We start from the raw sequence: 70,656 nt of genomic DNA on the forward strand, positions 1-70,656 counted from the left end.
TTGCTCTGGCACGTAAACGATCAGCCATGTTAGAAATAGAAGCAGCACTCTGAATGCTAAAAGCCATTGAGTCATCAATAGCCTCTTCCTCAGATCTCCCTGTCAACAACATTTCATCCATTAGAATAATGAAATTCCTAGCTACTATGACAGCAGTAGCATCATTCATCATCACAGAATCATTAACTGTGAGATGACGATTTTGGGATACAAAGGATGGACGCCAAACTTTGGCATCATTGGTAGTTGTGGGAGCATCATTTAAATTGAAATAATTTGGGCAGGAAGAAGAGGAAGCCATTTTAAGAAGGTTTAGAAGAAAGTCTTAGAAAAACTAAAGTTTCAGAAAATGAAGGAAGTTGAGTTGAAACGCAGTTGCTCCAATCAAGTTTTGCAAAGGCAATATCTATAGGAGGAAATATGGCTACAGTTTCCAGGATCCCAATATTATCTCAGATCCCCATATTCTCTTTTTCTTTTCCAGATTCCAAAACTTCACGCGACCTCCATTAATGTTTGTCGGCACTTTCGGCGTTTTCAAGTATTATTTTCGTCAAAACCGATCTTGCTTTGCGGATTTCACGGAGCTACTTTTTCAAAAGTACCCCGAGAATCTCGCAATTTTCCTATAGTTAATTTGAAATTCACCGGTTCTACCTATTCCTCTTATTTGTGTATAAATGTGTTACTAACGAAATTTTCTTTGCAGAAGACATCCAGTTTTCTCCATACCTAGTGATGCGATATCTACTTATTTTTCTTATCAGTGAGCACTCAATATGCCCGAGAAGCAAGACTATCTCTGATCATCCATTCAGGAAGCGAGACTATCCCTGATCACGTTTCCGCTACATTAGGAAACTGTGAAGGCGATCTTATGCTCTAATCTCCGGAAGTCCTTCTAGACTAGGAGAAATGAGAGCTTATTGTCTGCTCCCACCAGCTTCCTTCCCTGATTGCTTATCTTACCTTGCAATCAATATCACATTTTTTTTGCATTTTTTCTCTTTTTGTAACTCTCTGTTCATAAGAGACTTTATTTCTTTAGAATGAACATATGAAGAAAGAGTCCATGAAGTGATCCTAACTCTGAGGGTTATTTGTTTTGACAGAGGCAAAAGAGTTGTGATTTTTGCTCTTGTAGGATATAACTAGATCATCAAGCGCTACATTATATTTACTGGGCCGATACGAGCTTGAATGATACTTGAGAAAAGTTTCTCCCACCTAAGGATGTAAGCAATACTTGTGTTGTTTTATGCTTATATACTTATTTGATATTTTATCTTGAAAGGTAACCAAATTGGGAGATAAGTCCGTTCCAAAAGAATGGCTTGTATGTATCCATGAATTATTAACTCAAATTTTACAGATTGCAAGTTGGATACATTGATAATACACTGCACAGATTAAAGTCCCATAAGAACAGAATATAGGTATAACAGTGATCAATATGATGCACGCCTGTTGCGTAGCAAATGATGTGGATTGAAGTCTCGAAAGGACAATCCTTTAACATGTCAATATTGATATTGTGCACACCTAATGCATAGCAAATTATATGGGTTAAAGTCCCATAAATTAATTGACATGTATGTACTAATCAGTGGCATGCCTGCAGCATGACAGATATATGGGTTCTAAATGTTCCAACTCCCTAAATGGAGATTTTCCACGCCCTATGTAAAATAACGCTCCATTGGAGGTTATAATCCACATTCTCACATAATAAAAGCCCCCTGAAGTGGCTTGGGTACCCAAAAATAAAGAAATGCTTATAATTGATGCATGCGCATGCAAATGAGAATGGTGGGATCATGAATTGATGAATGACAATTTTTGGTTTTGGAGTAGCTACTCAAATCATCAATGGGCTGTGTTGATTAGAACCACGTTCAATTATTAAATGTCGACAATATCATTGGCCAAAATGGAATGAGGTAATTCCATTATAGATGAGAATGAACGTGAAAGAACAAACCCACAATACGAACCCCAAAATTTGTTAATACTGAAAGTTATACTTGGGTGTTCGGAATAAAAGAGAATATACCTACTTTGTATGACACAATGTTTCTGGCAGAAACAAGGAATGTTGGGTTTTCTGCATATTTACAGATTCAATTGTGCCCCCGTATTGCACATTTACGGAGACCAACATGTTATCTTTAAGGGTTATTCAATGCAAGGAGTATATCACCAGAAGTGATTCCCTAGAGATGTATAAATAGCAGGGTTAAAGCTATAAAATGTGTCATAAAGTTTAATCTCTTTTAAACAAAATCCGTTGAGATGATTGACATTGCATAAAGCAAGTCCCTAAAGGACATGTGCTTGAAGCACAAAATCTGTACTCAATATTAATATGCATAAATTACCTCAGTGAGTACATTGATTATAATGTGTTTGCAACACATTAAAGCTTCTGCAGAATTCATGAAATATTTGTCTCGACCTGAAAATCGAGCGTTATGCCAATGAGATTTTTGCTAAGAAAGTATTGAAGCATTTTTGTGTGGATTATCCGTTGGGCACTTAAATAATTTTCCGGACGTATATTAGACCGGACATTGTATATTCCAGATAGAGCTCAACTCCATCGCCATCATTTTGGGATGATGCAAGGCATACTTGGTGCTATATCCGCATAACACCATATACGAGCATATTCTTTTCGAGTAAACTTACAAATAGCCCTGATTTTGTTGAAAACGCGGACTCTAGAAATTTCTATGGTTTACATAGAGATAGTTCACTGGAAATATATTTACTCACTCAACTATATGAATAGTTGATGGCTACATCCTCCACTCACTCCAAAAGATTTTCGCTCCAAAAGATAATCATGAAGATATCAGGGGGAGATATTCATCAGGAGGAGCATCCAGAACTATGCTGCACTGATTACTGTAATCTTCTTCATTCCATCAGTTTTTCTACCTCATTGGGTTTTCTCCAAGCAAGTCTTTAATGATGCAACTAACATATCATTTGTGGTATCCAAGGGGGAGTGTTATAAAATCAACAAAGTGGATCCCAAAATGGCAAGCCCCACTACCCAATTGATTGAAAAATATTAATGATGTTGTCTACCCCCACTACCCAATTGATTGAAGAATATTAATGATGTTGTCTACCAATTATCTTGCGAAGTGAACAACTAATGTCTTAGGCCTATAAATAGATACCTCCATCAAGAGAAGTTTGTGCTTAGAAAAGAGGAAGAGAAGGAAGAAAGAGTGTGAGTGAGTTGAGAGGAAAGAGAGCAAGAGAGAAATTCTCCAAGAGAGAAAATTGGGTGAGCCATACATATTGTAAACACTAAAGTTGTAGCCCTATTATTTTACATAGTGGAAAAGTTACTACTGCTGCTCTCCGGGGACGTAGGCATAGCCGAACCTCGTTAAATACTGTGTCTCATCTACTTTACGTGCAGCTCAATATTCGCACATATCCCAGTTATTTTACAACATTAAGCAATTAATCTTTGATCTCTCTCTGGGGCTTAACCACACATAACCTACTACTCACCACCACCCACCTCGTGTCCCTCTTTCTTATGTCTTTCCTTCTTTCCCCACCTGCATGCCTAGCCCCAACAACACAAGCTCGCCACAACCTCTCCAAAGCTCATGTTCCTCTCCGATGCCCACCGCCACCCCCATCCAGATCCCATCATCCCTTTTTCTCTCTTTTTAACCAAATACAAGTTAAGGCACAAAGAGAAAATTCTTGTATTGGATTGAATTCATTCTCTGTTTTCAATTTTTTGTTTTTAAATTTGCAGACAAAGTAAAGAATTAGTTTTTGAAATAGGGGCCAGTTCGACTTAATGAGGTGCTGGGAAAGAGGGGGCGAATTCGATTTTGTGAGTGTCAATGCTATGATACGATTTGGTTGTGTAGGTTAAAGCTTGGGTGGTAACTGCGATTCTTGTGGTTTGTTCGAGGTTGGGTTGGCGGTGATGATGAAGCTGCGGGCACGGAGATGAGGGATGCCGGATCTGGCCTTTGTGGGTCGACCCATGGGTTAGGAAGGGGCGCTGGGCGCTGGGCAGTGGTGTGGCAGGGCAGAAGAAGAAGGGTAGAGGCGTGGGGGGGGGGGGGGGGGTGGGTTTGAGTATTTTTTCAATAAGAGTTTAGGTGGTGAGAGTGATGGCTATGGTACGGTGGGCTGTCGAGAGAGAAGAAAGTATGTTCGGTGGCTTTGTGAGTGGTGGGGAAAGAGAGAGTGGTGGGCGGTATTTATTTATTTTTATTTTTTTGAGGACCTTTGAAAGGGCGATAGTATATTAAACTCACACACACAACACGGATGCTAGGACTCGAACCTAGGACCTTGCATAAGGGAGTAAATACTCCAAACTACTACACTAGTGAGTCCGTTGCAGGGCGGTATTAAGAGAGGAGTAATGGAGCGGTTGAAAAAAAATAGACTTAATTACATTAATGCTCCCTTAAACTTCGGTCAAATCCTACTTTTGCCTCCCAAACTCAAAATGGTTCACTTTCATCACTTAACTGAGGTTTAGTGGCCCATTTTGCCCCCTTCCATCAACTTCATTCAAAAGTCAGTTAACTTTAATTATGTAGCAAGTGAAGGACCCACTTTTATGCTGATGTGTTAATAAAAAAAAAAATAATAATCCTTTAAATAATAAAACATTAATATTCTTTAAAAAATCTAATATTTTTAAAACATAATATTAAAAAAAACAAAGAATTTTCCAACTTCCTCTCCAGATTCGTGGTTCTCCAACTTCCTCTACGGATTCCTCATCAGATCTAGACACAGAGGTTAGTATTAATTATAGATATTTAAGGTATAGGTTTTCTCATACTAGTCTTGTCTTATATGGTTCATTTGGGATTTTGTAGTGAAACATGTCACACATATAGGCATAGGATTAATTAGTTTGTGTGTATCTGTATATTATATGTATAAGACATCTGCAAAGGGCATTCACTATTGATTGATAAAATCTCATGTTGATTCAACCTTTAAGTTTTTGTACCAAAATCTAGACTAATTAGATTGGATATGATTGCGAAGAGAGGGGGAGAGGGTGGAAGAGAAGGAGAGAAGGATATAGTGGGTCACGGAAGGGCAAATCTATAGGGTTAGGTTGGGTTGGCGTCGGGAAGGTTTGTTCGGGTTGGTTGCTGGTGGATTTGTGGGTTGTGTCGGAGAAGGTGGCTGGGGGAGAGAGGATGAAGGTTAAGAATTTTTTTTATTTTTTTTAATTATGTTTTTAAAACATTAGTTTTTGAAAAATAATTATTTTTATTTTTTATTGACACGTGGGTCCTTCACTTGCCACATCATTAAAGTTAACAGACTTTTGGATAGAGTTGATGGCAAGGAAAAAAGTGGGTCACTAAACCTTGATCTAGGGATAAAAGCGGGTCATTTTGAGTTTGGGGGGGCAATATGGGTGGGCATTGGGACCGAAAAATCGGAACACTGAACCGAACTGGTAAAAAAAATGGTTGACCAAAAAAGTCAACAGACCAGACCGAACTGGTTCCTATTTTACACCGCACCACATCGGACCGGACCAGTCATTTTTTTTATTTTTTATTTTTTATTTTTATAAATTTCTAAAATCTAATGCAATATTTTAAATTTTATAATCACTATTTTTCCAAGTTCAACTTCAAAAAATTTCTAAATGTATGAATTGGATTATTTGTTAATTTTTAAGCCAAATTTTTTTTTTTGAAACAAAATTAAATTAATAATTCGGTTCAAAACCGAAACCGGTCAGAATCGAACCAGCCGATTTTTGAATTTTTTTTGCCAAAATCAGACTGAACCGAACCGATTAAATAGTATCGGTTTCGGTTTGAGGTGAAAATTAGACCGAACCAGAACGCTCCCACCCCTAGGGAGCAAAGTGAGATTTGACCGAAGTCTCAAGGGGATTAGTGTAATTAAGCCAAAAAAATATTGAAAATGGAATGCAAGAAGGAAAATTAAATATAAAGAAAAATAAATAATATAAAAGTGAAGTAAAAATAAATTAATCTGTATATATAAAGCAAAAGGCAGAGAATAGTAAAACATTCTAAATTCCAGAAAATGCCTTTGGTTAATGCAAACATTATGAATTGAAATTATTAATTAAATAAAGATAATATGGTAAATTCACACTTTTTCATATTAAAAGAAAAATCAGATAATGTGTTGATGCTAAAAAATTGTTTAGCACTTTTGGCCCCAACTTAGAGATGTTTTGACCTCCAACACCTTCTGGGCTTCGATAGAGCGATTGATCTGCAAGATAGAAAATGCTCGGTAAGCCCTTGGGCACCGGTGTGGTACCGACCGAAGGCTCTCCGATGTTTAAGTAAGAATAAGTATAGAGTGTATAATAATCTGGACAGAGTAATGGCTGAATTGCCAAAAGTCTCAATTACCCCCTTACTTTTATAAGTCTTGGGAGGTGTGCATGTTGAGTGAAACTTCGATGTGCGACTATGGATATTGCCTGTTATGGCTCTACTTGTCTCAGTTGTTGAGGCCCAAAAAATACAAGGCTGGGCCCAAATATATTTCTAGTCTAGTACGACAACTAACTTGGGAAGAAACTCAACTTGGGTACGCAAGAGTTCGTCATATTCGCTTGCACACGTGCCACGTCAAGCAAATAAGCAACATGTCATGCTACAAGCTTAAGTGGGCCCAAGCCATGCGAATGCTTAGGGCTTGCTGAGCGGGTTATGGTATGGATGGTTACGAGCATTCACGAGGACCATTGATGGTCCAAGGAGTAGAAGTTTTGGGCTACTTGGGAGCACCAAAACTCAAGCTCATTCTTTGAGCCCAAACATATGGGTAAGTATGAGAGAAAACTCAATAGTCCATCACTTTAGGAAGCTGGCCCATTCCCTTAGTAAACTAACCCATCACTCTAGGAAGGCCCAAATGACCAAGAAAATATTTGAAAGTCTCCAACACATGGCTGAAGACAAAACCATGACAAAAGCCAAAAGCCACTCACATCTGCAAGCTACTGGGAATCTCCAGCACATAGCCAAAGACAAATCCCAACACAAGCCATCGAAAAATCAAAGCATACTTGAGCAAAACACCCTTCAAACTAGCTCCCTTACCCATTTCTTTCTTCCACCAGCTCTTGCCATGGAAGAGGGAAGGAAAGAAGGTGAGGAGGTAGCCAAAAATGGGAGTTCATTACTGAAGCAGCTGCGGGAAAGCCTTAGAGCTCCCAAAAATATTGTCTTTATGTGTTTGGACATAAGAAGATTTCATAAAATGGGACGAGTCAAAGGGACAGAAGAGAAATGAAAAGGGTGACTTGGCAAAATTGGAGATAACCAACTAGGGTTTTCTTGAGAAGAATGAGCTTCCAGTGCCTATAAAAGGGAGACACCTTCTACCCACCAAAACAACTCATAAAAAGGCAAGCAACCCATATCCAAAGAGCAAGCTTCATCTCTCATCCCTTAAACCTCTGCAATTTCGAGCCCCATTCCTCTATTTTCTCCCATTTTCTCCTATAGCAAGCCATTCCAGAGTCTGATCAAGTTTTTGTTAGGCTGCCGAAAAATTGCTCAAACCACCCACTTCTCGTCTCTCTCTCTCTCTCTCTCTTCTCAACGAATCCCATTAAAATCATTTCCCCCTTGCTTTAAACCTCTGTTTTTCATAGGAAATCACAGCTCTTTGTCTCCCTCATGCTAAACTCATGAATGATCAGCTCCCATGCCACAAACTTCTCATGTCAAGCCAAGAATTTATCCGTAAGCAATTGTTGGTTTCATTAGTGAAGAAGACAAATGTGTTTCCTAAGGCTTAGCTACCTTTTTGAAACACTCTTAGGGTCTGATCCTTGAACTCAGACTCAAGGGGCAACTTCATACATTTGGCTCTTTACAGTAACCTAGGCCCAGCAGTAACTGTCGAAACAAAAAAGCCCCCTACGCTAGCAAGAAATGACTGGCAAAGGGTCTTGTGTTGCGTTCGGCAATAAGGGGTGCCGAACACTCCCTTACCGATGGCGCTTTATTTTCCACGTGTGACCTCTGCATGGGTCAATTAGATAGTGTATAAACATAATGGATTCTATTTTTATAGAACACAACTAAAAGCCTCTCACATGCTAGTGCAAAATAAGGTAGAATAAGAAAGAGAGAGAAAAAAAAAAGAATTTAAAATATTTAAAAATAAAAAAGAGTGTAAGTTGAGAAAACAAGAGTGGGCAAATCAATCATTCCGCGCCTGCGAGAGGTTAGTGTAGAATAAAGTAGAATAAAAAAGAAAAAGAAAAAGAAAATATTTAAAAATAAAAAAAAGTATAAATGGGGAAAAAAAGAATGGATAAATCAAATCCCTTTTGAAAATGTGATGAGTTTTGTGGACGACTGGTTACTCCTTGGGTGCGCATAGAGTTGCCCAATAAGAAAAGGACTGGAACTTTCGCAAAAAAAAAGAAAAAAAAAAAGAAAAGGACTGGAAAGATTGAATGCGTGAATGGTAAGTTGTAGTCGCGAGCGTCAGGCAGGACTGATCAGAATTCAAATGCTGACCGACCAACGGCTGTTTAAGAAACGTTAGTTGAAACAAAATACACATAACGACGTGATATCGCCGTTAAAGGAACTGCCTGATGGCCCGCAAATAACAATTGCCACTTCACAAGTGCGTACAGTGTACCGCAAAAGATGCTACAAGCGTTTGCCTCTCTAACAAGACAGAACACAACACAGCGCAACACATTGTTTGCTGTGCTTGCGTTGCGTCTGTATCTATCTGTATATGACATCTTTTGCAGCTTTGCTTTACTCACTTTCCACTTTCCTCTCTCTCTCTCTCTCTCTCTCTCTCCTCTCTCTCTCTAGGAAGTAGGGGTAGTGGCGGGTTTGGCTGCCTTTTTGGAAGAGAGATTCTTGAGCGAGCTTATCCTTCTATCTATTCTATTACTCTTACTCCACAGCGGCAGAAGAGAAGAGAATCTTAAATTTGTTCAAGTCCTTTTAATTACTTACTCTTAAGTAAACCTTCTCCTTTTCCGTTTCGCCTTTTCTCTATGGATTTGTATTGTAAACTTGTACTAGCAAGCTACTAGCAGTAGCCACTTCTTCATTCAAATCTGGGTTTTCCTCTAATTAGTTAAACACCCGAATATATAATTTCATATTTCCTTCAAGAATCTGTGTATTAGTTAGTAGTGCTGCAGTTTTAGTTAGGCTCTTCTTTGAGCTGTTCCTGTTGCTGTTTTCTCACTCACCAAGCCGTCATCTTTTGAGGTGTATCATCAGCTCCAGACTCCAGCTCAATCATGGCATGGGTACGATTCCTTTTTCTGTTTTGATGTATGTGCAGAAACTCTAGCTTCTCTTCCTTCCTAGATCCGCGCCTCATCACCTTAATTTCATTTTCTTGCATCACTTCACTTGGGACTTGGGGTGCTCTACTCACTTAGCAACCTTCTCTGCTTTTGTGTTTTTTTGCCATTTATTTGCTTTGCTGCTGCTAACTCTGCCTGCGTCACGTTGCATCAAGACTTGCTGTCTTTACCTTCAACCTGGCCAACTTGTGTGTTTGAATTTTGAATTATTTGAAGGAGAAAATGAGGTGGTTTTCAGTGGGTATCAAGGTAGTTTGTTTGGTTTCAATGATGTGCACAGTGAGTGGCATTGGTGCAAACTGGGGCACACAGGCATCCCACCCTCTTCCCCCCGACACTGTAGTTAGGCTGCTGAGAGAAAATGGGATTCGAAAGGTTAAGCTTTTTGATGCGGATTATGACACATTGAGAAGCCTGGGCAAGTCTGAGGGGGTTGAGGTCATGGTTGGTATTCCTAATGATATGCTTGCATCTCTGGCCACCAGCGTTAAGGCTGCTGAGAAATGGGTTTCCAAGAATGTCTCAGCACACGTCTCCTCCAGTAATGTCAAGATCAGGTAAACCTTCCTCCCCACCCCCATTCATTTCTTCTACACTCTACAAAGTTTACTTGATGCTTGCGTGTACACTTTCAGAATTTATCATTTCCCTGTTTCTCGAGCGGGAAATGCATCATGCCCCTCTTAATGTATGTGTATATATATATATATATATATTTTTTTTTTATATACAAAGAATAAGATCTGAACCTAGGACCTGCCACTTTCCCATCCATCCCAATGCCATTTAAGCTAGAGCTCACAGGATAAATGTATATGATCTGAGCTACAACTTTGTAATTCTTCTTTCACTTGGTTTTTATGCTTTCATGTAACAACCTTGTATACCTCGAATGAGATGAATACAGAGCATCAAATTCTCAAATTCGTACAAAAACCCTAAACCCTAAACCAAAGCAAGAAAGGAACATTATTCCACCATCACTGTTCCCAAATTCTAATCCTTTCACATTAACAAGAACCAAACTGGTATGAGAGAAGAAGTCATGCTATCTTTGGGATCTAGCCTTCTAGGGAGACTGAGAAATACCCTCCTAGCCCCTACTGCCACCACGTTAATTTTTGCTATCTTGTGTATATTTATATCATGAAAATTAATTGTTCCCAAATTGGTGCAAGCATTTCAGTTATGTATAATTTTCCTTGTTGGTGAAGATTTTGTATTTGGTGTTGGTTTGGTACTATATAGAACTAAGATTACCTTTAGCTATTTTGTGGGTGCTTATATCTTATGAAAATTAATTGTTCACGACTGAGTGGAGCATTTCAGTTGTGCATAATTTTCATTGTTGGCGATGATTCGTATTGGGTATTGGTTTTGGTACTATGTGGATGGTATTGACATTGCATTGTTCTTAATTAACTACTTAACTCCTCATCATATGTTTTATTCATTCTTTAATGTTTTAAGTTTAAATGAGACTGTACAGTAATGACTAATTATATAGTAAAATCAAACATATTATCCCCAACTTGATGTCAGAGTCTTGTGCACATTGGCTGGGGCCGCATCTTTTGGTCTCCATCTTGTACTGATAGTATCCCCAACTTAACCACCTTGTAAGCTTTAGTGTATGAGTTTTATCGTAAAGGGGAAGACAACACTATAAATTTTCTATTCGTTCCAGCCATACCATTCTCTAATGCGACTTCTTGGGGACTTCATTTTCTGCACTCTCCTACTTGACCGCCTTGTAAGCTTTCAATGGTGGGGTTTTATCTTAAAAAGCTTCGGTGCAACTTAAAGAAAATTATCTCACTTAATATATGGTATGATATGAGTCATTGCTTGGCATCTTCTTTGAATTGCGTTATACTCCATAATGTGCTTGTGTTATGAAGATAACCTAATGTTTAACTATTATAAATAGCCTTCTCCAACAATTCTGCAAGGATGACCATGAACTTATTTGGATTTTATTTGTGTATTCTGATTCTTTCACATATCAATGCATCACATACTTATTGAGGTTTTTGCTAAGCGAATGGAGTCATGAAATTATTAAATATCCTCTCTGGCAATTCCATAAGGAGAACCAGGAACTTATTTGTTTTGATGATGTTCCTTGATTAATTTCGTTTGCAATGCTTAACAATGCTGTATAATGTGCAGAGGAACCTTTTATTCTTCTACTTATTGCAAGCTTTGCATAGTCTTGACATCTTTGCATGTGTTCATCCTAGGTATGTTGCAGTTGGAAATGAACCTTTCTTGGAAACATACAATGGTAGCTTCCTCAGAACAACCTTCCCTGCTCTGCAGAATGTCCAGTCTGCCCTGATAAAAGCTGGCCTTAGCAACCAAGTAAAGGTGACTGTGCCCCTCAATGCTGATGTCTATGCAAGTTCAAATGGGCTTCCATCAGGTGGCGACTTCCGAACTGATATCCATGGGCTAATGCTTCAAATTGTCAAGTTCTTGAGTGACAATGGTGCCCCCTTCACCGTGAACATTTACCCCTTTATAAGCCTTTACATTGACTCCAACTTCCCTGTTGATTATGCGTTCTTTGATGGAAATGCATCACCTATTACAGATGGTAGTTTAACCTACTACAATATGTTTGATGCAAATTATGATACTCTTGTGTGGGCCTTGCAAAGGAATGGCTTTGGAAACTTACCAATCATAGTTGGAGAGATTGGATGGCCAACAGATGGAGACCAGAATGCTAACATAGTTTATGCTCAGAGGTTCAACCAAGGTTTCATGTCCCACATATTGGGTGGCAGAGGAACCCCAATGAGACCTGGTCCAATTGATGCTTATCTATTCAGTTTGATTGACGAGGATGCTAAAAGCATTGATCCAGGAAATTTTGAACGACACTGGGGAATATTTACTTTTGATGGGATAGCAAAATACCAGCTTAACCTTGGCAGCACAAATTCAGGGTCCTTAGTTCCAGCAAAAGGTGTGCACTATTTGGAGCGCAAGTGGTGTGTGATGAAGCCATCAGCGAACCTTGATGACCCACAAGTAGCACTAAGTGTGAGTTATGCTTGTGGACTTGCCGATTGCACCAGCCTTGGTTACGGAACATCTTGTGGCAGCTTGGATGCTCGAGGAAACATTTCGTATGCGGTTAATAGTTACTACCAGAGGAACAATCAACTTGATGTAGCTTGCAAGTTTCCAAACCTTTCAATGATCACCAAAACGAACCCATCAGTTGGATCTTGCAGATTTGAGATAATGATCGAACCATATTATGGCGGTGCAGGAAGGAGATTCGGGTGCCTCCAAAAGCCTCTAAGCCTGGTTGCACTTATTATTTTCTTTTCGCTAACCGTTGTGTGAATTCCAAGGCTTCGGATTCATGAGGAACCACATTACCTAGACCATTCCATTTCATGTAGGATAACCCAGTGAAGGTAAAGAGCAATTGACCATGGCATAGTTGCAGTTCATGTGTTTGAAATTTGGAAGGTAAACAGTCAAGTTGTCAGCAATTTGCATATTTGAAACTAGAATTGCCTTGAATTATTTTTACCATGAAGAAAGTTTTGTCTTCTTTAGGAGGCTTTTGGGTGATAACAATGGAACTTCTCGCTTCAGCTGGGATTATTAATGGGATTGTGTGTTTTTCGTGACCCAGTAATTCCTTAATGGAATGAAATTGAGGGTGCTGAAAGTTCTACATTCTAAAAGTTCCTACTCTAATCTATTAGTAGTTTTTTAAAAATAAAAAGTCTATCAAGCCAACCAAAAAAACAAAAACAAAAACAAAAGCCTCCATGGTACCTATGTGTGTCAGTTTTTCTCCTCCTTAACTTGGGCAAAAAAACATAAAAACAAAAATAATTAACAAGACAACAAATTTGCGTGGAGTAAAATGGAGTAAAATGAAGCAACTCAATTGGTGAGCAAAAAGTAGACCATATAATTTTTAGGGTGCTGAATTTTCCTCTGTTTTTGTCCATTTATACTCTCTTTTATTTTTTAATATTTTTTACTATAACATACAAAGTAGTATAAGTGAACAAAAAAAAAAGTGGGAAAATCAACTCCCAATTTTTATTGTTTATTATAATTTAAGAAAAAATACCATTAAAAAGGTTGCAGTGGATGCCATGGCATTTATTGGAATGTCTGGAAAAATAAAACCTTCATAAATGCCAGACAGAGCGAAAATGAATGTTACAAGGTTTTAATGATGAGTAATATATTACTCTCTTTCTTTCTCATTATGCGACGAGTGTAATTGCATGACTGCATGCAAATCAGCGTGTAACGCTAGAAAACCGCCATCTTTAGTTGGTAAAGATTAGATTAGAGAAAGAGGAAAGAGATGAAGAAGTCGAGACAATTTAAGGATAATGAAAATTGAGAAAATTCGAACGACAAAATCACCACTCAACTTTTCGGTTCTACCTTCTTTCAAGCCATAGTCATGAGCTGGGTTGGCTGTTGTTGGTTTTCAATTTATGTTTTGGTTCAATAAATACATCAATTCTGTTGAGTTTGATGCGTGGTTGTGGTTTCTCTTTAGGAGAATTTGGGTTTGTAAGTTGCGTTATGAGTGATGTATTTGGTTATTACATATTTGAGGCGATTAAGCCCGATTATTTGTAACCCCGTGCGACATTAAGTTGGTCTGCGTGGTTTTAAGTGGAGGTGTACCATATAAGTTTAATGTTATGATTAGATCCCTTTATATTTAGTGTAGCCCTTCGTGGGCATTTGTTCTAATCTTTGAGGCTTTTATATTTATACTGCATTTATGGCCTAATTTATAAATGCAATATCCCTAACATTTGACAAACAAAAAAAAGAACTTTTTTTTAAAAACAAAATAAAAAAACAGAAAACAAAGCAGCACATTCCGGGGACGGAGCGCTGGCTTGGCTGGTCTAATTAATATGAAAGAGATTTAATTAATTGAATGAAAAAGCGCGTTGCAGTTTTTGTAATTTTTGTAATTTTTGTAATTATTTTATAAATAAAATAAAATTGTGTGAATGCATATATATATATATATGGAATAAGAAGAACAGTGAGAGAGTGGGTAGGATACGATAGATAACACCCAAGACTTCCCCCCGTCCATGGTGCAATAAAATGTCAATAACATCATCAAATATTATTAGAAAATAGAAAAAGGAAAGTGAGAGATAGAACAAGACTGTAACAAGACTGAGAAGAAACAAGAGGTCTTTGCTTCCTTCCTTCCTTCCTCTGCGCTGTTCGATCTCTCTTCACTCGGACTTGAGGTACGCTTTGTCTTAGATAATCGGTGGAATTATGAAATAAGTGGGTTTTCCATCTGTGGTTTGTGCTATTCGGAATTTAGCTTCAGCTTTGTGTTTCCGGGGATCAGATTCAAATTCCAATTTTTTCAACTTGTATTCTCCTTGATTTCCTACTACGAGAATTAGCTCTCGATTCTGTCCAATTTCTTTCCTTCTTTCGTTTCCTATAATTGGTTTTGGGCTATCCTCTTTTTCGGAAAATTGTTATGATTGCTTCTATATATTAATTAATAATTTGAAAATTTCCATAAATATTTGCTTAATTGCCCTTCTTGATTGTGATTATTTGGCAAGAATCAACCTAAATTTGCCGTTTTCGGCTCACTTAAACATCGGAATTCAGCCTTAATGCTACTACTCCTAAACAGTCTTGTCTTCTACAGTTTCCATATGTGGTAACGATTCGGTTCTTAATATTCTTGTAACCATAAATCTGTATTTTTATTTCTAAAAGGAAAAAAAAAAAAAACCACTGCTGGTCTTTGCTCGTTGCATGATCCAATCTTAGAAAACCAGATACTGAAGAAAACTTGTGGTTCCATTTTGATTTCAGGGGCTTGAAAAAAAAAGGGGGGAGTCGACTACTTTGAAATTTGAAATTCTGATGCTGAAGAAGTAGGGCAACTTTGAAAGTTTTGCTTTTCTGTGGTAGAAGGAAATGTTGGAGGGTGGTGCCAAATTCCCTGGAATTACAGGTCTAAACAACCATGAAAACAACTACTATGATTTGTCGCAAGGCTTTTACCACAAACTCCATGAGGGTGAGGGTACCAACATGTCTATTGACAGTATGCAAACGAGCAATGATGGAGGCTCTGTTGCCATGTCTATAGATAACAGCAGCGTTGCTTCAAATACTAACGATTCCCATACTCGCATCTTGAACCACCAAGGGTTACGGCGACGTGCAAATGACAACTACTCTGTCCAAACCAGTGTTAACCGCCGAGGAAGAGTCACACATGCTCTGAGCGATGATCAGCTTGCTCGAGCCCTAATGGACAGCCATTCCTTGACACAGGGGCTTGAGAATTACGAAGAGTGGACAATTGACTTAACAAAGCTAAACATGGGTGAAGCTTTTGCACAAGGTGCTTTTGGGAAGCTATATAGAGGTACTTACAATGGTGAGGATGTTGCTATTAAAATTCTGGAGCGGCCAGAAAATGACCCAGAAAAGGCTCAGGTCATGGAGCAACAGTTTCAACAGGAAGTCAAGATGCTGGCTGCATTGAAACATCCAAACATAGTTCGTTTTATTGGTGGCTGCCGTAAACCAATGGTTTGGTGTATTGTAACAGAGTATGCTAAGGGCGGTTCGGTTAGGCAGTTCTTGATGAAGCGGCAGAGCCGATCAGTTCCGTTGAAATTAGCAGTCAAGCAAGCTTTGGATGTTGCGAGGGGGATGGCATATGTTCATGCTCTTGGGCTGATTCATCGTGACTTAAAATCTGACAACCTGTTGATTTTTTCAGACAAATCAATAAAAATTGCTGATTTTGGGGTTGCCCGTATTGAGGTGCAGACAGAAGGCATGACACCAGAGACTGGGACATACCGTTGGATGGCTCCGTAAGACTTTTTTTTACTATTTATCTATGATTTCTTATCCTTTTTACGCTATCATTTCCCCTTTTCTGATTTTTTAACTTATATTTTATTATAAGATAGAGTTAAATTTAATGATCTTTGGGTTAAATGATGTTTCCTTACATCATGAGTATGATGTCTTGGGCTCAAATCTCATTGGGTGCATGAGTAGATTTTCCATATAAAAGGAAGAAAAGCATTTAAAAAAAGTAGATGCTTTGCTTCATGTTGATCATGTTGGTTTAATATGCATTACATGTGTTGGTTCATCTGGACTGTAATAATGAGGGACTCATTTGGTGTCTAGAAACTTGTCTTTACTGAAACCGTCTCCATCCCTCTTATACATTACAAACTCTTATATTGCGAGGTAGTCTTCTTTTGACATACTTAAAAAAAAACCCATTTCCGTACTTTAATTACTTCAGCTCCCTATTTAAGTTTCCTCACAAAATCCCACATTATTTGTCTTATTATCCCCTTTCTTGTTATTACTAAAACTTTTACGTTCCCTGATATGAGAGACAAGCAGAGTCACACGTGTAGGAGGGATCATTTTGATTTGTAATGGTTTTAAAAAAGTTTTCAACCTTGAGTTGCCTCTTCTTGGTGGACAAACATTTCATTTTGGCTTGCATTTGGTTGAGATTCATGTGTGCCCATGTCTGACAAGTTCCCAAATTTACTTATATTGGAAATTACTTGCCCAAATGATTGAAATGAGAAACATTGACTATCTGTGAAATGATTGAAATGAGAGACATTGACAATCGAAGTAAGTTATTTGTGAAATGATTGAAATTAGAGACATTGACTCTCTGTTTCTGTCTCTGTTAGTGATGCTCCTGTGTTCTTAAGGGATATCTCTTAGAGTTTTTTTTCCTTCTGGTGCTGGTGTAAATTCTTCTTTTTTCTTTTGAATATATAAGCAGTTGATCCTTGGAACTTTTGTGACTATTTATTTTCGTGTTTCAAATGTGAGTTGCAGTTGTTGATCTTTATTGTCTTTCATTGTGTTGACTAGATTTCATAAATTTACTTATGGATTTCTTGAATTTGACAACTTTATGTTTTCTTAGTGCTGGGCCTGATGGCATGACAGGGAGTGAAACTGAGAGAGAATGGAGAGAAGGATAGTCATTTGAGAAGAGGCCAAGTAGGAAAACTCAATTCGATAATTCTCAAATGAATATGACATTTGAGAAACTCTATCATAATAAATTGAAACATAATAATAATTAAACCTTAATAATAAAATCCGTAAGCATTATATCTTATATTCTAGTTTGAATAAATCGAAGAAAAAGCATAGAACAAATGCTAAAGGAAAAGCAAAAACTTACTGTGAGACAGGGACACATGTGATGCATGTGTGGTTGTGTCAGCAGCAACATTGATATCTGGAATGGACTGATCTCGAGGTGACGTGCATTTGACGTTGGGTTCTGTTTCACTTGATGCTGAACAGGGAGAGATTAGGAAACAACACAAAGGCATAGATAAAATAGATGTCAAAGAAAGTGAAGAAAGAAAGACAAAATGGAGTAAACTCAATTCAGTGCTTCTCAAGTCATCATGTTAAATTCTGAAACCGTGTTTACAATCCGGATTGTTGATGTGGCAATCCCGTAATGACTACAAAAAACCCTAATAAGACATTGATAGTTAAACCTTTTATTTATACATTTTTAAATGAGCATTATCAAAGTCTAGATCTTCATTATTAGGTGCTCAGATAGGGTGCTGATCGCCATTCATTGGTGGTTTAATTAGTATCAATCCTGGATCCTCTTTACCCTGAATAAGCAGTGTATCAATCCTGGATCCTCTTTGCCCTGAATAAGTGGTGTCTGCATCTGTATGCAATAGTGTGAACTGAACAGAATATTGAATAGCAGACATGAAATACATTTTCAACTAGCTCTTCAGAAAGTATATTGACTCTGGAGACAATAGTTACATGGATATATGTGCGCTAGATATCAATTGTTTTCTCCTGTATACGATGCGACTATTAAAATATCAGTTACCATGCGAATTAAACTGAAAACTGAATTTCAGTCATCTAAGTTATTGTTGTCTGTTGTTTGGTTGTCTCATTGCACGCTCCGATTAAAAACAAACTCTATATGCATTAGGTATTAAATAAACTAGTTTAGAATCACTTCCCAGTTCATTCAGTTTTTGCCTTTATATGCTCTGAAAAAAGTGTACCATTTTAACTGTGGCCAATTTTATCTGTACGAGGATCAGCATGTACTGTATGTAAAATTCAACAAAAATTAGATCTTAAATGAGATACTGGGTATAATTAGATGTTAAAAAATTTAACTAGGGGCATTTGTTTCTCCGCGTGCAAAATATTCATTAGAGGAAAACAACTTGGGAACAATTCCCACTGGTAAAATCTCTTTTTAGTATCAGATCAAGTGTTGGAAATTGGTGAACTATAGGGATTATTCATAGCTCTTTAGCATTATAACCATTTACTTTTCCCTGGGGAAGACATATGCCTGCAAATGAACATGGAGATTGAGAAACCTGCATTATCTCATCTAATAATTTGAATGAAATTGGGAACTTTCACTTTTATTGTGTGAAGAATGATGGTCTCTCTTGGGTTTCTTATTTGTTGTTTTCAAAATTAGTTGCTACGTGTTTGGCACCTGCCCCAAATACATTGCTTGGTGTAGTTGAATTAAACAGAGGCTTGTTAGTGGTGTGATCAAATAGATTCATGAATAGAATTACATGTAGAAATGGGTAAATGAGAACTAGAAAGACTGAAATTGCTGATTAAGATTTTAAATTGTAAATCAATTGTTTCGTGAACTTTGTTTTTTCTTGAGAATTGCTAGTGGGAAATTTTTCAGTTAAATTCCTGATGTACAGTATATGGATTGCCCGTCTCTTTTTACTGTTTTCGAAATGTAAATCAGTAATGATCTTTGATGTTGACAACTTTAGAGAGACATTACTAGCATCTGGTGTTCATTGGTTATTTCTTGAACTCTTATACTTTTTTGGTGTGCGTTACTTGTGTGCATTGCTTTATCGTATGGCTATCTGCAGGGAGATGATCCAGCATAGGCCTTACACTCAGAAAGTTGACGTTTATAGCTTTGGGATTGTTCTTTGGGAGCTTATAACTGGAATGCTTCCCTTCCAGAACATGACAGCGGTGCAGGCGGCATTTGCAGTTGTCAATAAGGGTGTCCGACCTATCATTCCCAGTGACTGCTTACCTCTTCTTGGCGAGATCATGACGAGATGCTGGGATGCCAACCCTGATGTCAGGCCACCCTTCACTGAAGTTGTGAGGATGCTTGAGCATGCAGAGACTGACATCATGACGAATGTCCGCAAGGCCCGTTTCAGGTGTTGCATGACGCAGCCAATGACAGCGGACTGACCCCAGAAGAAAAATTGGAAAACTAAACAGTTATCTATAGCATAAAGAGAAAAACAAAAATGGAAAAGGAGAAAAAGAAGTGAGAGAAGGTATTGTAGCCTTGTGTATTTATCAGGTTTTATTTCTTTCTCAAGATAGAAAAGGAAGTGTTATTAAAAAATATTTGGTTTTCAGATCTCTATTTTAATGAATTTCTATCTTTGAATGAGTAATAGAAGAGTTGCTCTATACTTACCCTCTGCCTTAGTTATATATTCTATCAAGAAAATGCAGTTTCTTTTGCGCCCCTCCTATCCTATTAATCAAGCGAAAGCGCAATTCGTCTCGGGGGAACAATCTAGTCAAATGCAGGTTGAACCAGATTCTCTTCTTTGTAACATACTCTTCCGAATGGAGTGAGGCAGCCTCTTTCGATTTAGCACATCGTTCTTGCCCTGTTATATGCGAGGATAAGATGTGGATACTCTTGTGAGCCGTCAGATTAAAATAGTGGCTCAGATTTAAAATTTTATTTGGACAACTAACCGTCAAGTTACAGTTTGTAAAGCCATAGGCTAGTTGACGAAGGCAGTGTGTCCTCCTCCTTGCTTGGTTTGAATATCGCTTTGTAAAATAATAAAAATTAATAAAAATCATATCTTGAAAGTTTGTTATCCATGCCCACATCCAACATTTTACTCTCTTTTATGGCATGTAACAATTTGGTCATGTTTCATTAAAAGTTGAAAAATAATAATAAACAAGGCCAAATTACATTTTGGCCCCCATAATTTGACTCATTTTTTACTTTGATTCTTGTCATTTCAATTCTGTCAAATTTATCCCGTAGTTTTGTTTAGGTAGCAACGAAGTTCTACAAATGTAAAATTGTTAAGAAAAATAGAAGAATTGATAATCTTTTAGGTTGAATTCAAAAGTTTTGGAGAGATGTGATGGCATTTACGATTTGGACTTGATTGCAAAGGAAATTAAAGTACATGATTAAAATTGCCAACCTCAAAATGGCAATGACCAAAGTGAAAAATGAGTCAAACTATTTTGATAAAAAATGCGACGTGACGAAAAAAAAAAAAAAGATAAACTTATAAACTGTTACGCTAATAAGTTCATCTTATCAACTTTTTAGGAGTCAATAGTTAAAGTTTTAATCTTTTCTTTGGACACTTCAAGACCAAGTTTGAGCTTTTTATTCCCATCTTGCAAAGTTTTGCAAAGTTCGGTGATCTCAACCAAACTCGACTCTTTTGGGGTTTTGGTTATTTTGGGTTTCGTGAGCTTTGCTTGAGATAATGTTTAATCGTAGTGATTTGGGTTATGTAATTATTTGTGCGGTTTTTGTCTATTTTAGTTTTTCCTTTTCGATATGTTAATTTTGTTGCCCTTTTGGAAATAGCTCTTTAAATGTCATGTTAATTCCAATCAATTGAACACCCACAGAAGAATTTTCGTTTTACCACTCAACTTTCTCATTCTTTAGAATAGTCAACTGTTTGGACAACTTATCAAAAGCTTCGTATAAATCTTCATTACTAATACTTTCACTTTCATTAGCTTATGCTAGTATTAAATTAAATTAACGAAAGCGTGTTTTGTAGTTGAGTTTTTTCCAGAAACGATAAAAAGTAAAAAATTATTTCATCACAACAAAAAAGTTTACCTGAATGAAGAGAAAGGGTGCGATTCATTACACGCAAGACTTTCCTCTTGTAATAAAATGTAAAAAGAAAAAACATTAATTATAGAAAAAGAAAAAAAAAAAAAAAAAAGGAAAGTGAGAGATAGAAGAAAGGACGACTTGGGAGACTGAGAAGAAGAGGTCTTTGTTTACCGTGTCGTCGATTCCATTCGATCTTCTTCAATCGGAGATTGTTACCGTGGATTGACTGAGGTACGTTTTGTCTTAGCTCTCTTCAATCAGAGCAAACATCTAATTAGTAGGTTTCCATCTCTGCTTTCTTCATGTAGCTCGCTGGAATTTTGCTGGCAGCTTGTGTTTCTGGGGATCAGAATCAATTTCCCATTTTTAAGACTTTTCCTATTCTGTGATGTCCTTTTACTCCTCTTCATAGGAATGAACTGTGGATTTCTTAGTTCTTTTTGTTAAATTTCAGATTTTTTTTTCTTCTTCTTAATATTTGTTTTGGGTGTGTTCTTTGATTCCCTATTTGCTGGTGAGGACCCATGTATTGTTCTGAAGAATTAGTAAATTTCCATATATATTTGCTTGACTGTCGTTCTTGATTGAGTTGATTTGGTGGTGTGAATCAAGTTAAAATATACCATTCTCGGTTCCTTTAAACTTCGGAATTTCAGCCAAAATGATGCTAGTCCTAGAGAGTCTTGTCTCATACAGTTTCCACATATGGTAGTAATTTAAATATCACTATTATAGTAATCGTAGAGTTCTGTATTTGCTGGTCGTTGCTCGTCATATGATTCAATTTCGAAAATGGTATACTTAACAAATTTTCGTGGGTCAATTCTTTTCTCTTTTCAGGGTTTTGAGAGAGAAGGGCGTGTTGAGTTTGAAATTTGAAATTTTGTATGCTGAAGGAGTAGGGAAATTTTGAAGGCTTTGCTTTTATCTGGGAGAAGGAAATGTTGGAGAGCGGTGCCAAATTCACTGGAATAATTCGTCTAAACAACCATGATAACAACTTTGATGATTTGTCGCAAGGCTTTTACCACAAACTCCATGAGGGTGAGGGTACCAACATGTCCATCGACAGTTTGCAAACTAGCAATGACGGAGGCTCTGTTGCCATGTCTATAGACAACAGCAGTGTTGCTTCAAATACTAATGATTCTAAAACTCACATCTTGAACCACCAAGGGCTGCGACGACGTGCAAAGGATAACTACTCTGTTGCACAGAGTGTTAACCGCCGAGGAAGAGTCACACATGCTCTCAGTGATGATCAACTTGCTCGAGCTCTAATGGACATCCATTCCTCGACAGAGGGGCTTGAGAATTACGAGGACTGGACAATTGACTTAAGAAAGCTAAACATGGGTGAAGCGTTTGCACAAGGTGCTTTTGGGAAGCTATATAGAGGCACTTACAATGGCGAAGATGTTGCTATCAAACTTTTGGAGCGGCCAGAGAATGACCCAGAAAAGGCTCAGCTGATGGAGCAACAGTTTCAACAGGAAGTGATGATGCTGGCTACGTTGAAGCATCCAAACATAGTTCGTTTTATTGGTGCCTGCCGTAAACCAATGGTTTGGTGCATTGTAACTGAGTATGCTAAGGGGGGTTCAGTTAGGCAATTCTTAGCAAAGCGGCAGAGCCGATCAGTTCCGTTGAAATTAGCAGTCAAGCAAGCTTTGGATGTTGCGAGGGGGATTGAATATGTTCATGGGCTTGGGTTGATTCACAGGGACTTAAAATCTGACAACCTGTTGATTTCTTCAGACAAATCAATAAAAATTGCTGATTTTGGGGTTGCCCGTATTGAGGTGCAGACGGAAGGAATGACACCAGAGACTGGGACGTATCGCTGGATGGCTCCGTAAGACTTCTGACTCTTGGACTGAAATATCTTATCCTTTGTTGCCATCATTGGCTTATCTACTTTATTTTAACTTTTGGGATCCCATTTCATGGCCTTTATATGCTTTAATATCTTCTATTTAATATGCTTTCTCAATTCTGGTATAACCTTCTGTTATAGAACTTTTATTTCAGTATGTTAAAGTTGTATGAGTTTCTTAAATATAACTTTTTTTTGGCAGATATAAATGATTATTAGCTTTTGGTACTGATAATTGGTCTCTTCTCTACTTTGTTTCTTTTGTCATTGTTTGCTAGGAGACATGTACCTTACCCTGTATCTGATTATGCTTGTAGTTTTTTTTTTTTGGTTGGTCTCTTTAACATTGACTGATATGGTTTGTCTATGACCATCATGCTAGGAACTCTCCTCACATCATTAGTATGTTGTTACGGGTTCAAATCTCGTTTGTGGCATGAGTAGTTTTCCATGTAAAAGGGCAAAAAAGATAAAATATCCAAGTAGATGGAGTTTTTCATACATTCATCTATCATGATGTTGGTTTCGCTCATCCATACACTATGATAATGAGGGATTCATTTGATGTCTGCATTTTTTGTGTTTCCCCCAACTATCCCTATCCTCTTATACATTACAAACTCTTCTATTAGAGGATAATCTTGTGTTTTTGTATAGTTCAAGGAGAAATTTTTTTTTACCGTACACGCCCGCCCCCCCCCCCCTTTTTAAAAATTTTAATATATCATTCCATGTTACATGAAACAAGCAAAGTCACACATGTGCCCTTTTTTTTTTTTTTTTTTGTGTTGGGGGGGGGGTGGTGGTGGGGCGCTGCGGGGTGGTGTGGGGGTTTGTTATTTTATTTCTAAGTGGTTTTTATAATGGTATCCAATCTTGACTTCCCTCTTATGTGAGTGAATAGTTAATCTTTTTCTTGCATTTGCATGAGATTTAGCTGTGTCCATGTCTTAGAAGTTCTCAAATGTACTTATACTGAATTATTTGTAAAATGTTATGCAAATTTCAATGAATTTTCCATGTTCCAATATCTGTTTATAATAGTTGCAGTCATATATGAGGTATTTCTCTTTTTTCCATTGCCCCCAATACTTAAGAATTCTCTGTTTTAAAAAGTAAAAAAATAAATTGATGTCTTTGAAATGAAAGACATTGACTTGTATGTGTTTTTGTCTATGTTAATGAATTTTCTTGCAGTGCCGGTTTGAATGCAGCATAACATTCTTCTTTTCATTCAAATTTATTCTCGCGTTTAAAATGTGAATTACATTTATTGATTTCTTATGTCTTGTTGTCTAGATTTCTTGATTTTGGTACTAATTTTTTCTGTATGAAACCTTCTTGTCTTCTTAATGATGGGCCTGAGTGGAAAAGAAAGGATGTTCTCTTCAAGTTTGTTGTGGAATGAGAGGGAAGGAAATTAAGAGAGATGGAGAGAAGGATAGAATAGAGGTTGAAGAAGAGAGAAGAGAAAGAGAGGCAAAATAGGCAAACTCAACTGAATAATTCTCTAAATGAATGTCCCTTGAGAGAGTGAGATGTAAATTAAAGAAATTAATATTTAAATTAATATGCTATGGCGATTATCAAACCTTAATTTCTAGTTTTACTAAATGAAACGCTTAAGATATACCTAATTTATAAGTTTTCACCTTCCCCTCCTAACATAGTTAAATATCCTTCTATTTCTTTCCACCCAAACTACCTAAAAGACAGCATCACAGCACACCTCCCTTATTCTTCCCTATGAAAAAAAGAAACCTCTCACACAACAAAGCAGCGCACGAGACCGGAATCACCCAACTCGAAAAAGCCTCCCTAAACAACGTAACCACAAAGATAATGCAATTGAACATTGAATAAGCACGTGGTACAAGCTGTCAGCACCACTTTTACACATTACACACCAATGAGGAGACCGACAAGAAGAAGGTGGGTCTCCTCTGAATATCAAGCTATTTAACCTCCTGTGAACGATTATCCATGCTATCACCCTTACCTCAGGAGGTACTTTAGCCTTCAAAATTATATTAGAGGGAAATAAATGGAGAAAGAGAAAATTTGTCCATTAGTTGCCTTGAAGAGGATTTCCCAGAGAATATCCTTTTCAAGGCAACTAATGGGTGCCTTGCATCTTTCTCGACTTTTTTATCTCTCAATGGTGTGCTTCTACTTGAAATGTTGCTTCGACTTTCTTGTCTTTTTTTTTGGGGCAACCGACTCTTGTCTTCAATGTCATATTTTTCTTGATTCTACACACTTTATTTCCTCATGCCATCAGATCAACCATGGCCTTGTTCTTTTCTTTTATTTTTTGTCCTTGTTTCCAAACTTTTTTATTTTTTATTTTTCATCGTATTTTGGAATGTTCTTGCTCCAATTGATCTTCTCAGCTTTGGCAGTAGTTCTCATTGCCTCCAAAGATTCTCTTTTAATAGAAATGTCTTTATCCATCATATACAAAGATATTTTTCCCCATACATGAGAATATTTTTCTTTAATAGCTTTTGGATTTTTCTCAACAATCTAAGCCCTTAATTAATAGCTAAATTTTAACAATTGGATCATCCTGGATTTTCTTATTGAATGAAGAAATAAAATCAAAAATTAGATAACTGTAAAAGTCTCATCAAATGGAGAGGCTCTCTATGACGAAAGTAACCTAGGGTGGGACCTGAAATGCTCATTAATGAAAAACTATATATCCATCCAAAGTACCTATCTTAAAGACATTATAAAACATCCATGTACCACATCCTTCGACAACCCTTTGGTATTAATCATGCGATAACGAGGTTTGATCTAATTTAGGAAATGTGACAATGCATACAATTTAAATGACACACACTGTATTAGATACTAACCGAGAGGGTCTGAATCAGCCCATGATTCATTCCTTGCAGTTGTTGATGTGAACGAAATAGTAACACAGAACTCAAATTGTATTCAAGCCCTTTTTGCATTTCACTCCCATCCGGACACACACAAAAAAAATGAAAAACCACAGAATAACCTTTTTTCTAGAATAGCATACTCATCAATCCTTAATAATTAAAACTCTAAATCATGATATTAAATAAACCTTAAATTGTAATGTTAATAAATACAGACTTAATTAAAGCTGTGCCTATGGATAAAATAAATACTGGTTTTCTTCTTGCATCGGTCATGAGGAAATTTCCTTTGTTGTTCCATTCTTTATGATATGTCTGATGAATGACCCGCTTTACATTTTTAAGAGGGTTATACATTGCGAGACAATACCTACTGTTATTGTTATTAGAATCAAACGTTATTGCATGCAATGTAATTATGGGGTCACTCACTCTATTACCCAGTTACTTAGATATGATGGTGACTACACTTGATCGGTAGTGTAATTAGAATTGGTCCTGGATCCTCTTGACCTTGAGCTCAGAAGTCTCCGTATCTGTAAGCAATAGTGTGAACTGAAAGAAATTTTAAGTCTTGTTTTAGAATTTCGATGAGGTGTTTTGGTTCCAAATGTTGGTAGCAGATCAGATTACATTTTCAACTAGGGATTTGGAAATTAATTTGACTCTGGATCCTATAGTTACACGGATAATTTGTGATGTGCCCCGTGTGAAATGCATTGATATTTTTTTTGTATTTATGAAGGTAGCTCTAGTGCTCTAACCTGTTTCGTTTTTGCATAAAAAGCATTCTACAAATGGTGTCCAATTCCATAATGGTTTATTCTTATAATCTTTTTCAGGTCTTCTTTTTGATATTTTATATTAGTTATATTTTTAGTCAAGAAAACTCATGTTCGAAAGGCTTACGCCTTGCCTTGCGGGACTGAAAACGCCTTGCCTTTGAAAATGTTGGTATTAGCTATTACGTATCTATCAACTAGCATAATTTTCAATTTCCACTTCATTTGCATGTGAGAAACCTGTGTTGTTCTCATCTAATAATTTGAATGAAATTCGAAACCTTCACTTTCATTGCCCGAAGAATGATGCCCTCTCATGGGTTTCTTATTTATTGGTTGTTATGCGTTTAGCAGCTGGCCCATTTAGGTGGCATTGGCTCGTTGAGTTAATTAAAGCTTGTTAGTCGCATGACCAAATAGTTCATCAGTATTGTGTCTTTAACTTTTGTGTCTTTTCGGTTGTATATCAATATTGTTTCATGAAATTTGTTTTTCTTGAGGACTGCTAATGGGAAATTTATTAATTAGCTTCCTGGTGTACAGAATGAGGATTGAACTTAAAGGTTTGGTCTCTTTTTACTGTTTGCACAATGAAATTGATAATGATCCTTCATCGTGTAGCGACAACTTTAGATGCTTGTGACTAGCGTCATTGCTGATTGTTTATTGGTTATTTCTTAAACTTTTATTTTAGTGCGGGCTACTTAAATGCATTGCTTGATTGTATTGCTGTCCGCAGGGAGATGATCCAGCATAGGAAATACACTCAGAAAGTTGATGTGTATAGCTTTGGGATTGTTCTTTGGGAACTTATTACAGGGATGCTTCCGTTCCAGAACATGACAGCAGTGCAGGCAGCATTTGCAGTTGTGAATAAGGGTGTCCGTCCTATCATTCCCAGTGACTGCTTACCTGTTCTTGGCGAGATCATGACGAGATGCTGGGATGCCAACCCTGATGTCAGGCCACCCTTCACTGAAGTTGTGAGAATGCTTGAGAATGCTGAGACTGAGATTATGACAACTGTTCGTAAGGCCCGCTTCAGGTGTTGCATTACCCAACCAATGACGATGGACTGACCTCAGAAGAAATAATGGAAAAGAAAACAGTTATGTATAACATAAAGAGGAAAAAGGAAATGGAAAGGAGAGAAAGAGGTGAGGTGAGAGAAGGGAATTATATTGTAGCCTTGTGTATTTATCAGGTTTCATTTCTTTCTTAAGATAGATAAGGAAGTGGTGTTAAAAAATATTTGGTTTTTGAGATTTCTATTTGATTGAATTTCTGACGCTGATTGAGTAATAGAAGAGAGAATTGATGTGTATGTATGCATCTCTTGTTTTGCTATGCTTGCTAAAAGCCCGTCAACACCACGACAAACCGCTGCACCCTGCTACCAGGGTGTCCGCTGTAGCAGAGGAAGCTGAAAAGCCCGATATTTTCTGTAGAGTTAATATACATCATCTAGATGCAGCTTCTTTTGTGGGCATCAACTCATCAAGCGAAAGACGCAGCAAATCGATAATTCTTGTCAAAAGACATTGCCCCGGTAGTAGCTCTTTCCTTCCTTTGAGGCGGCTTCTCTCAACTACCAATATTCAATGACTTGATATCATCTTGATCCAAATGGTAAGAATTCATAGGTAGAACTTGCCCCTAAAAAGGGCTTGTAAGGGAAGGGTGCCTATGAGCTCTTAAATCACTCTATAATATATTTTAATAATGTGGGATCTTGAGTCCTAACAACCTGTGTTTTTAATTCTAATATATATTCAAGTATCCACATATTTTATAAGATTTTCCGCATTTAAATCTTTGGGCTTGTTCTAGTATGCATATAATGAACAAAAAACTTTTTGAGTCCAAACAAACAAACTCATGATGACATCAACTAGTTCTTAGTCTAATGACATAATATTATTGAAATAGTCCTAAGTTTGAATCGTCACTTCCCTATTAATAAATAGTTAGATAAATTATTATTTGGTTTAGTGACACTCAGTCCCCACTTTATTGAAGGAGATCCTAAGTTTAAATATCATAGAACATGTTGTTGAATAAAAAATAAAAATAAAAATCTACCTAAACTACAAAGAATCTAAATAGTGCAAGGATGCATTCGCTTTGAATGATTAAGAAGATGATGGGGTAGGATGGGTTTAAAAAAATAAATTCTGATGAAGGATTGAGTTGAGGGTACGAGGGATATTGTATTACCAAATACCAAAGCCTTATATATAAGCCTCAGACTTTGTTTAGATGATGGGACAATGAGTGTGAAAACTTGCGCTAATAAACAATTGCAAGTTATCAAGTCTGCTTCTCCAAACAACTACAAACACTCATCTTTGTCCTCATCAAGCCATGGATTCTGCTTAGGCCTCCCAACATTGTTAAGAGCCTTCCAAACGACGCTGTTACACTTGAACCCTGAGCCGAAAGCGAGTTGCCAAACCCGATCACCCCTCTTGATCTTGGAAGTTGCCTCTAAATAAGCGAGTTCATACCAAACGCTACTACTAGAAGTGTTTCCAAATCGCTCCAAGGTTTTCCTGGATGCCTCCATGTACTCCTCTGTAAGCTCCAGGTTCTTCTGTATTTCATCGAGCACCTTGTTGCTTGCTGCTAATATACACACATGCTTGAAGGCGAGCTTGTAGTCAGGGATGTATGGCTTGTAATTAGTTTTCTTCTTCCTGACGAGCAAAGTGGTGAGGAAATGGAATTGTTCGGAGACGGGGAGAACTAGGGGGCCAAGGGTGGTGATGTTGGCCTTGAGTGCATGCCCACCAACCTCAACCACATCTTTGCTCACTGACAAGCCTTGTGTCCCTTTTGCATCTTCCTTTAAATGTATGCTTTCGAAGCTTCTCTCATCCATGCCTTTGTGAGTTCGAACCAGCTGCATTATATATATTCGCCACGTTATATAAGATTATTAGTTTAACGAGAGAAAATTACATGCAAGTAGTAGGTATGTACCTGCTTGAGTTCATACTTGGCACGCCATCTGTCGAGACGGGAGCTAGAGAGCAACATGGCTGCAGCCCCCATCCGAAAGAAGCAATTAGAAAGCAGCATGTCCAAGTCGTTGCCTTTGTACCATGTGTAGCACACGGCCTCTGTGCTCACTACCAGTGCATATGTGCCAGGATAAGCATTCAAGAGGTCTTTTGCCAGATCAATGGCTATGATTCCTGCAGCACAACCCATTCCACCGAGGTTGAAGCTCTGAATGTTAGGCTTCAGCTTAAAATGGTTTATTACCATTGATGACAGCGATGGAGTGGTATTCAGAACTCCACAGTTCACTACTAGGATTCCAATGTCCTTTGGCCGGATTTTGGTGGCTCTGAAAAGGTCATTTATGGCCCCAAACATCACCATAGCTGCCTCTTCTCTTCCATCTTTTAGACTTATTTTGTAATCAGGGTGAAACACTACTCGGGGCATGTACGTCTCTTGGCCTATGCCAGAACTCTTGAGAACTCGTTTTTGAAAATCTATGGCAGCATCATTGAAGTTGCCTGAATTTCTTGCTAATTCAATGAATTCCTCCTTTGAGATCTTTAATTTGGTGCCCCGTACATACAGAAAATTAAATGAAAAACCAGAAAAAACTTCAAGATTAGTTATTAGTATTGAAGATCAAAATATAGAAATTATGTACTAGTTTAGCTATATAGCTAGTATAGTAATAGCATATATGTAAATCGAATTACCTTTAGTTCATCTGGTGGACGAAAACAAGCAAAATCAACTAAATAAGTAGAGCGAGGTGCCAAGTCAAGAAAAATATACAGAATGAATCCCAATAATACCAATATAAAGAGAGCATCCGTAAGTTCACATTTCGGATTTGGAAAGAGATCTTTCAGCTTTCCTATTTCAGCACTGCAGAGCACAATGAGAACCGGTACAAGCAAGAAGTAGAGCCTATGGCTGATGAGATAACTGTAACCAAGCTCCACATATTTCAGATTAACTGAACCAAGAAAATCCGGCAAGCGTTGCCGTACCTTTACAGACACAAAGAAGGATCCACCATTGGGACCCATATTCTCAGAGCCCCGGTCTTCGATCTCTGCTGAAAATTGCTCCTGCTCTCTTGCCATTGGAACTTTCTTATTCTTTTTACTACTTTTCTGCAATGATATTCAAGAAAATAGCTATGTTATATAAGCCGCTAGAGAATGGAACATGTATGTATTTGCTGTCGCCACTGAAAATCAGTATCTAATAACAAACCCACCAATGCAAATTAATTAAATGGGAAGTGCAGGATCTCAAGGATGCATGGGGTGTGGAATTAGCTGAAGGGATATATAACAGTGTAGAAAAACAATATAATAATCACCCAAGTTACGTTAAGGGTATTGCAAACGCAAATTGTAAAGATTGGCAACAGAAAGTAGGTTCTTTGTGCATGAGGGCGTATGAGCAGCTGGTTCATAGCACCAATTAAAGTTGTACGTCTGGGAATGGTTTTGTCTAGCTCCATCACCAACTGGGAGAAATTTATGTGAAATCTTCATCCAATAACTGATGACCATTTACTGTATACTATCAATTCTGACCGTCCTAGAGAATTGAATGGCATATTGAATTTGAGTTGTACACTTGAGTCTCAGTTGGTCAAAAACTTTCTGTAAAGACGTCCATCTCTATCGATATTGTCAATAATGTATCGATAGCATCTGTTGTTATTATTTTATAATAATATCTATCTACACAATATCAATACGACATGACACTAACTGCTTAGTATGTATCCTAGGCCTTGTGTTTTAGTCATCTCTTCTCTAAATTGCAGGAGACGCATCTATCTTTGCTTTGCGACATTGATGGGGTTTGTAGTTCACCTTGCTCAAATGTTCTCTTTGGTCCTTTGTTAACCAAAAAAATAAAAAATTATTGCTTCTATTCTAACTATATTTTGATGCCCAAGGCCCAAAGCCTACTCGGCCAGGGCAGCTTTTGTTATGAGTTTGCAAGGGCGGCCCAAACAAAACAAAGAACTTTCTTCCATTCAAAATAAAACCACAAAAAAAAAAAAAAAAAAAATTCATACCTTCTTCTTTCTCTTGAACTCTTAAGGGCCGTCTGATAACGCTTTCGGAGAATATTTTCGGAAGATGAAAACGAGAAAACGAATTTGTATTTTCAGGATTCGAAAATATGCGTCTAGTAGATTAATTGGAAAATATATTCAGAAAATAAAAACAGTGAAAACGTGTCTTGTAATACAATTTGAGAATAATAATATATGAGTTATTTTTCAAGTGTATTGTTGTTAATTTCTGTTCTACAAAAAAGATTTTAAAAAATTCTGATATTTTTTAAAGGCTAAAAATATTATAAACAATGAAAAAAAAGGATATTTTTTAAAGGCCCTAAAACTATATTATCTCCTCTCTCTTTTTTGTCCTTTTTGTCCTTTTCTTTCTTTCTTCCTCTTTCCTTCTTCCTTTCCTTCCTAGGCCCGTTTCTTCCTCTTTTCTTCTTCCTTGTTTCTTCCGCACCCATTCCTCCTTCCTTCCATGACATGAATCTCATCAACCCACCCATCTTTCTCTCTCTAATTCCACTAATTAATGGTTGTGGTGGTTCGATTGGGTAGTGATGGTGGTTGAGTTGGGTATGTGGTGGTTCTTCTTCCTCTCTCAATTTTATTTTATTTTTTTGAATTTGCAGATTTGTGTGATTTTGGGTTGGAGAAGATGGGTGTTGTCCCTGGTGGTGGTTTTCTCAATTGTCAAGAGAGAGAAAGAGCTGGAATAATTGAAGGGATGCATTCCCGTGTCTTCAGAAAACACTGAAAACGACTTTTTTTCGTTTTCAATTTTTGTACATGAGGTTGGATTTGTTTTCATAAAACAGATTTAGTATTTTGGGAAAACACTGCACCGAATGGGTGTTCTGTGAAAATTGAAATCGGAAAATGAAAATGGGGCTGTGAAAAAAAATACCGAACGGACCCTTATTTTTTTTTACCCAACGTACTAATAATTAACTTTGTCAAATGAAAACATTAAAAAAAATTATGAATTTAATTTTGTGATTGTTATTACATGCTAATTGATGATGAATTTTAGTTATAAAAAATTATTTTATGACATTAAGTCATGGCGCATTTTTTTATTTAGTATTTTCATATTAGATTATGTGAGGACTCCAGTTTAAGTTTCGCACAGGTTCTTCAAAATCTCAAGATCGGCGATGTGAGTTTGTACCATGGGTCACATTTTGCAAACCAGATCCACCCATACGATCAGGACACTTGGCTCGGGCTAACCCACTATTTAAAGTTTTGGAGTGTAAATTATAGGTGCAATAGTCTCTGAACTTTCGCACAATTCTCATTTTGGTACTTCAATTTTCAAAATGGTTAAGGTGGTTAGTAAAAGAAGTCATATCGTCTATTCTATTAGGATTTTCTGTATTTAAAAAAAAAAAAAAAAAAAAAGAGCATGTGATGTCCACGTGGGAGCAGTTGAGAGTCAAACAAGACTTCTAACATAATTTCGGAGCTCAGGATCAAGGGAGCATTTTTGCTCACCACTTTAACCCAATATGTACCCTCACCATCATTCTTAAAGTATTTAAAACTTTTAAGTAACCATAGTTAACTCTTTGTTTTTAAAATTTTTAACTCTTTATTTAAAACTAAAAAAAAAGTAAATTAATAATTAAATAATATATTAGATTTACATATAGCAATGCGGCTATACTATTATTATATATATATATATATATATATTACCTTGGACCAAAGAACAAGATGATCTGTCTCAATCTCTTGCTGGGAAAAGGCGCACACCAACTAAGTAGCTTGGACCAAAGAAGAAGAAGATTTGTCTCAATCTCTCTTTCTCTCCCCAAAAACTAACCCAGAGCAGCCTCTCCAACAATTCTCTACAATCAAATCATCCCCAAATCCCATCCTTCAATCCCCACATTCAAACCCAAAATTCCCTCATTATAGACCTAAATTGAAACATTTTTACTCCAATTGAAATGGACATACTCTAAATCACTAGCTTTTCAGACAATAGTTCAAAACAAAAGACAGAAACCCCTATGGATCAAAAACTTTGACCCCGTTTCGTCCATTCACTCTCACGACGACAACTCCATGATAGCTCATATATTTATACATTTATACCATCCATTTCTAGTATATTTGTGATGTTTTTGAGTTAAACATGTTGCATTTTATCCTATTTTGTGTTAGTATGCAGTTGCATATACTTTAGGATCAAGTTGAAGGCAAAAGAAATGAAAACATGCCATTTTTGGAGCTGACCCTTATTCAAACGTGGAAACAAGTTTTGTGACCTGTTTTGAAGTCCAAATAAAGAATGCAAGGCGAACCTGGCTTGTTTGAAGACTAAGAGCGGAATGGGAAAGCAATGGGGATTTCTAGCCTGATTTGGAGGTGCCAAATAAGGCAAAAACGTGCAAAATAAAGGCTGATTCATTAGGATATCTTTGGAACATCTTGCAGCCTTGTTTACTCCATAAAAACTTGCCTTTTAGCCACTTCTAAAACCCTTATTTATTTTGGACGAATTTCACAACCCTAGAACTGACTTCTTGGTTATTCTCTCCTTTCATGCACACTAAAACCCTAGCCGTCCATATATTTCCACCATCAGGACTCAACGCAAGAGGTGGTTCTTGGAGAAGTTCAACATCAGAATTGGTTCAAGGGTTTCCTCTCATGAATTTATTTTCACTCATGTTGTTTATTTTTGTTTTAATCTCTTTGAACATGATGTGTAACTAAATTCATAGCTAGGGATTTCGATGTAGCCTTGCAACATTGATCCATGTTTCTAAGTTAAAGTATTCAGTTCATCAATTTGTTTCTTGTTTCATTCACTGAATCTATTGTTCAATTTGTTTGTCAATTTTAATGTTTGATCACCATTAGAGTTGCCTACAGATTATCTAGACAAGGTTATAGTAAACATCATGCTTAATCTTGTTAGACATGTGAATGAATGAAGAGAATGCTATGCAAACATCATGCTGTGTATTTTCTTTGGTTCTTTAACGTTTTCTTGCATGCTAATGACTCTTAACTTGGAACCAAAGTTGAACATCCCAACTAGGTTGCAGATTAGGAGAATTTGATCAAAACCACACATCATATGGCTGATCATATATATGTAAAACGAACTCTGGAAACAGGTTGGTAGTTGAGTACGGTTTAATTTTATAAACATGGAATTAGTTTTGCAATGGTGAATTCGAAATCCCTGGTCTCTTCCCTATTCTTTCTACATCAATATATTATTCACTACTACATTCTTTTTGCATTGGAAGTTATTTTTCATTTACAACACAAAAACTACTTTCAAATTGTCACTTTCATTTTTAGTTAGGGTTCTTTCAAAACTAGTAATTTATAGAGGTCCAATCGGTCCCTGTGGTTCGACAACCTTACTTGTACCATTATACTAACCATATATTGGCACTTGGAAGGAACACAACACTCCACCATAGCCAACGTTAAGGGATTGGTGTACATCGGGGTGGCGGACAAGACATCCGGGTGACAGCCCTTGCCGTCAACATCTCGGGCTCAATCGTGTACTACAGGTCCTCTGACGGTATGGCTGGTGAGGGGTGGGGGTGGGTATGGCTGGTGGAGGGTTTGGGTGGTTATGGATGATGGTGCGATTGTTGGTTGTAGAGAGAGAAGAAAATAGGAACGATGAGGCCATTCTTTGGAGATAGGGATTGATTTTTGGGGAGAGTTCGATATGGATAAGTTTTTTTTATTTTTTTATTTTATTTTAAAGCATAAAGAAGATAGATTTTTATATAGATTTTTAATTAAATAAGTAATTACATTATTTTATTATATATTTCATTCAATTCAAACAAAAAAAAGGATCATTCACATGACACATCATCACTTCTTGTAAAAAGACTAAAATGCCCATGACATGTCATCAAAATTGACAGAGTTATTAATGGAGATAACGGTAAAGGGTAAATTGAAATATGAAGTCACGGTCAAGAGGGTTAAGTGAGTCACTTTAACTTTGGGGGATAAAGTGAGATTTGACAGAAATTTCAGGTGGCACTACAATAAATAATCCTTTAAAAAAAGACTTGCCAGCTTGTGGGCACCTTTTTTTTTTAAACTAGTATGGGCACGAGGCTATACTATTAATTAAAAAAAATAATTAAAAACACACCGCAGTATATCGCCTAGACGACTGATTTTTTTATTTTATTTTAAAATTTTTAAAAGAGTATAGCCACATGGTTATGGCTATATTTTTTATTAACAAAAAAATTTAAAAAAATTCAACAGTAAGAACTAATAGGATGAAAAGCATCATTCCTCAACCTAATCAGCCCTTGACAGTTCCTCTGGCAATAATGCTACCTCGTTCTCTCTAGATGAAAAGCATTATTCCTCAACCTAATCAGCCCTTGACAGTTCCTCTGGCAATAATGCTACCTCGTTCTCTCTAGTGCTACTAAATTATGTTACTGCACACATTATTTGTCGTAGATAATTGCATGCTGAGTTGAGTGGTCTTGATAATTGCTTCACTTTTCAAACAACACTTTACACGAAGAATACTACCACCTCTCTTACTACCATACCCATAAAACTTTGTATGAAATTGTTGTTCTAGTTCGCAAAGAGATTGCAAAAATCAGCATCTTTCATTTTTCTTACGACAAGTAAGAAATAATCTTAGACTCTCAAATTATTTCATAGTTGGTAAAATACGGAACGGGAAAAATATGAATAAAATACGTACATATTTTATTCGGCAAAATTTTGGCAAGTTACAACTGAAAAGTTTGGCCAATACATAATATTTTAATATATTTTATTTAATTATTTAAATATATATTATTTTTATTCAATAATATGTGAAAATTATGTGTATAATACTTGAATTTTGTGTGTATTATTAAAAATTTTGTAAAAAAATACCTGTATTAAACATGAACAATACATACTTATGTGTACAATATGTGTATTGTATGTTTGCTTTTTTTTTAAACGTATATTTTACCGTGTCTTTAAGACGTGTACCAAAAACGGAAGTATTATGGAAAAATACATACGTACGTATATAAGATAACAGAAAAATGCTAAATTCTCCATATAGGTAATAACTCTGAAAAATTAAAAAATCAAAAAGGGATAATAGATACTTGGATAATAGCCTAATAGTAATGGATAATTCTCTAAACTATTCTTATCGACAAGCGAAAATCTGGGGAAAAAATTATTTAAAAAAAAGGCTGTAAGTATATATTTAAAGAATATAGCTGGGCGGCTATACCATCTATTAAGAAAAAAGGACCCAATTAAATATATTAACAAAAAAAGACCTGCAGTATAGCCGCGCGGCTATACTATTGTTTTAAAAAAATTAAAAAAAACACTGCGGTATAGCCACGCAGCTATACTCTTTAAATATATTATATTTAAAAAGTATAATTGTGCAGCCATACTATTTATTAGAACAAATAAAGAAGAACAAGACCCTAGTATAGCTGCGCATACTATTTATTAAAAAAAAGTAACTAAACCCTTTTAAAGACTTTTAAAAGTCACAACTGGATACCACAAAACTTTTAAATACTTTTAACTACTTTTTAAAGAGTTATGCTATTTGGACACACAACATTGACCACCTTAACTGACCATCTTATGTAGCAACTAATGTGTCATGTCATGTCAATTAATGAATGCTACTATGAGGCCACTCACTAGGAATGCTAGGGTTTTTTAATTTGTTTTTGAATTGACATGACGACATTCATTAATTGATATGGTATGACACATCAGTTGCCACATAAGGTGGTCAGTTAAGGTGGTCAATGTTGTGTGTCTAAATAGCATTACTCCTTTTTAAAAGTCACAATTGAATACCACTAGACTTTTATAACTTTTTTAAGAATCTAAATTGAATACCTCCAGACTTTTAAACTCTATAAAAGTCATTAAAAGTTTGAATTGGATACACCCCCCTTTAGCCTTGGAGGTCAAAGGTTCGACTCTCTCCAACTCCAGCATTAATGCATATTTTAGGTTTCGGTCAGTTTACCGAAAACCGACGATTAAAGCATATATGAGTGGTTCCCAAACCGTAATATAACGGTTCAATTTGATTCGGGCATCGGTGTCAAGAAAATGGAGAAAGAGTTGAACCGGCCAATTCGGTTTGGTTCGATTTGGCTTGGTCGGTCTAAAATGCCAACCCTAGTTTTAGAATGATGGGGAACTAAAACCAACATAAAAATACTCCTTAACCCCTAAACTTAATGAAGAAAATAACATAAGAGACGACAAGACTTCGATTGCTAGCGAAAGTGAAGTTTAAGGACCACCACAACCATTTTGGAAATTGAATGACCAAAATATTACTATGCTAATCGTTCATTTGTGCGGTCTTGCTTTCTTGACATAAGTATTTGTTCAGCAAGAGAACACTATACTAATTCATAGTTTGACAACATAAACATAAAAATTTACCTAAAATTTTATAACAAGACAACACACAAAATGATCACAACACAATGTGATTATGAAAGCTTATAATAGACGCTTACACACAATATCCAAGTAATGATGCAATCGACATTGAATAATTTCTTCTGGAGAAAAAATACGAGTACTTTTTTGTTTTTTTGGTTTTTCTTTTTCTGGGAAGAATGGCCACACCCACACGCACATGCTACTGTACATCATTGTTATAATTAGTAATCATTATGAAATTTAGCAATCATTTAGCTCACCCTTCTCTGCTAGCTATTTGTTTAGTAGCAACTCATCATCCATCGAACTCAAAAGCGCGGGCGGGCATACAGTTGGTTACTTGATATTGATCTGTTTTTGCTCTCTCTGCTCTGGTGTTCATAATTTATGGAGGTTTGTATATGTCTCTCTGTCCATTCAGTCACTTGAATTTAGTTTGTGTTTATTTCTATGTAATGTATGGTACTGTTGATATTGATCCCGTTGACACACTCAGATTGTAGAGTTAAAGGTTCGTCTACACTGCAGGGTCTGTGAGAAGGCAGTTCGTAAAGCCTTGTGCAGAATCAAAGGTACACATGCATGACATTGATGATATATACATAACATATGTATAATGTATTATGTATGCATGGTTTATTTGAATTATATGAATTTCACAGGAGTAAGATGCGTTGAAATAGATGTGACATCCAACAAGATCACGGTATTGGGATTTATGGATCGCAAAATGATTGTAAAAGCAGTGAGGAAGACTGGGAGAAGAGCTGAGGTGTGGCCATCATCCCCACCATCCACATCAATTTTATCAAAATCATGTTGCCCGGCCCGGGAGCAGCCTACTTCCCCTTCTGGATTTCGGTGCATTCTTCCAAGCTGGGCTTTTTAATTAATAAAAGGCTTCGAAATGTAATGCCAATATTCATGTCTTTCAGTTGTGCACTCAAGAAGCTTATAGCTGAAGTATTTATTCATGTACTCGGATTATAAGTTTGGTTTTTCCCCTTCCCCAATAAAGTTTATATAAAAAATAGAATTAATTGCAAAATATTTCATTAGATAAAAATTAAAAATCCATTTTAATTGCATTATTTTTTATATTATCAAAATAGAAAACTTCATTAGAGGACAGTCAAAACCCCTAGCTAAAAAAGACAACAAAACCTAAAACAATTCGTAAGCCTAAATAAGCATTTCCGTCACCACCTAAAGCAAGCAACCATGTTGTTAAACTCATTGCATCTTAGCATATAGTGTTTATATGCCCCGCTGACTATTAATACAGAAACCTAATGGTTACCATAGCAGTCAATAATATGTCCAGAAAATCAAAGACAATCATGCATTATCATGTGATCAGGCGGTTCACCTCAAGTCTAAGCCCCGCACTTACAATTTCAGCCCTTAATTTTAAAATCAAAGACTTGGTCGTCAAAGGATTATATGACCAAATCCTTCGATTATACAAACAAGAGCTCCATCCCTTTGGCCTCCATGCAAACTCCTTTATTCTCCCTTCCATCATCAAAGCATGCTCCTACGCAATGTCCCATCACTTTGGGCTTCAACTTCACTGCTTGTCTCTCAAGTCAGGCTGTGATTCAGACCCAGTTGTATCCAATTCTCTCATTTCTATGTATGCGAAATTTACAATTGTTGAAGCAGCACGTCAGGTGTTTGATGAAATGCCTGAAAGAGACACCATCACGTGGAATTCCTTGATAAATTGTTATGTACAAAATGGGCATCTCGAAGAGGGGCTTAAAGTGCTTAAGCAAATGTATCTTCATGGTTTTATGCCGAAAGCGGAGTTGATTGCCAGCATCGTATCAGTTTGCGCAAGGACAAGAGAGTTGAGACTGGGCAGAGAGATTCACGGACTCGTCATTGTTGATGGAAGGATTAAGGAGTCGGTGTTCTTGTCAACGGCTCTGGTTGATTTGTATATGAGGTGTCATGACTCGTTGATGGCTTTACATGTTTTTAATCAAATGGAAGTTAAAAATGAAGTTTCTTGGACTGCCTTGATTTCGGGATGCATCGCTAATCACAGTTATGACATGGCAATGGAATGCTTCCAGGCAATGCAGGTTGAAGGATTGAAACCAAACAGAGTGACGGTGCTTGCCATTTTACCGGCTTGTGCCGAATTGGGACTTATAGAACATGGGAAAGCGATTCATGCATATACTTTTCGTAATGGATTTGATTCAGATCATCATTGCTCAGCAGCTCTCATACACATGTATTGCAAACACGGGAAAGCTTTGCGTCCTGCCAAGCTAATTTTCGAAAGGGTACCTGTTAAAGACGTTGTGGTGTGGAGTCTGATTATTGGGAGCTATTCTCAATGCGGCAATAACGCAAAAGCTCTGAAACTCTTTAGCCAGATGCGAGTTGAAGGAATTGAACCAAACTCTGTAACTCTGTTGGCAATCATTTCTGCCTGCACCTCTCTATCTTCACTAAACCTTGGATGTGGAGTCCACAGCTATGTCTTGAAATCTGGGTTAAGTTTTGACATTTTCATTGGCAATGCACTTATCAATATGTATGCAAAGTGTGGTTGTATCAAGGATGCACGTCAAATTTTCGAGGAGATGCCAAGGAAAGATTCTGTTTCGTGGAGTACAATGATTGGCAGTTATGGCCTTCATGGTCACTGTAAGAAAGCTTTGCAACTCCTTGATGAGATGCAAGAGAGAGGGATAGAGCCTGATGCAGTCACTTTCCTCTCTGTTTTATCTGCTTGCAACCATGCTGGCCTCGAGGAAGAGGGAAATAAGATCTTTAAGCGTATGATAGAAAGCAATAAAATACAATTAAGCGTGGAGCATTATGCTTGCTATATTAATCTTCTTGGAAGATTAGGGAAGCTTGAAGATGCTTATGAGCTTGTTAGATCAATGCCCATGAAACCAAGTACTAAAATCTGGAGTTCGTTGGTTACAGCTTGCAAGGTTCATGGAAGATTAGAGAAAGCAGAATCTTTCGCACATCAGCTTGTTACAACGGAGCCTGAGAATGCTGCCAACTATACCTTACTGAGCATGGTTCATGCTGAAACCGGCAACTGGCTTGGGGTGGAAGAGGTAAGGAGAGTCATGAGAATACAAGGATTAAGGAAATGCTATGGATTCAGCCGAGTTTAGCCAGGTAATGACAAGGCTTGTAGCATAGTACTCAGCAGCGACCACACTCACCCTCAAGTGTTAAGTCAATGGTTCTTTGCACTTTGAAAAGGCTTGTAGACTCCAGCCAGGAAGCACAAGTAGCAAAAATGAATCATATCCACACTCTGCAATGCATCCAACACGAAACAGAAGAGTGGACGACCAGCCTCAGAATTATAATCCACTCACTCCCGCCCAAGCAAGGACCAACGAACAAAAAGCAGCATATTTGTAATTCAGAACCAACCAGAGGCATCTGCCATAACTTCCTTAGGCGGAGAAAATCTCTTGTTAATCTCCATTTATACGGTCATACAAGTCCTCTATTGGTAAACCAGCGCTTAATGCAAGAGTCCAAAACTAGTGTTATCAGATTCCGTTTATCAAATCAAATAGTTTCATGTTTCTAGCAAACTAAATCAGTAATTAAAATGATTCCAATACTTATTCCAAGTACGTGAACATGCCATAAAAGGGTGGAAAGTAAACGGTTTATCAAGATTGGACAAGCATCTCCAACGTTACTCGTTTTTCAGCTAAATTTTAGGGCACGTTTAGTAGTGCTTTTAGAGACTTAAGGGAGTTCAAAAGCATTTGACAGAAAAAGTGCTTATGTATTATAAAAGCACTAAAAGTGTTTTATGGAAAATCTTCAGGAAGCAATTCTAAGTGTTTTTTTTCTGACAGCAGCACTTAAAACTTTTAATAAAAATTTCAACTTGCTTCCAACAAAAACAATTTCGGCAAAATCACTTATAAGTGCTTCCTAAAAACATGCAACAAACCCCGAGTACTTCAGGATGAAAAGACACATGTCTAGCAAATCCAAACAATTAGTAATTTAGTATCGAAGCATACTTTTTTTCTAATAGAAACGTAGAATATATTAAAAACCCCAGCAGGGCAAAGAAGAGGATGAGAAATCCTCACACCGCAGCCAACACGAACTGAGCAAAAAAAAAGGAACAAAATACCAAACCCATGCAAAAACAAAGAAACGAAACAAGTTCCCAGAGAAAACCCAGAAACCCAACACTAAAGGCAGATCACTTCACAACAGCTACAAGAACCCTCATAATAATAGGATAAGGATAGTCCCAAAACTCCAAAGTTACCGAAGCCCACAATGCTGCCCAGAATTTCACTCTAAGCCACAGAGCGTCCATGTCCACATCATAAGCTTCAAAAGTTCTTCTAATTCGTTCCAGCCAGATATTCCAAAACATAGACTGCACCAAACAGCCCCTTAAGGTTGAAGCTCGGTTCCCTTTTCCTAAACCTACAAACTGAAAACTAAAGGAGCTTGAAACACTCTTTAGGAATAACCCAGACAGCCTCAGTTTCCTTCAACAAGAGCCACCACAGCCTTATTGAGTAGGAACAATGCAAGAACAAGCGATCCACACTTTCCTCACACACTTTGCACAAGATGCACCAATGAGGAGATAAACAAGAAGACTGTCGTCTTCTTTGGAGGATGTCGCACGTGTTGACTTTCCCAAGTCCTAGTTTTATAGTATAATCACATTAATTACAACATCTGTCGACTGGCCTGCATAAGTGGATATAAATATGTAAATGCACATAAATACCTAATAAAAATCAGCTATCCAATCTGTATCTAGCATGAGGAAATCATCCAATTGTATATTTTCTAGTGAAGCAACAGCTTCTCCAGTAGTGCAACTTGGGGCAAATGAACCACTATCCACTTCATATGCACTTGCCATACCCTTAGAAACCAGTAAATTTGGAGAAGCTGGTTTATCAGATGGAACCTGGGTTGTCATTGTAGACGACACTGGAGTAGACTCTGATACATCAGCTGAAGAAAAATCCGTTGCAATAGTCTGTATATCCTTCTTGGACAAGGAAACTGTCGAGCCCTTAGAGAGCACTGGCCTTCTATTCTTTGGAAAATTGAACTCTGCACGTTCACCATGAATGCAATACGCAGCAGCATCATGGGCCCGAGCTGCCTTGTCTGGGGCATCATAAGAGCCCAACCATATCCTGTCTCCTGACTTTGGAAGCCTGATTTCAGAAACCCACTTACCCCAAGCCCTCATTCGAACGCCCTTATAGCGTCCTGGGGTTCTCTCTCGCCGGACCTTTTTGGAAGTAGGTGTTGTCCCCAAATCCATGGGTAAGGAGACTCACCAAGAGAAAGTCTCGAGATAGCGGAAGAGTAGGATCTGGAAAGAACTACTGTAGGAGATCATTTATGAAGGAAGATAATGGATGTGAATGGGGATGCGAACAGGGTCCAAAATTAAGAGCATGTCTCAAGTGAGCAGGTGGAACTGACATGGTTGTGGTGTGATGTCACAAGTTGCACGTGGCAGCAGAGATACCGTCACGTGGGTGAGCATGGTATAGACATGAAGTTCCCAAATGCATAGAACCGCAGTTGGCAAGACACGAATCAATGCACTTGTTATGTTTAAGCCTCTTTCTAAAGGAGAACATACATACATAAATGCATACATATACATACACTAATATATACAAACACATACATACATAAATATATACAAATGTATATAGATTTTCTAGAAATCAACCAACCATTTCCTGAAGAATACAAAGCTCAATGCCTTACTTAATGAAGCATTGATATATAAAGAATTTATCAAAAGTATCAGTGGGAAAATTCAGTAGAGAATTGGAGATATAAATTCCTCATAATTAGGTTTTAGAGTAAAGGTACATTCCCATACAAACAAAATATTCGAGAAATTAAAAGAACTTGCTTTGGCTAAACCTGGTCATGTCGGCCTCTTAGATGCTCTACACAAAAGCTTCACCTGCCAGAAGAAAGTGAAATCACGATTCTACATGCTGGAAAGCTTTCATATTCTTCTCGCATATGCTTGGCTTATGTCATGTTCGGTTACATTTTCTAGCAACTTTAGCAGTCAACGATAAGAGAACTAAACCAGAAAAAAATACAGATATTAGACATGGCAACTTATGTGAGTCTTGTGGTTGGTAATGGCAAGAAACGCAAACAAAATTACTTTAACATAAGAAGAAGAAGAAAATGCAAAACAGGACAAATAGATAAAGTGCAAAGACTAGTAGAGATAGCATTTGAACCAAAAGCTTTGAGAAGCAATGATTTTTTATAGCTTAACTATTGCATCTAGCTCTAGCTCTAGCTCTGAGAAGAAATGCACACACAGTATTAATGCACCAAACTTATTATATCTTTCAGGAGGTTTGCAAAAGAATTGCATCCTTAACTAATTTTAGATTTACAGCCAAAACATCAATTTGTTGCCTAAATTAATAATGAGTTGGAATCTGCTTATAACAAAAAAAATCAGGATTTGGAAAACGGGCATCACAATTGTTAGATTTTATGGCTAAATTAATGAATCTGATACGATTACATTAGGACTAACTAAGCTATGAAATATATAAGGAAGAAAATAAAGAAAAAGGAGGAGCTAATGTTACTTATCGTGGAATAATAATAGCAGTTGAAGAGGAAGCCTTTAAGAAGTAGAATAAGGTGAAGGTGGTAATGGTAAAATAGGCTCATAAATGCGTGCTTTCGTGATGATTTCGGCAACAACCCAATGCTTGCGCTTGCTCAAAGGCCTCGATGGCTCCAATCGGACCTGATCAAGTAATATGCTTATGATGAAATTAAATTATTGTTGAATAAGAAACAGAGAGAAGACGAACGAGAAAGGACATACTCGATCACCGATGTTGCAATGATTCTGCTCGTCGTGGGCCATGAATTTGGAGGTCCTCTTCACGTATCGGTTGCAGAGTTTGTGATGGAACAGCCTGTCCACCGCCACCACCACCGACTTCTGCATCTTATTGGAAACCACCATACCCGCCACCGCCTTCATCTCTCTCTCTCTCTCTCTCAAACCCTACTGCATTTTCAACGTCTCTATTTCACTCTTCTTCTGAGTATCAGAGTTTATAATCGGGTTAAATCGGAGCTACTCTTAAACCATACGATCGGGTCGATCTGACTTTTTCAATTATTTTCCGTAGGAGTTTTTATCACGACTGATTTTTTTTTTTTTTCATTTTAGAATTAAGGAAGGGAAAATATAGAGATTTTCTATTTAAATTCTGCATTTCTCTTTGTTCACACCCCACCACTCTTCATATTAAGTTTTAGAAAAATACAAACCCCTCTACATTCTATTTCCAGATTACTCATCTTTTAAAGACGTAGAATATTGACGAGCCTACCTCTTTAAAATCTGCGTGGAGCAGATAGGAAGGCTTGTTGGTTGTTTGGCTATAATGATCTTATTCTCTTCCCTTTGTTGATTGCTTGGCTGTTGTTTTTTTTTTTTTTTACTCTTGGTTGTTGATTGCTTAGTTGTTTTGATTTTTGATTTAAAATTTATACCTTATGTTATTAAATTTCGGATTTTGAGTTCCATTTGTTTGTTTATTTTTTTTTTCTGCTGGGAACAATAACATTATTGTCACTTCTGGAATTCCAGTATTGGGTAGCTTGAATTTTTCTTCATGTTATACTAATTGACATACAAGTTCATGTTTTATCTGGAACTCTGGAGAATTTAGGATGACAGTTTAGAATATATATATATATATATATATATATGGGTGGTTGTGTTGTGGGGTCTCAAATGCTAATTTTAGTAGGAAGCATGCAGGGAACAATGGCTTATGTGGCTTCCCTTGTTAGTTTGGGAAGTGTCACACTTTTGGGTTCATTTGAAAAGTCCCACTCACTTGTTAGAAAAGTTTCTTTGTCTAAGGCAAGTTTAAAGGGTAGCATGAGATGGCATTGTGTAAGGTTATTAGTGTGAAAATGTTCGGTCACAACTACTGATTTTGTTGCCAAGCAAGGCAATGAGGTATCCCTTGATTCTAAAAACTATAGAGGAAGTACAGATGTTTCTAATGCCAATGATGATTTTGTACTTAAGCCTTCCCCAAAGCCAGTATTGAAGTCCTCAGGAGAGTCCAATAATGAAACCTTTGTAGGTATTGATGCAGTTGTTGTTGTTTTTTTTTTTTTGGGAAGCCACAACAAAATACTTTTACTCCAAGCCATGGTACCAGGACAGAAAGTGTTTTGGACACAACTAAACAATTCACAACTGATGAGGTAAATAAACTATTATTATGATGTTGCAACTTCTAAGTGGTTGATAATCTTTTACAACTACCATATATGCTTTTATATAGATATTTAATAGTCGAGAAGCATTGCTTAATTGGAGTCGTGAGCAAGGACGAAAGTATGGCATAGTAGTTGTCATTAAAAGATCTAATGGAGCTGGAAAAATTACAACTAGGAGAGCTAGAGTTACTTTAGGTTGTGAGAGAGATGGGCATTATATTAAGAAGCCTAATGTAGATTGGTTGAGAAAGCTAATAGATCTGAGATGCAACTATTGCTATGTAGATTATCTGATCACAAGTATATTCATTGGCATAGGACTGATGACACCAATTGTGTGAGCGATCTTTTTTAGGCTCACCCTGATAGTGTAAACCTATTGCACGCATTTCCTCATGTACTAGTAATGGTTTGCACATATAAGATAAACAGGTTTCGATACTCATTATTACAAATTGTGGGAGTGACATCAACGGAACTAACATTCTTAGTTGCATTTGCTTATATTTCTTCTAAAAAGGAAAACAACTATATGTGGGCTTTGAATAGATTGAAAAGCATCATGAATATAAATTTTTTTCCAGGTGTGATTGTCATTGATAGGAAAATGGCACTTATAAATGCCATTCGCAATGTATTCCCTAGTGTCCGACATTTATTATGTAGATGGCATATCAACAAGTGTGTGATGAAGGCTTGCAAGGTTATTCCTAGCTTATACTTAATCTCTTGTTTCAATGTTTATAAATAGGGCAGAAAGTGCACATTTACAAAATGTTGAAACTACACTGCCTAAGAAGCAGCCACCAAAACTACCGGTATGTACTTATATTATTTTGATTAACGCATCAAAATTTCAAAAGATCAACTTATACTTTTTTTTTGTTCAGGTGTATAAGCAACAAATTGTCAATCCCCAAGACTTGACACAACAATATAATAACAAACTTCCAGTTGCTATAAGGCCATTTATTATGGGGCCCAAAAATATAAAATATGATGGCAAATTGTGGCTTTAGAACCAATGATGGGTTGCTAGGTTACGGGGAGAATTCTTGGCGTAAAGTAAAGAGGGAGTTACTAAATGAGTTAAAAAATGATGAATTTCTTTATGAATTTATCTTTCAGAGTGTTGAAAGTAAGCGTGAGGTTGAGTATCGCTTGGATTATTTTGATGATTATTCTTTAGAAGATAGGTGGATGCTCATACCAGAAATGGGTTACCTTATTGCAAATTGTTACAATGTAGTCTTGATGCATTTTTCAAATTTCATATCTCTTATGTTTCTCCCAACAGAAAGTCATTCTTTGCCTGAATAACAACGTCGGGAAATTTCCATCAGATTGGTTGAAAAACACTTTGTGCAGGTATTATAATAAAAAATTTCTATTTATAACTGGCAGTTTTGCCTTGTGAAATTTGTTTGTTGTTTTAACTATACATTTGACAACTTTATCTTATTTTGACAGCTACACTTGCAACCACACCATCCTATGCCACCTATTATCAATCGTTGGCTTGATATTTCCAACCTCAAAGCATTGGATCGGTATAGTCCATATCGAGATCGTATTGACAATCGGAAAGAGCTTATCGGTTCATTTGATGTACATCTTCATGTATATTGATCCCTTACTATTAGATGTTTTATCACAACAGTTTTATTTTCATCTGACCTATTGGGTTTTGTAAACTTTTATAAAGTTTTATCAGGTTACACCTTCATTATCTTCCCTGTTTATCTCTTATAAAATATAGGTATGCTTTTGTTTCAATGCTACAATTGATTGTGGAGAAAGAAAAGTATACAACGATTATCATTTTAAATGCCATTTTTACTATAGCAATGTTCTCAAATAGCAAATGACTTCCCTATATCATATCATCTCAGTAGGCTAAATGTCACTTTTCCGTTGGGTAAAAAATAAAAGAAGATGTTGTAGTCATTGGTTTTTAGTGTCATCATAAAACGAAACCAAACAAACTACAATTTCCCATATGATCTAATCACATGATAAAAACAACTTGTGAAAACAACAAAATCTCATGTATACTACAAATATTTTTTAATGATTTAAGTATTAGGGTGAACAAAGAAAATTGTGAGGTTTAAATAGAAAATCTCTTTTATTTCTTATGTTTTTCAGTTTGGGGTGTATTTAAGGGTAGCTTGGGAAGATAGTGGGATTTTCTTAGAAATTGTGAAAATTTAAATTAAAAGTTGGGATGAACTAAGAGAAGTGTGGGGTTTAAATAGAAAATCTCAAAATATATTTAGGTATCTAGCCTAGTGGAAAAAAAGGGGCCTTAATATCTCAAGGTTCGAACCTCATGATACTTGACAAAACACCCTTCTCCTTTCTAACTAGGGCAAAAAATAATAATTTAATTGTGCCTCTTAAAAATAAGACCAATATATTTTTTTAATATGAAATATTGTTCCAACAACAAAAGGCAAAGAATGGTGAAACATTCAAAATACCATAAAATGTCATTGGTTAATTAAAACATTAAAAATTGAAATTATTAATTAAATGAGGATAATATGGTAAATTCATTTTTTTTTATATTAAAAAAATTAAAAATAAAAACAACGTCAGATAATAGATCATACTTTTATGGAATATAACTACCTATGTTATCTTTTCTTAATTCTAAAAATAAAATAAAAAATAAAAAGAAAACTAATGGGATGTTAATAAATTGGCTCAGGTCTTTGGCGTATTCCCAAATGGTTCGGGTTCAAACCTCTAAAGTACCTGTGTTTGTGATTTTCCCCATGATCTTCATAATTTTGGCAACCAAAAAAAAAAAGGGAAATAGCTCTAAATGCCACCCTTTTTATAATTTTTTCTGAAAATACCACCTCACCCCAATTTTTTTGCAACTATCACCTATAAATATATATTTGTTGTCCACTTTTTGCACACATATCATTTTTCTCTGAAATTTAGTTCTCTCTCTCTCTCTCTCTCTAGCTAACTACGCATCTTCTCACGAAGAAGAAGATCAAGAACAACCTACAGAACCCACAGCTTTGCCCTCAAAACCCAGTTCTTCCTCTTCCTCTCTGTTTTCTTCTCTACCCAAATCCAAACCCCAATTTCGTCTCTTTTCGAATCCCTTTTGCAACCTAAACAAACCCAAACAAAACCATCTTTTCTGAATATGACAGCATGTGTTGGCATTAGGTGGCCACTGTTTGAGCATTTTGGTCCAATTTTGGGGGGTTTTGAAGTCTGGGTTTACATGCCCTTTTCAAGAACAGCTTCTCCAGAAAATGAATTGTTGGGAATATGTAAGTTTTGATGTTAAATTGAACTAACTACGCATCTTCTCACGAAGAAGAAGATCAAGAACAACCTACAAAACCCATAGCTTTGCCCTCAAAACCTAGTTCTTCCTCTTCCTCTTTGTTTTCTTTTCTACCCAAATCCAAACCCCAATTTCGTCTCTCTTCAAATCCCTTTTGCAACCTAAACAAACCCAAACAAAACCATCTTTTCTGAATAGGACAGCATGTGTTGGCATTAGGTGGCCATTATTTGAGCATTTTGGTCAATTTTTGGGAGTTTTGAAGTCTAGGTTTACATGCCCTCTTCAAGAACAGCAATCGTATTGTGATTTTATTGCGGTTGTATTGTAGTCGTATTGCTTTTGTATTGCTATGGTGTGGTTGTTATATTAATTTTTTTTTGGTGTTTTATTGATATGTTACTGTAATTTAATAGGAATATATGTTGATATCATTTTTCTTTATCTACTTGTGATTTGAATAGGAGTTGAGATTATTCTTGGCTGAAGTATTATTTACAATCACTCTCTTTCTCTTTCTCTCTCTCTCTGCTCTTTGTATTTTTCTCAACATTTATGTGTTAATTTAATGTCTGACATTGTTTTGGAACCATAATCATTGTCAATCTCATTGTTTCTTTAAAAGATTGCTGTGAAATTGTTACTTCATTTTCTTCTTTCTTTTGTTTTAAGATATTTTTGTTTGGAGAAAAAGAACTCTGTTTTTGTAATCTAAAAGACTAGGTACTCATGGTGAGCATTTTCTGATCAACAAGATCCAGACTTTATGTATGTTAGTTTACTACTTTTGCACTTAAACTTTGGCTGTCTAAAATTTGAAAAGTCTTGTATGCCAGCAATGTATCTATGTCACACATCTTGGGTAAGGGGTATTCTTCAATTGTGATAGTTTGCTCTGTTGTACGTATTCAAACTGCCTCAAAATATTTTCATTGGTGTCTTGAGTTCAATACCAACAAAAGTTTTTAAATGACAAGAAATTATGAAAAGCTTATACATAATAGACATATAGTTGAACATAGCTAGAGTGTATATTTAGAAGATGTCATTGTGCTTCAAATTAGCAAATTTGTGGGGTGAAAACACAATGGTTGACATGTCATTCTGCATTTGATGAAAATAATTGATGACTTTGTATGGAAGTATACTCATTAAATATCTAGATTCTATCAATGAATTAAATATTTGCCTTCGAGAGCTTCATGTTTTTCGGTTTGTTTATCTTATATTCTATAAATGAATGAAATATTTTGGTAGATTGGAGAGACTTGTCAGCTAGTGGATTTTGAATCATGACTTTCGAAGGGGGACTAGGCTTGAGCAGCTGCAAGAGTAAAAGGGATGATGCTTCATGTAAATTCAACAATTAAATAGGAGATTTTTGTTTTCAATTTGTTAATTCTTGAGATACTTGGTCATTTTTTAAGATTACGTGAAATAAAAAACTTGTATTGAATATTATTTTATAGGAGACCATGTAACTATTTTGATACCATTAAATGAAATTTTAATTCAATTTACTTTAAAACTTTGGGATCTTGAGCAAGATACGGCAGTCACGTATACGACAATTTTGAAACATAAAAGACGATAATGTAAGAATGGTTAATTTTGACGATATCCATAGTTGCTTCCACTCCATTATAATGTCATGTAGATTATAAAGTGGCAATATACATGCAATACAAAAGCAATATGAAAGCAATAAACAGTCAATAAAGCGGCAATACACAACCAATACAAAAGCAATAAAATGGCAATAAACAAGTACCATATGGATGTCTTTGTACTCTCTTTCCCATATTATATATTGTTCTAATTATTGAACTATTACAATATTCAGTTACTGCATATAATAAATAGTACATAAAAAATAATGACCATGCATGAAAATTTCATATCATTATAATAATGACCTGAAAAATAATATCAAGTCCATTACACAAATATTAGAAACATACGGCTCCACAAGAAGAATACATGATATCTTATGTCCTTACTAATTCTTGGGGCCTAATAACAAGTATAATCAATGATGTGTACAGTTTGCTGCAAGTTTGCTTAGCATTTTCATAACAGAAGCTTTGCTTTTCTCTTCAGAAGGCATCTCAAAGAACTCTTTGTCTACACATTACATTATGCACAAAATGGTCTCCAATGCCAGTGTATGACTTGCACATCAGTGTCTGCACAAACCAGCTACACATTGTGTAATTGTTAACCTCAAATTTGTTCTTCACAGGAAAACGAGTTGGGTGTGGCTTTTTCCTTGTGCAATTTGAAAAGAAAAAAGAGAGAGAAACATAAATTGTCAAGACAAAATTGCAGCAAATTATAATTTGGTCAAGTACTCACCATCGGGAAACAATATGCTTTCAATGAATAAATAACATATTAATTTTCAACCAACACTACTGCACAACTCATCTCAGAAACATGATTGAGATTTGACAAACATACAGGTCTAATCCATTAAAACACTCACATGCAAAAAACGAACCTAAATTATATGCCAACTCAAGCTACAAAATCCCAACTTGTTGAGCACCAGTCAACAAGCTTTATAGGCAAATTGAAATCAAGTAGAAATTACTTTAGCAGTAACATCTTCATTTTTTCAACCAAAGATGCTAGCTTCCTTTCAATATCAACAAGAACATTTAATTAGTCCCAAGATGTGGGACATAGATACCTAGTCTTTTAGATTACAACAACAGAGTTTTTTTTCTCCAAACAAAAATATCTTAAAACAAAGGAAGAAGAAAATGAAGTAACAATTTCACAACAATCTTTTAAAGAAACAATGAGATTGACAATGATTATTGTTCCAAAACAATGCCAGACATTGAATTAACACATAAATGTTGAGAAAAATACAAAGAGCAGAGAGAGAGAGAGAGAGAGAAAGAGAGAAAGAGAGTGATCGTAAATAATACTTCAGCCAAGAATAATTTCAACTCCTACTCAAATCACAAGCTGATAAAAAAAAAAAGGATATCAACATATATTCCTGTTAAATTACAGTAACATATCAATAAAACACCAAAAAAAAATCAATATAACAACAATACCATAGCAATACAAAAGCAATACGACTACAATACAACTGCAATAAAATCACAATACAATTGCTGTTCTTGAAGAGGGCATGTAAACCCAGACTTCAAAACCCCCCAAAATTGGACCAAAATGCTCAAACAATGGCCACCTAATGCCAACACATGCTATCGTATTCAGAAAAGATGGTTTTGTTTGGGTTTGTTTAGGTTGCAAAATGGATTCGAAGAGAGACGAAATTGGGGTTTGGATTTGGGTAGAAAAGAAAATAAAGAGGAAGAGGAAGAATTGGGATTTGAAGGCAAAGCTATGGGTTTTGTAGGTTGTTCTTGATCTTCTTCTTCGTGAGAAGATGCGTAGTTAGTTCAATTTGACATCAAAACTTACATATTCCCAACAATTCATTTTCTGGAGAAGCTGTTCTTGAAGAGGGCATGTAAACCCATACTTCAAAACCCCCCAAAATTGGACCAAAATGCTTAAACAATGGCCACATAATGCCAACACATGCTATCATATTCATAAAAGATGGTTTTGTTTGGGTTTGTTTAGGTTGCAAAAGGGATTCGAAGAGAGACGAAATTGGGGTTTGGATTTGGGTAGAGAAGAAAACAGAGAGGAAGAGGAAGAACTGGGTTTTGAGGGCAAAGCTGTGAGTTCTATAGGTTGTTCTTGATCTTCTTCTTCATGAGAAGATGCGTAGTTAGCTAGATGGAGAGAGAGAGAGAAAGAGAGAGAACTAAATTTCAGAGAAAAGTGATATGTGTGCAATAAGTGAACAATAAATATATATTTATAGGTGATAGTTGCAAAAAAAAATTGGAAAGAGGTGGTATTTTTAGAAAAAAAAAATTTATAAAAAGAATGGCATTTAGAACTATTTTCCAAAAAATAATAATAATAAAGTGAAAAAATAAAAAATATTTGTATTGTTAATATTAGCGGAACTCATAAATAAAGGAATGACTAAACCGTTATCCTCTTTCCCTCAGTATCTCTTTACCAACCAACACCTCTTGTTCTTCATGCTCTCTCTTATTTACTTCCACTTATGTTCATGTTTGAATTCCATTTCTGCTTTGAGAAGCTGAAAAATGTGGGCTCATACTAATCATGTCCTCCATGGTCTTATGCAAAAACTTTATCTTTAATAACCCGAAGCTGCGGCGGAGCTCCTTTTATCTGCACAGAAATTCGTCGACATTAGTGGCTCAACTGGGCGACACAAGACGGAGGTTTGCCGCCGGGTTCATCCCAAATGCCGGGAAACGAAAAAGGGAAAGGAGCTGGTGGCAGAGATTCTTTTTCGACGAGGATGGCAATTGGCTTGGTTTGAAGGAGGATGACATGCTGGTGGAGGCGGAGGATGACTTGGAGATGGACGGCTCTGATGAAGGTGAGAAATTTGAGGCGTGGAAGACGAGGGCTGAAGCAATCGTGGAGCTGAGGGAAGCACAGCAAGATATGACGAACGAGGAGAATCGCAAGTGGGAGGACTGGCTTGCGGATTCTAATTCTACTTCCTGGGAAGCTGTGCAGTCGGATCCTACTCAAGAAAAGGGCTTGCTTTACTCTCTCACTGATTTCGTTCTTAGAAAGGAAGATGACGACGACGACGACATGCTCTATGAAGACCGTGTTTTCCGCTATGCCTCACTCAATTCGGTAAGTGCTCATGTCTGTCAACAAAATTCTTCATTTTCTTTGCTTCACTTCACAACTGTGGGTTTTTATTTTTTATTTTATTTCCTTTCATTTCATTTCCTTTGCTCGAGTATACAAAATTCAAAGCATCTCTTCCAATAATAACTCCTCCTGTTAAGTCAATTTAAATAATTAAATTATGGTGGAAACCAAAAGGTAATAAATATTTTCCATTGACTGTATTCAAAGGAAACAATCTAGTTGAGGAGATGTAGTTCTTTCCTAATAATCACTAGGATAATGGAGAGAGCCTATCTGAGAGATAAGATTGCTCTGTACAATAACAATTACAATTAGGGCTGAGTCCAAAACTGTAATCACTAGTATAGTGATCACAATAATACGCAATTGTGATTCTCTTTCTTTTTGTATTTGCTTTTGTGATATAGGAACCCGTGTTTGTGCACTATGAACATGAGACATTCCCCCTTTAATATAGGATCTATCAAATCAAAGCATGCAATATTGAAATTTATATTGCATTGGTGTTTCTATTTTTAACATTACTACAACATGCAACAAAACTACATTACATGGTTTGAGTGTAATTTTCTGTCAGCCAGCCTGCGTTTGTCCTTTAGATATTGATATTTTTCTGTCTCATATTTGGATCTTCTCCTTTTTGTTAAGGGACTAATTTCGTAAGTCAAATTCATCCATTTTACAGGCTAAATTTTTGGCGGTGTTAATAATTATACCCTGGGCCTTGGATTTTGTGGTTCACGACTATCTTCTGATGCCTTTTTTAGACAGGTAACCATTATCTCTTTTTCTTATCAGATATAGAAAGACATACACGCACATTTCAAAAAGAGGATGGGATTTAAGGCATATGCATCACGAAAAAAAATTGCTTTGAGAGGAAAGAGACCTCAGGCACTGAGTCGATACCCTCTGAATCCTAAAGATTTAACTGACAAAGTGTTGCCTTGTTGTAATTATTGTCCAACAATGGCTTTCTGAATTTCCCAGTGACATGTCTAATCACCAATATTCAATTAAATCTCCCCTCCATAGATATTAACTTGGGTAGGTTAAGGAAAAACTTCGGCAAGTTTCCAGGGGATGCCACCTTAATGTGCTAACCTCTGTTAATGCAAGAAAAGAAGACTGCATTAAAAGCATGTGGCTGCTATATATATTTTTTCTTTTAAAGAAAGCCATGTATGCAATTATGTGGTGGAGAATATACAATCCCACATTGGGAATTCTGAGCCTTGTATCCATCCATTGCCATTTGGTTAGTGTTAGATGCTCTAATTCTAACACTTATATGGGATGCATATGGAAGAGAACATATAATCTTTAGTCAAGGAATCTGGTTTAGTTTTATATCAAAAGATTCAAAACCCAACATCATCAATGCAGATCCTAGATTTAGTGTCTTATTCAACGGATCAGCCAAATATAAGACCTACAAGCATCTAACAATAATTGATAGTATAAATCATACTTCTCTAAATCTAACCTTTCTACTCTCCTTAACTTAAAAAAAAATTTGTTAGGTAGGTCATTATTCTAAGGAAACAATTGATAACTTTGTAGGTAGGTTGGTTCTATTTTCCAAGTTTCAAATTGCAGTGGTTATGACAAAAATTACATACATAATTGTGTGTCTTATATATGCACGTATAAACTAAAGGAAAAAGATTGTAAGTTCAATCTTTGTGCTTTGTTGCATTGGAATTGGTATTAAATTTATTTTTAACCATTGTTTACCTCTAAATTATGAAATAATGGGTCCAGCATCCACTTTTTGTGAACAGATATGTGAAGACTGTACCACTTGCTGCAGAAATGCTTGACGTCAGAAGAAATCAAAAGCTTCAAATGGTTGAGGAATTAAAAATTGAGAGAGCAAGATTTCATTTTGAGATGGAAATTGGTAAATCTCCACCGCTTTCTGATGAGGAGGTTTGGTGGGAATTGAGGCATAAGGCGTAAGATCGACACTCTTTTGTGCTCCTTTGGAAAACCATAACATTATTGATTTAATCTTTATCCATTTTGTTGATTAGGTTCATTAAGTCACAATCGAGATTAGTGGGTAAACTACAAGGAATTAGTAAGTTCTAGAAGAAGGCTAAAAGTAACCACACATGCCGAGATTTGGGCAGTCTAGTTTATGATTTGTGACCCTAGAACATATGACTACATAAACAATCAAACACTTAAACCTTTTAATTACATAATTACATCAATCACGAGTTCCATTGTGTAAACCTCCATGATCTTTTACTACATTCAGGCTGCTAACAACCTTTAAATTCTGCAAAAAGTTAGAGTGGAGATTTAAGCAATTAAGCACTGTAAGCAATGCCATGCATGAGTACGAGGATAGTGGAACTATTTTCCTCCAGAGAAACTCTACGAGCAGTCTAAGTGGGATTGACAATAAGGTACAGGGTAGAGGAGATGCATTAAATATGGAAGAAGTCTACAGAGCATGACCAAAACTGGTACTTAGAAGTTAAAAGTGGAGCACTGGAAAAGATATGGATATACCAATTCCCTTTTTCTAGAGCAAATATGGAGATATAGAAGCCAGGGTCCCTACTAAAGATAATGGCATTTCTAGGAACCAGCAGGCTGTGTAGTAATAGAATAAGAAAAATCCCTCTCTGTGATATCCTTTTCTCTGATCTAAATACAAACGCAATTAAATTTTAGCTATAGAAAAATGCTCAGAGCAATTTAAAGTGGAAAGGGAAGAACAATTGCACGGTCCCATGAAAGCTTTACAATTCTAATGATATGCCCTTAAAATTGACCTTAACATCGATGGAGGAAGGGAGATACTTCTGGAAAAGTGAGCATGGAGAGTTTGATTTTCTTTTTTAGTCTCTAAAGTAAAAGAAATAGTATAGAAGAAGAGAAGAACCCATATAATACAACAGATTCAAGAGTGTGTGCTTTGATATTATATAATAGTTTTAAGTTCTAAGGAAAGGACAATTCAGCAAAATCACCCAATTTATATGTGTTGTTTCATACATATTCCACTGCCTTGATTTTGGTATCTCATTTAAGGTTTTTTTGCATTTGATTCTTTGGTCTAAATCTATACCTGAACTCTTTTCTCATTCCACACTTATACATTTGGATCTGCATAACAAAATTATTTAGGAAATTGATCTCTGAAATGACAACTATGGAACATTTCTTTTTTAAAACGTCCGGTATTCACATTTGTCAGTGGTGACTTCAAATTCACCTAGGCGTCAAACATATGCGATTATTATTTATATTGATAATTACAGTTTAATGTCATTAGAAATGTTGAACTTTAGTCTATTACATTACATGGATAATTTTGTAAAACGCCCTTATGTTTTAATGTTCTTAAGCTAGATTTTTTGGACTATAATTTCAATGACAAATGTTGTCCAATTACTTTCCTTATGGTTTCAACAGATTAGAGCTAAGAGATGAATGGAGATTAGAGAATCGTAAAGCATTTGCCAACATATGGTCAGATATGATATTCGGGGTCTCGTTATTCATTCTTTTATACTGCAATCAGAGTAAAGTGAGTTACCATTGCTCTATTTCCTTAGTATACCTTCGTGTATGAACCTTTCTTTCTTTTTTTTATACCTATGATAGTAAAAAACATTGCTTAAAATGAATGTCTTCGGAACGCTTTACAGTTAACAACCATTGTCATCATCCGTCAGACAAAAATAGTTAGTATGAGCAGCAATTGCATTGTTAGCTATGATTGTCATTGTCAATACTATATTTTTTTACTTTGCCCTTTCCAATTTGTCATATGCGTGGTTAAGGGTGATAAATATGCACCCTTATTGTTTGCTGAATACTCGTCGATAAAATTATGCAATTATGACACCTTTTGTCTGCTCAGAATTTTCACAGCAGTCAATATCAAAGTAAAGATTGACTGAATATATATATATATATATATATAGGTGAAGACTATAAAACATTTGACATCTAGATGGTGAGATAAGAAACAGTACACATCAGATCTAAGTAGTTGAATTCAAGCTGATGTGATTGTTTCTTATGTCACACAAAAATAGTAGTATGACAATGAAATTATAGCTTAACCTCATGAAATACCTATTAAGATTCACTATGTAGCTAGTTTCTCAAGAAACATAGCAATCTTGGATTCATATAGAATATTTTTGTTTCTGCTTTAAAAAATTTGTATGAAGATTAGCTTTAGCTTTAAAATTCTGCACTCAACTCTTGTTAAATTGATTGTATTTTATATTCTTTAATTCTTCCCTTGCTTTTGCAGGTAGCTTTGCTGAAATTTACAGGTTATAAGATAATAAATAATATTTCAGATACCGGGAAGGCATTTCTTATTATACTTATCACAGATATTTTTTTAGGGTAATACTATCTGCTCTTTACTACTGTGGTTTTTCCAGTTTACCATGCGGAGTTTATGAAAATTGACTTACTATGAAATCTATAAAAGTAAAGGCACATGTGAAATGATTTGATGCTAATATAGACACACACACAATTTTTCTCTGGCCAGATATCCTAGCATGTTATGTTTGCTAGGCTGTCAATATGGACTACAGATTAGGTGGGCTTTTGTTAAATTGTGTAGTCAAGATTCAGTCTGGCGACATGACTTTTCCAGTTATATGGTAAGAGAATATTATCGCGTATATATACACACACATGATATATGGGTAGTGTCTTTCTCAGTGCAGCACATCGAGTTTTTAGGTAAAGACTGGACATGTTTTGCAGCCCTTGAATTGATCTTGTGGCTGACTGAGTTGCTCTTAGAGTCAAACACCAAATTTGGTTCCAGCTGTAAAGATCAAGAGAGAGAGGCTGACAAGTCCCTTCCCATGCCACAGAAAATCACACGCTTGATATACAACCTTTGGACTGCATCTTTGTGGCATGGGAAGGGATCTTTCACCCTTCCTCACTCTTGCTCTTTACAGCCGGAACCCATTTTGGTGTTTGACTTTGAGAGCAACTTTTCCCAGCCACAGGATCAATCCCAGGGCTACAAATCTGGTCTTTAAATAAATACCGGATGTCACGCACTGAGAAAGACACTATATAGGTCTAAGTTTGGGACTTAGATAGAAGACTTGACTATCATTTGTTAGATTAAATATCAATGGTTGAGATGCATACTGAGTAAGATGAATATGAACCATTCATATTTAATTAGTTATAATGTACTAGGTCTCAAGTTTAAGGCACTCTTCATTCACTAGATCGTCTTCATATAATGAATATGCATATATCTATATATATATATATATATATATATATATATAGACACACCCCTTTTTATGAGGGATCCTTTTTTATGAATAAAATTGAAAGAATATTTGCTTAAGGTTTTTCAGTTTTTTGGATTGTGAATCATGGTTACCAAAATTGATCGGAAATTGATTGAACAAACTAAACCAAAACACAAACCTACCAATAATAATGCACAACGTCTCACAATGTTGTTGGTCTAGTTGACTTAATCGCATGATCAAGGCAATTGGTAGTTGGACAGGCTGCAATTGAAAATTCCCTTACAGGACGTCTTGCACTTGCAACGCTGTGTAATGAGGTTGTACCTTAGCAGGGGCAGAAAAAACCCCTGCGGCATGTTGCGGATGCACGATGTCACTTAGGGAAGCTTTGGGGATGATGGTATTTATTATTTCATATGTGTGATAGTCATCTGGTGGCATCAGTTATTTTAGTTAATTTCTTCAGTTTCATATCTGTGATCGTCATCTTACTCATCTTTGTGTGACAAAAATGTGTGCATATCAATCTTTCTGATGTATAAAACTGCATACCTGCAGGTATCATTCTGAGTCTGGTTGGCAGACGTTGTTAGAAATTTTTGTTGAGCATTACGGGATTGATGTTGATCAGTCTGCCATAACCATTTTTATCTGCCTGATTCCAGTTGTCATTGATGCATGTGTGAAACTTTGGGTATGTTCTACTCTACATTATAGTGATTTCAGTTTTCAGTAAAAATCATATTTTTCATGACTGTTCTTACCAAGACTTGCAAAACTGTTCAGACCTGCATCCCCTCTCTTTGTCTTTCCACTCAAAGATGTCTATAGGTTTACATATTATCTCCAAAAGGCTAATTGTCTCTAATAAATACCAAGGCTAATTATCGCTAATTATCTATATGTTCATTTCACTTTGACTCTGCCTCACAGTTATTTACTAAGAGTACTCAAGTGAAATATGTACATTGTCAGAATATAAAATAACTATTAGGCTAGCCATCTTCTAGTCTTATCCAACTCAGACTTTTGCAAAAATGCAATCTTGAGCAGGTTAGAAAAAAGACTAATTATTATGTAACGACAGATATTCTTCTTGTTATTATATACTGATAAAAAGCTGCTGTATTCCACCTCAAAATTCATTAACTTTATATACTGACATTAGCATTTCTAATACTCTCTGGGACGACAGGAATCTACTACACTAGTCTTGTTAAATTACCACATATTTGGTATTCCCTCTCTGAGCTCAGCAACTAAGTAGAGAAAGGTAGAGTCTTACTGAGATGATATGGTTCAACGAGTTTCGTCCCAAAAAAAAAAAAATTATGGTTCTCAGAGTCCTGCCTATCTGTCCAATAGGAACTGAGATAAGCTGAATGTGAATGCTACTTTGTTATTACGTTATAATTGTTTCTTTTATGAACCAGTTCGAGCATTGCAAAACCTTCTACTCTAATTTGTTCAACTGCGAGATCTGAACGAACTTGTATACGTCATTTACAAGTGCAATGCTGTAAGAAAATATCAATACAAATAGAGAACCACAAATGGTGTGGTTAGAAAATTTAGGGTATTGATTCTATTTATATGGTTTCTGATGAAAACCGTTTGAAGTGATATGTGCTTTCTTTAACCTGTGAAAGGATCTATTAGAATATGTAAGAACATGCACATGATATTCAAGTTTACATGTATCGTGCTTGTAGCTTCTTTACATTTTAATATTGTTGTTAATGTTTGTCTATCATTGTATTCGCGGTGCAGTTGTTTAAATTCCTACCAAGATTGTCCCCCAAGGTGGCAAACATATTCCGGGAAATGCAGCGTCACTAGTAAAATTCTTTATTTGGGTTTTCTCTGACTTCTAAGAGAATTCTGACCAAGATAGCATGTACCACAAAGATTACATTTTTTGAGTTATTATTGTTTGATTTTTTCCTCGACTTGCCGTATATAGAGGTTTCTCTGGTGTTGTAAATGTTGATGATAAATATGAACAGTTTCTTAAGTCTTTATTCTTCTGTGAGATTATAGGACATTGTAGTTGTTGGGATATCATTCATACCCATAAAAGACCTGTGTACGATTGAACCTAATTATATGCTTAATTTGAAGTTTGTATATGTTACTGGCATGCTAAGCAAGGCTCGGGCCAAGCTAAATGGGAATTCAAATTTGTATTTTATTTAATGCCAAAATACAGGAAAATGACAACTTAAAATCACACAACAGTCTCTGTATTAATAGCTTTGATCAAATCAAATCTCAAAGTAGCCTTTGGTGGTGGTTGTCTTCACTTAGTTGGAGGAGATTCGAGTTCAAGTCCCATGCAAGGACGATGCATATTTGATGCAGGAGCATCTCTTTAAGACAACTATCGTGCCAAGTCAGGGGAGTCCAAAAGGACCCCTAAGCCGCCAAATCATCTCAAGGACTACTAGTGGAAATAATTTAGGAGCATATATTAATTTTTATTCTGATTGACATACCTACAACAGAGGTTATGAAACATGTAATCATCTGGGTTTGCTAGGGTAGGAACACAATGAAATAAATAGCATTTCACCGAATGGCCAAGAACCTCTTCAATTCAACTTCATAATAAAAAGAAAGACGGGTCCAAAACTACTTGTGGCAAGCTTTCCAAATTCTCCTCAAACATCCTGCTGGTCTCACAACTTGAATTTATGTCAATTTTAAGCTTTTTCTTGGTGGCAGATAAAAGTTAGAAGTTGAGGAGAAAAACTTAGCAGCAATACTGCCACGTCCACAAGTGATGCCTTGTACATAGGCTATTGTTTACTTGTCTCTACACCCCCTCATCATTCTTCTAATTCTCGATCCTCATTCTTCTAAACCCTCTCTTTTATCTTTGTTCTTCCCCTCCCTCCTATTATTTTCTCTGTCCTGCATCATCTGTCTTTGCTCCTGTACTGTACTAATGCCGCCTCCTATGGATAACAGGCAAAACATCTGAATTTTGCTTTCCATCTCCCTGGTAAAGAAATCACATAAAGTACACATGTTATCAAAATTCAAGTAATATAAAATATGAAAAAAGAAATGATTTCAGGATACATTAATGCAACTTAAAATTGAGATAAATATGGGGCACAATTCTGCTTGAAGACAAGGAAACAATTGAGAGCGCATACGCCAAAAATAATGCTACTTATCTTCAAGACTAGTTTTTCTATTAAGAAGAGAAATACGACTATATTTAAAGGAGATGAAATGGAGTCTCTTGCTACATACCCAGGATACTGTTGGTTCCAAAATGCATTACGCAAATCATCATCCTCGTGTGCTACTGATGGACATGTCTTCTGAGCAAACATATCAACAGAGCAGCATAAAACACATGGACTGGCGATAGCCTTGCCCTACAAATTAGGAATTTATTTCCTCCTGTGAAAACATTTTATTATACTACGGGCCTCTTCTACACGGGCATTCCGAACCAGTGAATCTAAAATTATATCACAAATAGAAGAATCAGGAAAACAACCATATGCTTCCATAGAGAGAAATATCTCCTTCGCCACATCAAGTTTTCCTGAATCACACAATGCCTTGATAAAAGCACTGTACGTATAATTGTCGGGATTCAAACCCAGTGTTAACATAGCAAGAAAAAGTTCCTCTGCTTTCTCAACCTTGTTCATCCTACAAAGACATTGAATAAGAGCATTGAACGAGTAAGCATCTGGTTTTATTCCATCTGCCTCCATTCTTTTCATTAGTCCCATCGATCTAGCAATATCTCCAATGAAACACAGAGCGCGTATCAATATATTGTATGTGATGGCATTTGGAGTGACCCCCCACCTAACCATCTCAGCAAAACATTCAAAAGCATCATCAATCCGGTTCAACCGACAAAGACCATCAATTATTGAACTAAAAGTGAACATATCTGGCTTAAACCCATGTTCCAAGAGCAATGCCAATAGTTCATGTGCCTTACCTACCTCTCCAACCTTGCAATATCCATTAAGAAGTGTATTGAAAGTAACAAGGGTAGGAGGAATACCTTTGCGCTGCATATCTCCAAAAGCCTTTGATGCCCTGTCCATCATTTTGGCTTTGCAGAAGCAATCAATTACCATGTTGTATGAGAAGACATTTGACACAAGTCCCTCTTTGATCATTTGATCAAAGATTCGATTCCCCTCATCACCTTGTCCTGCCTTGTACATAGCTTCAATCAATTGAAGATAAGTACTAAATCCTGGTTTCACTCCTCGCTGTATAAAACTTTCAAATATTTCCTGGACCTCATTCTGAGGATTAGCTAATTCCTTTATCAAACAAACCATTATGATGTTGAACGTCGAACTGTCAGGCAAATAACATCTTGCACCAGATTTCTTCAAAAACAGAGCAATCTCTTTTGCCATATTATAATTTGAAAGGCAACACAGTATGGTATCACAAGCTACTTTAAAAAATACAGACTCCCTTTCAAAAAAAGTCAATAACAACTCAAAAGCCTTGCTAGGGGCCATGCAACGAAATACCCCATGAACCAATGATCTGATAGTAGCTTCATTAGGGGACACATTCTTCTCCTTCATTATCTCCAAAACCCTGAAGGCTTCGTCAACCCTCTTTGAATTACAAAACCCACCTATGAGGATAGTATACGTACAAACATTAGGCAAATACCCCAAGCCCTCCATTTGTTTGAGTAAGCGAAGTGCCTCATCCACAATACCAATCTTGCAAACTCCATGAATGAGGGTATTGTAAGTGAACCTATCGGGATTGCAGTTATCCGCGGGCATCTGTTGGAATTTTAGATAAGCCAAGTCAAGTGAATTGGACTTGACTAAAGCATCGATCACAGCATTGTACAGTCTTGTGCTAAGACTAAGACCCAAAAAAGATATTTGCCCAAAAACCTCAGCACAATATTTTGCCAAACCCAACCTACCCCAACTGCTGATCAATATGCAAAGCAAGTCTTCACTGACCTTAAAACCTGAATTCTTAATATCTTTTAGCAATTCAACAGACAATACAACTGGGCCTTTCCGGTAAAAGGTCTTGGCTAAAACACCACGAACTGATTGATTCTTTGCGAATAACGAGTCGGTACTCGAAACCCATATGTAAAACTTCAAAGAATGTAATGGGCTTTCTTGGTTTTGCAAGACACTAGCAACAAACTGGGGATTTAAAAAAATCCTCTTGGCCTTCAACTCGTGGTCCAGCAATAAAAACCAGTCCTTCCGTGAAAGAATTTGAGCGATGTATAGGTGATCAATTCGCTTATTATCAATACGAAACTTGTGATTAACAGCTGAAATGGGATTCGTTGAAATGGAAACTAAATTAGGATTTTGAGGCTCAAAGTTGGGTTTAGGAGAATTACCTTTAAGAGGAGCTCCAACGTTGTCAGAAGGTGTTTGATTCAGAACTTTTCTGGGTTTGTTTTTTGATGAGGATTCTCTCTGAGCTTGCTCGGGGAGGTTTCTGAGTGCAGGTGAGGCCCTAGAAGCTAAAGAAGAAAGCCATCTCATGTCCCTCACCATGCAAGTTGCTAAAGAACTAGGGTTGAGTAATGAGAGCAACTATATTTATGTATTTATACATGTACCTCGGTATATTGGTTGATATTGATAATTGGAGACTGGGGAGAATCAATGGTCCGCCAACTCTTTTTTAGTGCATCACTCTTTTTTTAAAAAAAACATACAAGCTAGTCTAAACTATAAATGAAGGGATTTTGGTTTCAATAAAACGGAGTAGTACTGTTTTACTATTCTCCCCATTTCATGTAAGTGTTTCTCCCCATCCCCGTTAAGCATTTTTCCTCATCCCCGCCTTCATTCCCACAATATTCAAATCGATGATTCCCCATCCCGCTTTTGTTGGGGACCCCATTACGAGAAAAAAAAAATCAATAAAAATTACTTTGTTGAACTAGAAAAAAAACACTATGAGCACAAGAGATGTATCAACTCAATTTCATTATAGAGGTAGCATCATCAACACGCATCTTAATAATATATTTATATGAAAAATAAATTATATATATTCTAAACGAGGCGGTTTGGGTCAGTCGGGGATTAGAATAACATTCATGCCCCTCCCCAGGCACGAACTACTAACATGCTAACCTGGGCTATAGCCCAGGCAGCTTGTTTTTTAATAGACTAAATTAATATTCTAGCATAGGTCACCTAAATAAAATATTATTAATTAATCCCATTAAGACTAGACTAACCACTTAAATAAAATATTATTAAATAATCCCATTAGGACTAGGCTGACCAACAAATAAATAAAAAGAACAAAATTAGTAGAAACATACTACTTGATTGATAGATTGATTCATTTAGTGCTAACTCTTCATGTGTCTACATCAACAACAGAATGAGCATTTTCATGTATGAGACTTATTAAAAATCGACTTCGGAATAAGATAGGTGATGAGTTTCTTGCTAATTGTATGCTACATCATATTGAAAGAGAATTTGTTGTTAATATAGATAATGAATCAATAATTAGTGATTTTAATGCTGTGAAGACTTGAATGGTGCAACTTATGTAAGTGTCATTTGAGGGGTAAGACTCATTATGTCTCCCATGTATTTTTTTGTTATCAATGAAATTTACTCGTACCGTTGAGCAATAGGTCTGTATATAAGGTAAATTTAGCCCACGCCATTTTGAAATCCTAGATCCGTCCATGCCCCTCCCCAAACACTATACCCGCAAAATTCCTAGAATCTATCCCCATACTCTTTTTTTTTTATCCTTCATATTGACCCATTAGGGTCAAAGCCCCGCGAAGAGACTTGCGGGGAAAATTGTCTAAGGTGACTTAAGGGTTCGAACATAAAACCACTAGTCTGCAGGTTAAGGCCTTTTTAACTGAACTAGACATCATTGGTCGGTCCTCTAAATTTCAAAAGATAGATTTTATGCGTGCCCAATTATTTTTTCTTCCCACCCAATAAATTAATGGAAATATCCATGGCAATTTTCTCTACGAGATAGGGTTTTCAAGGAACTTCGTTGCTAATAGATCGAGTATGAAAAATAAAAATTGGGTTCGGGGACGGATTCAAAGAAATTTTCACGTATGATGTTCGGAGCAAGGCGGGGATGGTATTATAATCATCAACTCAAACCCGTCCAGTTTGGTATATACATACATATATATTATTTATATTCCACATATGAAAATATTGTTAAGTGTCTTTTAGTTGTGTCTCATGACTCCCAATAAATTTTATATTCCACAAATTTTATAATAGGTTACATCAAATAATACATATAAACTAGGGAAATAGCTTAAAATGACACTCATTTCATAATTTTAACTAAAAATACCACCCCTTCTCAATTTTTGTACAACTATCACCTATAAATATAAAATTATTGTCCACTTATTGCTGATTTTTCACAAGTTCAGAAATTTTGTTCTCTCTTAGCTCACATAGTTCTCTCTCTCTCTCTCTCTCTCTCTCTCTCTCTCTGGCACAGCTCCCTTTCTCTTTAGTATCTGTCTATCACAGCTCTCTGTGTCTCTCTTGGCTCTCTCTCTCTCTCTCTCGCACAACTCTCTGTCTCTTTCTTTGCTCTCTTTCTCATAGCGCAGCTGTTTTTCTCTCTAGCTTCGTTATGTCTCTTTCTCCCCTATTCGATCTCTTGCTCTCTGTTTGGAATCGCGAACCCATCCCTTTTGCTATGTCTTCTAAATAGCTGCTTGCAATCTTGAAGCTCTAGTGGATTGCCGACCTCGAAAAGGTAGTGTTGATGGTTATTTTCTTAATATCAGTGGGATTATGTGAAATGGGTTATAGTTTGATTGTTTGGGTTTGTGTTAAATTCATTTTGGCTTTAATTTCTTTGGGTTAGGTTTTGTTGAATATTCATGCTCATTCATCTGGGTTTGTACCAATTGCATTTAGATTGGTCTGGATATGTGAATCTTGAAACTTGAGATTTTCCATTTGATGTAATAGATCTGTATAGTGTGATTCTGATGTGTTACTGGTGTACTGCTGTTGTGTTCCTCTTATTTTACAGTCGTATTGCTGTTATATTGCCATTATATTGCTTATATATTGCTGCTATATTGCTGTTATATTGTGGTTATATTGCTATTGTATTGTATGGTTTTGTGGTTAAATTGTGTTAATGAAATGTTGTTTTGTCATGGTTAGAAATGGAGACAATTGTTATTCTCGTGTGCTACAATGGAAAATGGGTCACCTCGAAGAAGATGTGCAAATACGAAGGGGATGACTCAAAAGGCTTAATAGTTCCACGGACCATCAAATTTGCTGAACTGTTAGACCGTGTGCATCAGCTTGGTAATACAAACAGCAGGGAAGACAAGGTTTGCTTAAAATTCTCAGTTTTGGTGGCCTCGAATGAGTGGAAGTACATAAAGATTGAGGACGATGATGATGTCAATTTTTTTATGAAGTACAATTCCGAGGTAACACCTTCAAAACTAGCTCCCTTACTCGTGAGTATAGAAGATAAAGGACTGACAAATGATGTAGTTCATAGTATTCATATCACGACAGATAGTAGTCGGATGGGTCATTCTTCAGTAGCCATTGTTGAAAGCAATGAAGTAACTTGGAATAATACAAATGTCACTGATGTGGGAGGTGAAGTAAGGACAGATTTTATGGATATGATTGATTGTAGCGAGGTGGAGGAGATGCATGGTGGTGATAATGATACTGAAAGAAATGAAGTGTCAGTGTACTCTGCCCCTCCTAATTTGGGCTGCTTGAACACAGCTACCCAGTTGCCAATAATGCGTTTAGGAGGAGAATCTGAACCTACTCGTCAACATTATTGGAGTCAAATGGGTGAACAAAATCGGTACAATACAGCCGGTGTAAATGATGAAGAAGCATATTTGGACAGAGGGTTTTCACGAAGTGATTGGAATCCGAAAATTATAGCTGGGCAAATTTTCTCTAGTAAGAAAGCATTGTTGACGAAGTTACGGTTGACGGCATTAAGAGGCCACTTTGAATTTAAGGTGCAATTCTCTTGTAAAAACAATATTCCATTGCGCAATGTATCTTAGACAATATGATTTGTGTTGCTTTGGTAGGTCATGTAAACTCTACTTTTATTTGTGGTGGGTTTCGTGTTATGTTGAATGAGAATTCTTTTAAATTTGCATAATTTGGTTGCTACAACATGCTGTATTGCTGACAGATTGCTATTATATTGAACTTTTATTGTACTGGTATTGCTTCCAGATTGCTATTATAATTTGAGTGCGAAATTAAAGGGACTGGAATGTAATTCCAAATGGATCCAAAACATTAAAGTTATTAGAATTCCTATATTACACAGTTACTGTGATACTCCGACTATACCTTCTTTTCTGATTACAAATTCGGCCGATGCATAGGCCAGATGTGGGGCGAATACAAAGTGAAATGTCCTATGTGTTTGATTACATATACTTGTTGAAGGAGCATTACGAATGTTAACTTCAATAGATTGCTCATGTCTTGCCAAGAACACTCTTGAATTTATGCAATGTGCCCAAGCCAGTTCCAAAGCTGGACTCACCCGTCTGCCTGATGTGTCCAGGGACTCCAAGTTTCCCAACCTCACCCCATTCACTTTATCATGTGGCCCAATAAAATCCACCACTTGGTTGGTGACAACCACCGCCAACCCAAACTTATTTACTAAACCCTTCAATGTCTCAGATATGTTGAAGAAGAAATTCATTCCGTTGCAATCTAGACAATAACAAGCAATAAACAATCAACATTTATCAACAGCCTATTATAGGATATTAAGTGAAAAATAAACAAAAAATACATAGCATAAACAAAACCCCAGCTATTTACAACTGACCTACTAATTCAATAGCTCAAAGTCACGTCTCAAGACACCCAGTACTCTACCACTCCTGCATAATATAATATCTAAAGACACATCTCAACACACCAGATAATCATGAGACAGCTTCAGCTAGAATGGGAATGTGAGGTAGCACAAGCCTAATTGAGAACAATTCAAGACTAACGATAGAAATCTATCTGACTAAAAAGAGTTTTAAAAAACAAGAAGACATCGGGAAAGAATTGATTGACTTCAAGGTCGTATAATGTAATGGAACATCTTATGAATTAGTGGCAACCACAATAATGACTCCACTATGGCCCTCCTTTCAAATGTAAGAAAATGAATGAAATTGGCACCATCCCTTCAGTTTTTTCTTAACAAAATAAGAGGTCTGTATGTATTCTCTGCTTTATCGATATCAAAAATAAATTAATAAATAAACCATCAAAACTGTATAAAATGTTTGTAAGACATGTACAATTACAAAATTATAAGTTCTCCTCAGAAACAAAGTTCTCTAAGTATCCATACACAAACAAGAAAAGCAAAAGCTTAAAGAGTTAGCTTATAGCAAAATCAATGTCCCCATTTCTCTAAACCACACCTGCTAGTGGTAGGTTTCCATCTTCACTCATTTCCCGCTTTCTTTTAAAGCAGACAATGATCAAGCACAAAAGAGCAAACTTTTAAAGAACTCATATCATACCACATATAGTTCTAAAGAAAACTTTTCCATATCCAATATGCA

General features: G+C 36.4%; 9 protein-coding genes and 1 long non-coding RNA gene across 11 annotated transcripts; 6 read left to right on the forward strand and 4 right to left on the reverse strand.

Moving 5' to 3' along the window:
- Positions 8,714–13,023, forward strand: LOC18789713 (glucan endo-1,3-beta-glucosidase 6). The gene is made up of 2 exons (XM_007222598.2): positions 8,714–9,927; positions 11,614–13,023. Exons 1-2 carry the CDS (start codon positions 9,593–9,595, stop codon positions 12,728–12,730), a joined length of 1,452 nt encoding a protein of 483 aa, XP_007222660.1. The 5' UTR covers positions 8,714–9,592; the 3' UTR covers positions 12,731–13,023.
- LOC18789145 (serine/threonine-protein kinase HT1) lies at positions 14,436–19,916 on the forward strand. Its single transcript, XM_007222617.2, has 3 exons — positions 14,436–14,643; positions 15,236–16,254; positions 19,345–19,916. Exons 2-3 carry the CDS (start codon positions 15,341–15,343, stop codon positions 19,682–19,684), a joined length of 1,254 nt encoding a protein of 417 aa, XP_007222679.1. The 5' UTR covers positions 14,436–14,643; positions 15,236–15,340; the 3' UTR covers positions 19,685–19,916.
- Positions 21,409–28,219, forward strand: LOC18789163 (serine/threonine-protein kinase HT1). The gene is made up of 3 exons (XM_007222594.2): positions 21,409–21,572; positions 22,182–23,196; positions 27,633–28,219. The coding sequence occupies exons 2-3, from the start codon at positions 22,283–22,285 to the stop codon at positions 27,970–27,972; spliced, it is 1,254 nt and encodes a 417-aa protein (XP_007222656.1). The 5' UTR covers positions 21,409–21,572; positions 22,182–22,282; the 3' UTR covers positions 27,973–28,219.
- LOC109946455 (3-ketoacyl-CoA synthase 15-like) lies at positions 29,226–31,008 on the reverse strand. Its single transcript, XM_020554302.1, has 3 exons — positions 30,616–31,008; positions 29,876–30,460; positions 29,226–29,795 (listed from the first exon to the last, which is right to left on the reverse strand). Exons 1-3 carry the CDS (start codon positions 31,006–31,008, stop codon positions 29,226–29,228), a joined length of 1,548 nt encoding a protein of 515 aa, XP_020409891.1.
- Positions 38,726–39,465, forward strand: LOC18789937 (heavy metal-associated isoprenylated plant protein 45). The gene is made up of 3 exons (XM_007224347.2): positions 38,726–38,810; positions 38,914–38,989; positions 39,080–39,465. The coding sequence occupies exons 1-3, from the start codon at positions 38,805–38,807 to the stop codon at positions 39,304–39,306; spliced, it is 309 nt and encodes a 102-aa protein (XP_007224409.1). The 5' UTR covers positions 38,726–38,804; the 3' UTR covers positions 39,307–39,465.
- Positions 39,613–42,031, forward strand: LOC18790818 (pentatricopeptide repeat-containing protein At4g31070, mitochondrial). The gene has a single exon (XM_020555280.1). The coding sequence runs from the start codon at positions 39,710–39,712 to the stop codon at positions 41,567–41,569; it is 1,860 nt and encodes a 619-aa protein (XP_020410869.1). The 5' UTR covers positions 39,613–39,709; the 3' UTR covers positions 41,570–42,031.
- LOC18788394 (ethylene-responsive transcription factor ERF015) lies at positions 43,183–43,734 on the reverse strand. Its single transcript, XM_007226783.1, has one exon. It carries the CDS (start codon positions 43,732–43,734, stop codon positions 43,183–43,185), a length of 552 nt encoding a protein of 183 aa, XP_007226845.1.
- On the reverse strand, positions 44,111–45,661 carry LOC18793192. The gene is made up of 2 exons (XR_002269783.1): positions 45,298–45,661; positions 44,111–45,216 (listed from the first exon to the last, which is right to left on the reverse strand). It is a non-coding gene; the product is annotated as an uncharacterized LOC18793192 (long non-coding RNA).
- Positions 53,977–62,158, forward strand: LOC18791445 (chloroplast envelope membrane protein). 2 transcript variants are annotated; one of them, XM_007222667.2, is made up of 7 exons: positions 53,977–54,759; positions 55,466–55,551; positions 56,565–56,738; positions 58,213–58,327; positions 59,066–59,163; positions 60,612–60,747; positions 61,824–62,158. In XM_007222667.2, exons 1-7 carry the CDS (start codon positions 54,208–54,210, stop codon positions 61,890–61,892), a joined length of 1,230 nt encoding a protein of 409 aa, XP_007222729.1. In that variant the 5' UTR covers positions 53,977–54,207; the 3' UTR covers positions 61,893–62,158. The 2 variants fall into 2 exon arrangements, with proteins under 2 accessions (XP_007222729.1, XP_020426465.1); XM_020570876.1 differs by lacking the exon at positions 61,824–62,158 and adding an exon at positions 59,315–59,429 and having other exon boundaries at positions 60,612–60,728.
- Positions 62,501–66,157, reverse strand: LOC18789210 (putative pentatricopeptide repeat-containing protein At3g16890, mitochondrial). The gene is made up of 2 exons (XM_020570866.1): positions 63,315–66,157; positions 62,501–63,054 (listed from the first exon to the last, which is right to left on the reverse strand). The coding sequence occupies exon 1, from the start codon at positions 65,594–65,596 to the stop codon at positions 63,458–63,460; it is 2,139 nt and encodes a 712-aa protein (XP_020426455.1). The 5' UTR covers positions 65,597–66,157; the 3' UTR covers positions 62,501–63,054; positions 63,315–63,457.

The sequence above is a fragment of the Prunus persica genome, chromosome G1 (assembly GCF_000346465.2).
Source record: "Prunus persica cultivar Lovell chromosome G1, Prunus_persica_NCBIv2, whole genome shotgun sequence".
NCBI classification, from domain to species: Eukaryota; Viridiplantae; Streptophyta; class Magnoliopsida; order Rosales; family Rosaceae; genus Prunus; species Prunus persica.

Excerpts from the sequence above, each read along its gene's own strand:
- LOC18790818 (XM_020555280.1), top strand. The coding sequence starts at position 39,710 with ATGGTTACCATAGCAGTCAATAATATGTCCAGAAAATCAAAGACAATC.
- LOC18789145 (XM_007222617.2), top strand. The coding sequence starts at position 15,341 with ATGTTGGAGGGTGGTGCCAAATTCCCTGGAATTACAGGTCTAAACAAC. Across the intron at positions 16,255-19,344 it reads ACATACCGTTGGATGGCTCC|GGAGATGATCCAGCATAGGC; the intron begins GTAAGACTTTTT and ends GGCTATCTGCAG.
- LOC18789937 (XM_007224347.2), top strand. Across the intron at positions 38,990-39,079 it reads AGCCTTGTGCAGAATCAAAG|GAGTAAGATGCGTTGAAATA; the intron begins GTACACATGCAT and ends TGAATTTCACAG.
- LOC109946455 (XM_020554302.1), bottom strand. The coding sequence starts at position 31,008 with ATGGCAAGAGAGCAGGAGCAATTTTCAGCAGAGATCGAAGACCGGGGC. Across the intron at positions 30,461-30,615 it reads GTCCACCAGATGAACTAAAG|ATCTCAAAGGAGGAATTCAT; the intron begins GTAATTCGATTT and ends ACCAAATTAAAG. Across the intron at positions 29,796-29,875 it reads CCAAGTATGAACTCAAGCAG|CTGGTTCGAACTCACAAAGG; the intron begins GTACATACCTAC and ends TATATAATGCAG.
- LOC18791445 (XM_007222667.2), top strand. The coding sequence starts at position 54,208 with ATGTCCTCCATGGTCTTATGCAAAAACTTTATCTTTAATAACCCGAAG. Across the intron at positions 55,552-56,564 it reads CTGATGCCTTTTTTAGACAG|ATATGTGAAGACTGTACCAC; the intron begins GTAACCATTATC and ends TTTTGTGAACAG. Across the intron at positions 58,328-59,065 it reads TATACTGCAATCAGAGTAAA|GTAGCTTTGCTGAAATTTAC; the intron begins GTGAGTTACCAT and ends TTGCTTTTGCAG.
- LOC18788394 (XM_007226783.1), bottom strand. The coding sequence starts at position 43,734 with ATGGATTTGGGGACAACACCTACTTCCAAAAAGGTCCGGCGAGAGAGA.
- LOC18789713 (XM_007222598.2), top strand. The coding sequence starts at position 9,593 with ATGAGGTGGTTTTCAGTGGGTATCAAGGTAGTTTGTTTGGTTTCAATG. Across the intron at positions 9,928-11,613 it reads TCCAGTAATGTCAAGATCAG|GTATGTTGCAGTTGGAAATG; the intron begins GTAAACCTTCCT and ends TGTTCATCCTAG.
- LOC18789163 (XM_007222594.2), top strand. The coding sequence starts at position 22,283 with ATGTTGGAGAGCGGTGCCAAATTCACTGGAATAATTCGTCTAAACAAC. Across the intron at positions 23,197-27,632 it reads ACGTATCGCTGGATGGCTCC|GGAGATGATCCAGCATAGGA; the intron begins GTAAGACTTCTG and ends TGCTGTCCGCAG.
- LOC18789210 (XM_020570866.1), bottom strand. The coding sequence starts at position 65,596 with ATGGTGAGGGACATGAGATGGCTTTCTTCTTTAGCTTCTAGGGCCTCA.